General features: G+C 34.2%; 7 protein-coding genes and 1 pseudogene across 9 annotated transcripts in view; 5 read left to right on the top strand and 3 right to left on the bottom strand.

Annotated features, from left to right (window-relative positions):
• Nucleotides 1-1860, top strand: part of LOC133316640 (fanconi-associated nuclease 1 homolog) — a 10404-nt gene extending 8544 nt beyond the window's left edge. The window contains exons 13-14 of the mRNA XM_061518422.1: nucleotides 52-285; nucleotides 919-1860. Of these exons, the coding sequence (XP_061374406.1) occupies nucleotides 52-285; nucleotides 919-1353 (669 nt within the window). The 3' untranslated portion in view covers nucleotides 1354-1860. The remainder of the gene's footprint in view (nucleotides 1-51; nucleotides 286-918) is intronic.
• A 4903-nt stretch (nucleotides 1861-6763) lies between these two features.
• On the top strand, nucleotides 6764-20650 carry LOC133316625 (uncharacterized WD repeat-containing protein C2A9.03-like). 2 transcript variants are annotated; one of them, XM_061518402.1, is made up of 9 exons: nucleotides 6764-6998; nucleotides 7145-7312; nucleotides 7440-7526; nucleotides 7983-8117; nucleotides 8452-8562; nucleotides 17546-17637; nucleotides 17703-17808; nucleotides 18939-19025; nucleotides 19998-20646. In XM_061518402.1, the coding sequence occupies exons 1-9, from the start codon at nucleotides 6879-6881 to the stop codon at nucleotides 20409-20411; spliced, it is 1320 nt and encodes a 439-aa protein (XP_061374386.1). In that variant the 5' UTR covers nucleotides 6764-6878; the 3' UTR covers nucleotides 20412-20646. The 2 variants fall into 2 exon arrangements, with proteins under 2 accessions (XP_061374386.1, XP_061374387.1); XM_061518403.1 differs by having other exon boundaries at nucleotides 6861-6998; nucleotides 7145-7239; nucleotides 19998-20650.
• A 9315-nt stretch (nucleotides 20651-29965) lies between these two features.
• On the top strand, nucleotides 29966-33283 carry LOC133316639 (probably inactive leucine-rich repeat receptor-like protein kinase At3g28040). Its single transcript, XM_061518421.1, has 2 exons — nucleotides 29966-31512; nucleotides 31596-33283. Exons 1-2 carry the CDS (start codon nucleotides 29966-29968, stop codon nucleotides 33067-33069), a joined length of 3021 nt encoding a protein of 1006 aa, XP_061374405.1. The 3' UTR covers nucleotides 33070-33283.
• Nucleotides 33284-34953: 1670 nt separating this feature from the next.
• LOC133316649 (eukaryotic translation initiation factor 3 subunit H) lies at nucleotides 34954-38743 on the bottom strand. The gene is made up of 12 exons (XM_061518431.1): nucleotides 38605-38743; nucleotides 38438-38517; nucleotides 37906-38022; nucleotides 37686-37789; nucleotides 37474-37540; nucleotides 36594-36727; nucleotides 36467-36515; nucleotides 35983-36054; nucleotides 35800-35901; nucleotides 35651-35718; nucleotides 35396-35548; nucleotides 34954-35250 (listed from the first exon to the last, which is right to left on the bottom strand). Exons 1-12 carry the CDS (start codon nucleotides 38612-38614, stop codon nucleotides 35193-35195), a joined length of 1014 nt encoding a protein of 337 aa, XP_061374415.1. The 5' UTR covers nucleotides 38615-38743; the 3' UTR covers nucleotides 34954-35192.
• Nucleotides 38744-43844: 5101 nt separating this feature from the next.
• Nucleotides 43845-47077, top strand: LOC133316637 (uncharacterized). The gene is made up of 6 exons (XM_061518420.1): nucleotides 43845-43885; nucleotides 44003-44135; nucleotides 44799-44926; nucleotides 45025-45208; nucleotides 45294-45386; nucleotides 45522-47077. The coding sequence occupies exons 1-6, from the start codon at nucleotides 43845-43847 to the stop codon at nucleotides 45744-45746; spliced, it is 804 nt and encodes a 267-aa protein (XP_061374404.1). The 3' UTR covers nucleotides 45747-47077.
• Nucleotides 47078-51526: 4449 nt separating this feature from the next.
• On the bottom strand, nucleotides 51527-52490 carry LOC133316636 (uncharacterized). The gene is made up of 2 exons (XM_061518419.1): nucleotides 52477-52490; nucleotides 51527-51872 (listed from the first exon to the last, which is right to left on the bottom strand). Exons 1-2 carry the CDS (start codon nucleotides 52488-52490, stop codon nucleotides 51527-51529), a joined length of 360 nt encoding a protein of 119 aa, XP_061374403.1.
• Nucleotides 52491-57297: 4807 nt separating this feature from the next.
• Nucleotides 57298-60788, top strand: LOC133316619 (probable aldo-keto reductase 2). Of its 2 annotated transcripts, none has more exons than XM_061518396.1 (5): nucleotides 57298-57652; nucleotides 57829-58029; nucleotides 59108-59280; nucleotides 59405-59455; nucleotides 60185-60788. In XM_061518396.1, exons 1-5 carry the CDS (start codon nucleotides 57440-57442, stop codon nucleotides 60525-60527), a joined length of 981 nt encoding a protein of 326 aa, XP_061374380.1. In that variant the 5' UTR covers nucleotides 57298-57439; the 3' UTR covers nucleotides 60528-60788. The 2 variants fall into 2 exon arrangements, with proteins under 2 accessions (XP_061374380.1, XP_061374379.1); XM_061518395.1 differs by having other exon boundaries at nucleotides 57313-57652; nucleotides 59405-59507; nucleotides 60186-60782.
• Nucleotides 60789-63094: 2306 nt separating this feature from the next.
• On the bottom strand, nucleotides 63095-63671 carry LOC133316635 (uncharacterized; annotated as a pseudogene).
• Nucleotides 63672-71486: the final 7815 nt, after the last annotated feature.

The raw sequence follows: 71486 nt of genomic DNA, 5'->3' as shown, positions 1-71486 counted from the left end.
TATCTCCTTTAACATTATGGCTTTCTCATTGTGGCCCATGTGATGATTCAGGTTTATGTTCGAGGGAGACCTTTGAATTCTGAATTGGGAGCAAAGAACAGATTCTACAATGAAGAAGGTAAGCAATGTGGAGTGGAAGAGCTTGCTTTGCATTATTATGCTGGGGAGGGTGGTGGATGGCAAGGTGTTCATACAGAGAGTGGGATATGGTTAACCATTTTTGGGCTTCTTATGTGGGATGTCATATATGCTGATGTGCCAAATGTCTTCTATACTAGATTTCAGGTACATTTTATTGAATGAATAATTAACCTTCCATCTTTTCTCAAGTCTCAATTTTTTGCTGTATTTTAATCCATGTTTTCAAGAAGCGGGAGCCTTATGCTGGATGATTAGTTCTTCCTCTCTTCCCTCTACAGTTTTCTTTATTATGACTGTTCTCTGAAGCTGCTTTACCCTCACTTTAAATTTTTTGGGGAAGCCACCCACTAACTTTTTACCTAAAAGACTGACAAACTAAGGGACAAAGGATCTTAATCTTTCCATGAACCTTCAATTCTTGGAACTGAATTCTGTTCACCTATGTTGGGAGTACCTACAGATTGTTTTCCTTTTCTTGATCACTGTTACAATCATCCTCTACGAATCTTATTTTTCATTATTATACTCTGCTGTAGTTTAATCAAAGATTCGGTTTACTAAAATTACCTCCTCCTTTTTTATTTTGTCTCATTTTCCTTCACGGATGTTTTCCTTTTGTACCTTCCTCCCCTGATTTGTTTACTTTTACTTAATAGGCTTAAAAAAATTAAGTCTATAACATTGGAGACTCATACATTATATTTGATTATAAACAGTTATATTCATTCATTATAAACAATTATATTCATTCGTTGTACTTTGTCTTTGAAATTACAGAATGCTCCTTTGGATTTGGGTACTGATAGCTTTTATACAGCTAGAAAAAGCAGCATAGAATCCCATCTGCAGCAAATTCGCGATGGCATGGCTGAGGAGTTTCTTATTAAGTCGTGGGAAACACATATCGGAACAGCTTGTAGAGGAGTTAACTGGGACCGCCATTCTTTAGATGAGCTTCGTGCTGCTGTTACTTGTGTTGGGGCCCCTTGTTTGGCATCTCTCTGCCAACTTCTTGCTCAAGACTATCGGAGCTGGTCTAGTGGAATGCCTGATTTGCTGCTATGGCGTTTCCATGGAGAATACAGTGGTGAAGCCAAGCTTGTTGAAGTGAAAGGCCCCCGGGATCGACTCTCTGAACAGCAGCGAGCATGGCTACTACTGCTTATGGAATGTGGATTTATGATCGAGGTTTGTAAAGTGAAACCTTTGTAGAACTACGAAAATTATAAGTTGTTTAAAACTGCTGGAGAAGCAAATTGAAGATTACAGCTCTTGCAAAACTTTCATCAGAGAAGAGTTCACAAAAGTTCATTATTAATTTTCAAGCATTACTCTTCTGAAAGAAAAGGAACTGCTCTAGATCAAAAGTGAACTACTCTAGACTGAAATAAAGGGAGATCTTCCATAGGAAAATGTGGAAAGTCTATGATCTGATGAAGTAGCCCGGATGGAAATATATTGGTCCCACATAACGAAGTAGTTGAAGGAGTTCTGGAGTAGCTGTTTCAGATTCCATCCTCCTGTTATGCTTGGGCTTTCGGATTCTCATTGAAATATTCATGCTACAAGTACAGGTCTTGCTCCTCTCTTTTCCCTCATTCAATTATTTGGTTCCAAGCCTTCATAGTCTAGACACTGGTTCTATGTATATAATTTTTTTTTGGTAAACTGGTTCTATGTATGTTAAGTGGGTTATCTCGTGCAAATTAAATTCTTGTTGTCCATAAATCAAAAGTAAAAAGATGTTAAACTCAATCACACAAGTGGGTATAATTGTTTTCGAGGAAGGATATTTTTACTACTAAAATTTTTTACTACCAACTTACTACCTATCTAATCACCATTGAATTAAAGAGAAAGAATGCTAAAAAAATTTTGAAAAAAGAAAAAATGTTGATCTAATGGTGATTAGATAGGTAGTGAGTTGGTAATAGAAGATTTTAGTAGTAAGAATATCCCTCCTTATTGTTTTCAACTTGATTTTGTCATTGTTAGAACTCAACTATTGTTTGACTTTACAAATTCCGGTCAAATGCTACAGCCAACCCTCTTCATTTATCTATCCATTTCAGTTCTTAATTTAGCATGGTTATCCAATGTCTTTTCTTCGTTAAGTCTTAGGTTCTAGATAGATCATAGATAGCGGGCGTAGAGCAGAGGGAGAAGTGTATGTGTGAACATTAAAGTCTTCGAGGTTAATATTAAACTAGAGTTGATTTAAGGCTTAAGTTTAAATTACGTCAACTAAAAGCTTTTGGGTTTATTTTTTATGCTGGTTTTTGGAAGCTTTAATTGTGGTTTGTAGCATGCCTTCACTTTCGAATGGGCACCTTTTTCTTCCAAATTTTTTGTATATTTACAAAAAAAAAAAGGTATAAAGCTGGGGGACCTGAAAAAGATTTTTAAAAAATGTAATTCGATAACAATTTGTATGTCGGACGAGAAAGCAAAATGTTCACTATTCATGTCATTATCAAAATTTCTAGGTTGTGATTGGTGCAATAACTTCATCGATAACTTAGTATGTATTATCTCATTTTTATTCACTTTATAACGATTAGATTAAAATCCCATTTTTAAATATTTGTATACCAAATTTGATACTTGAGTGAATATTACATTAATTTAGTCATTGAAATGATTCTTTTTTTTATATCAAAATAATTCAAAAGCTATTATATATTCGGAACAAATTATTGTCCTGTGATGACAAAAAATTATTTTAGGATTAATCTGATGGTTTATTTAAAATTAAATTGTTGTTTTAAAATTTTTTCGAAGACCAAATTAGACATCTATTCTAACAATTAAACAAGCTGTAAACATATAAATATTCAAAATAATTTCAATTAACTAAAAGGAGATTTATCAATAACAAATACTATCATTTTATTAAGCTGAAAAGTGAGGAAGGGGATTAGCTAAAACTTCTACAGAATGAGAATCTCTTTACTAAAAAAATATACAGAATCTTCTATCATTTTGTGTGTCCAACTAATTTTAGTATTTTCGACAGAGCAGGATCAATTAACTAACACTTAAAGATGAATTCAGTTTTAAGAAATAAAACACAAACTTCCTTTCATATAATTTAACAAAATAAATTTATGTCTGCACTATCTCTTTTAATTATAAAAACATTTCTAAATATCTTTATTACCTACAAGTTTTTGAAAAGTTCATAGAATCTATAACTATCTTTTTTTTAATACAAATAGGAATTGAACATATAACCTAATACAATCTACTCAAATTTCTCACCTCTATACTAGTTCCAGTGGCTTACAATCTCTTTAACCAACACTTAAACGTTTTGTTATTTTTTTTTAAATTATTTCACTCTTTTATGAGAGGACATATTCTCAAAGAATCTATAAGACCATCTCTAAAAAAATATCAATTTAGTTCTAATTTTAGAAGATTTCAACTAAACCTCAACTTAAATGCAATAGCAAATTAGGGCGGGATGACCTATTCAGGTCCTAAAGAAAATTACCAAAATGGGTCGCATCAAAACCTATTTATTAGGGGTATTCATCAACCGATCCGAACCAATGTAACTGAATTGAAAAACTGATAAATGAATTAACCAAAAATCGAAAACTAAAATATAAAAAACAAGCATATTTTAATTGGATTGGATCGATTTTCGGTTTAGTTGGTGAAAACCGACTCAATCCAAATTGATCCAATGTATTATGTATTTATTATTTTTGAAAGATGGTAACTTAGAATCTTGTTGTTTTATAGACTCAGAATCTTCAATGTTATTGATAGCAAATTATCTTGTTTTATTTTTTATTGTCTATTAATTTATCTTAACTCTTCATGAGTTTTAAGACTTATTTTAGTTTGAAGACTTGAATTTTTTAGTGTTTGTAACTTTGAATAGCTTTATTTTGACATAACTAGTGACTTGTATGGCTGAAATTTTAATCTTTTCGAAAAATCGAAAATCAATCCAATCCAAACTGAATAAAATTGGATTAGATCAAATTTTAAAAAAAAAATTCAAACTGAATGAATGATTAAAAGAACTTTTTATTTAGTGCCCGTTTGAATGAGCTTTTAAAAAATGACTTTTTATGCATTACTTTGTTTAAAAGAACTTTTTTTATACGGTAAATTTATTTTACGTTTGGATATATGATCTGAAAATCATTTTTACATAAAAAAGTTATTTGGATGTTAAAATAAAAAAAACACTTTTTATATATAAAATTACAATAAAGGAGAGATAAAATAGCATGATCGTGAAATGAGGAGAGATAAAATATATATGATAGGATGATGTTAAAATTGTATTTTAAAAATTTATATTATATTTTTTCAAAATAAATAAATTATATTATCTTTTAATTTTTTCTTTTTTGAAAAGCAACCAACTACTGGCTACAGAAAAAAGCAGCATTTTAACTTTTATTTTAAATTATGCTTTTTTAAAAAGTTGTTATCCAAACATCTAGAAATTCTCAAAAGAACTTTTATTTTTTAAAAAAGTAACTTTTTTAGGAATAAAAGTCCATCCAAACGGACACTAAATAATCAAATCAAAAATATTGAATTAGACGATTTTTACTTCAAAATCGATACAATATAGAGAATAAACACCCCTACTATTTATATGTTTGAAATTGAAAAGTATTTGAAATTGAAAAATAGGTGGTATTCCAAGGCAAGACACTATTCGAGTCAAAATCTATTTGTCATCTTTCATTTTTATTTATTTTTAAATAAAGGGATGCCACTTCCATTTTATTGAAAAAAAAATCATCAAATATAACTAAAATTGTGACAAAGTTTGCAAATATTTGCTCTAGGAATAAGTGGCTTCTGTTAATGCCATAAACGACATAAGGGCATTCTAGTGCTACATTGTAATTTTCATTTTGGAGAAGTTGTGGAATATATCTAACAACGTTGTAACTTACATTTTGACCATACTGTCTCGTTAATGATTTTAAATAGTTGATAGTTAGAAAATGGATTTTTTTTGGGTGTAAAAATGGATTTTTTTTTAATAGACTGAGAATAATGGCATATTTGCTGATGTGCTAACATGTGACAACACCATAGCATATGTGATAATAGACCTAGTGAATTTGTATGTTTTTTAATAAAGTTTGACCTAACCACTTTTGTTAATTTATTTATTGAACTCAGATGGATAATAAGCCGCAAATTTGGATGTAATTTTTGCCAAAAAAATTGAATGAGTTGAAATTTGAGTGTACCAGTTTCTTTATTTTTAGGAATTTGATGCTGTAGGTCTATAATAAATTTGATGTAAGTTTATTTTTAATTTTTTTATGTTTAGTTTAATGTTAATTGGTTTGTAATAAGCTATATTATCTTTATTTATATTTTTACGAAATCCAATTTTAATTGACAAAAAGACTGAGATTTAATTATTTACAAGATTCAATTATGTCCAAAATTTTCAAACTTTACCTCTACAGATTCATCAGCCTCTGAACCAACTTAGGTTCATCGAGTGCAACTAAACTCAGATAACAATTCAGTTCAAAATCATATATGGTTACTAAAATAAATTAAAAATAAAAATGTTTTAAATCCTTAGTATATTATATTACTTATTACCTGTTAATAGGGACCACCTATTGGGTAGTGCGGAGGAAGATAATATATAGTTATATACTCAAGAGTTTGCATGAGGTTGTCATCATCTCTCTTTTCGTCCACACATATCCCACATGCCACTTTATTTATTCATTCATTCATATTCTCATCGCAATTCGCAAAGTCATAATACCTATTGCGTTTTCCTGCCTCCTTATTATTATTACTATGGCAAAATATTAGTAATATATTCTTTGATTCTTTTCACAATTTTTTTGTGAATTTTATTAAATAATAATAAAAAAGTTTAGGCTTAAATAATATTTTTTTAATTATTATTTTTAAAATATTAAACTTTTCTTAAACTTATTATTATATTAAAATTTGTATCTTCTCGTATTTGACTTCTTGTATCATAAAAAATATAAAAATAAATATTACAGGTTCTATACACAATTATAAATCATTGTGTCATTATATATATATATATATATATATATATATATATAAATAAGGTTTAATATATTTATATAAGATAAGTTTATCTCCTACACATATAAAAGTGTGTGGGTCCATATAGGTCTATAAGAAAAGAAAAGAAAGAAAATGAAAATACGAGCTCTAAACACTTTTATGTGTATAGGAGATAAATTTTTTTTTTTTTACCTTCTTATCTTTAATATTATTGTATTTAAATTTTACCTTTTGTCTCTCCTCTTAAGATGAATAGATAAGATGGGAAAAAAATAAAATAATAAATAATAAATAATATATATATAGGGGAAATAGTTTTCTCATTTTATATGAGAATTTTTTTTATATTACACTCATAATACATGAATGAATTTCATCTTGATTTTTTGTCTTCTCATTTCTTTTTGGATCCCATTCATATATTATGCATATAATATAATTTTTTTTTCTCGTATCAAATGAGAAAATTAATTCCCTGTATATATATCGAAAGAAAACAAAGAGAAAATCTTGAGACGTTTTTAGTGAATCTTTTACTTTTTCAGTAACATCTTCCCCCTCATAAGATATTATTATTATATGATTATGCAATAGAAGAGAAAACCGTCTTTCTTTACCCTTTTCAATTCCGAAAACATACTGCAATCAAGGCAAGCTTTGAACTTGCAAGCATACACACCATCATGTCCTACCAGGACTTGTACCCATTTGATCACATGGCCGAAGAAGATTTCTTTGATGAAATAGATGACCAAAACTATGGTGGGGGTGTTGAAGATGTTGGTCTTGATGAATATGAGATGGTTTGTTTGTTTGTTTTCCCTTTTCCTTTTTCTATTACTGGGTCTGCATTTTTTGAGTGGTTGTTTTATGTATTCATTCATTGAACTGAGAAAATATTTTTGTTTTTGTTTTTGTTTTTGTTTGCTGTGTTTGATTATTGGAGCAGCTTACTAAGGTGACTGATACATCATCTGTGCAAGCAAGGAAGGGGAAGGACATTCAAGGTATTCCATGGGAGAGGTTGAACATAACAAGAGAAAGGTATAGATTGACAAGGCTTGAGCAGTACAGGAATTATGAGAACATTCTTTCATCTGGTGAAGCTGTAGATAAGGTTTTAAATTTTTCCTTTTATCCCTTTTTTCTTTTAAGGTTGTTGGGAGGTAGGGAAATAACATAAGAAGTTGTTTGACAAATATTTTATATTCAATTTTATATTTTTATTTCTTTTTTCGTCCCAGGAGTTCAAACAAATGGAGAAGGGTGGCAAATACTATGAATTCTTTTATAATACAAGAGTGGTTAAGCCTACTATCCTTCATTTTCAGGTTTGTTGATTTTTATTTTCTTATGCTTCCTGTACCCAATTATTTCCTTGCTATTCGTCTGTATCTTTGAATGGCTAATAAGTATCTAGCATTGCTTGACCAAAATGTTGTGGGTTGTGTGGCTGTCTTGTGTTGTATGGTTGCACCTCTTCTTGTGCACTAATTTCACTCATGTATATTGAGAAAACAAAACTGGATAATCTTCAAATCTATTATATTGTGTGTCTCTAATCCTTTAACTGTACTGTGCCGTACAAGTTGGTTTCAAGTTGTTTTGTTTATATAATAAATCTACCACGTGCCAATTTGCTCTGGAGACTACAGTACTATTTCTTTTTTATAGTTTACTGTCTTACAAAATGTAGGCTTGAGTAGTTTTTTAATTAATTTTCAAGCTTAATGACTTTTGATAAGTAAAAATTCTTGCCTAATGACATGCTTGTCTGTGGGATGCAGCTGAGGAACTTAGTATGGGCTACTTCAAAACATGATGTCTACCTTATCTCCAATTACTCAATTATGCACTGGTCATCAATAAGGGGAAATTTGTCTGAGGTAGTCAATTTTGCCGGGCACGTGGCCCCTACCGAGGTAATGCAGTCTCTTACACAACCTTGTTCATCTATAAAGAAAGAGGAATGAGAATGCTATTTGCTTTTCCATGCTTTATTGATGTAAGACTTGTGTAGAAACCTGCAAATTTTTGTTGGATCATAAGAAACCTGTAGCTGTTCAATATGCACATGTGATTAATGAATCTAGAAAAGTTAACATGATTCGTTTGAGAAAATAATTTACTTAAAGAGTGTTAATTAGAAATGATTTTGTTTTTATGCAAGAACCAGATCTAAATGTTGTTAATGATTTTTCTTTACTTTTATGATTTCTGAGCTTTACTTAACTTATACATTCTTTGGTCTTGTAGAAATATGCAGGAAATCTGTTGGAAGGATTTTCACAGACCCAGATTAGCACATTGGCTGTCAAGGATAATTTACTTGTTGCTGGTGGCTTCCAAGGAGAGCTTACTTGTAAGGTGAGTCCACATGATTTGTACCTTATCATATCCACATGATTTAAAATCAGGAAATAATGTCTGATATGCCATTTTTTTGTTTTCTCATACTGTGCCCTGGGGAGGGATACTAACTCCTCTATAGATGGACTTCAGAAGACTGATCTCAAGCAGTTATAGATTGTATATACGTGATGTTGCTTGAACATCCATCCATTGGGAGACATTAAATTCTCTTGAAAAGCTAGGTTGCTGTGAACACATAGTCCCATGCTCAAATGTAGGGTAGGTGGCTATAGAGGGTTACGCTTGATTGAATGGCGGGTTATGAATATGGAATTAGGGATGTGGGGGATTCTGTCGGCATGTGGTCCTTTGCATTAAGCTAATAGTGAGTTTGAGTCTAAACTCCCACTCATGAAAACTACATTTTTTATATTATCCTTATTGGTACTTAAGGGGGACACACTTTTAGTAGGTTTTCATTCTTAGTGGACTTCCTATTAAAGATTGTCGAGCTTGAGCTTTGACAGTTGGTGAGTAATATCTAGAGGTAGGACTGAAAAGCTTCTTGCATTTTCTGGAATAATCCTATTATTAAATCTGTTCTGTTTGTCATTCAGTCTTATTGGAGTAGTGTCTTTGTCTTCCCTGTAAGATGATGATTAAGGCTGAGGAATAAGAAACTTCTAATTAAACTTCTCAATCAAGCTCCACTTAATCACCTAGGATTAATCCCATTTAACCCTTGATTTTAGGGATCAAGTCAAACCTTCCCTAACTCACAAGATTTTCCTCAATAGTTTTTACTTTTTTTACTCTTTACACACCTGTCAAGCTAATGCTTACAATGGCTTCAGTATATGTAGGATATGCTTGGTATGGGCTGCGCTTGTTTAAGTACCAATGTACCATACTTGAACTCTGTTAGGAACTTCCAAATCAATAAAAACAATCAACTCAGAAATACCAGTTATGGGACTGAATCAATCCATTTTCATATATTTGTGAAACAAATTACAACCGAGACTAGAATTCAAATACAATGCGTAATTAAACTAACAACTCTTCTGTAAGAAAATAACAATGCACAGTAGAATGAAAAGTAAGATAGGTGTGAGACAGTTGGAGAGGTCTCACTCTCTCCCAAGCACCAATGCTCTACTATTTTCACTGGATGCTGGTATCATGCTTCTCCACTTCCTTATAACAGAATTCCCTCAGCCTTGCCTTTCCACGCATGCATTCTGTTAAGGGGCAACTTGGTCATCCCCACTAGCTGATACAGATGCATTTCCCAATGGCCCTTCAGTCTGGCTTGAGCCCATTTCAACATTGCCCAATTGATTTGAGCCCATTTCAGCCTTAGCAGCCCATGTTCGTCTATTTTTATCCCTCTTATAGACATGTGTAACTGGGTTCCTAACAATACTCCCCCCCAATTTAAGCACCTTGTCCTCAAGGTGGAAATGAGGAAACTGAGCATTTATAACAGCAAACTCCTCCCAAGTACTCTCAAACTCTGGCAGATTGGACCATTTGATTAAGACTTCTAAAACACCCTGCTGTGTGTACCGCCACTGGCTGACCAGTTCAGGCTCGACCTGAAGCTCCCACTCATCGGACAAGCATTGAGGCAGGGGTTGTGTTACCAGACCAGCAGTTACCGCAGGTTTAAGCAAAGACACATGGAACACCGGATGCACCTGACAGTGAGCTGGCAATTGTAATTTATAGGCAGTAGCCCCAATTCGATCCAAAATCATGTAAGGTCCATAAAAGCGTGGGCTCAATTTTTCATTGACCCTTTTAGCAATAGTTTTGAGCCTATAAGGCTGTAACTTAAGGTAAACAAAGTCACCAACTTGAAATTGCAGATCTCTCCTCTTTTGATTAGCATGTCGAGCCATACGGTCTTGAGCTTGAAGAAGTTGGTTTTGCAGTTCCTGTAAGATGATATCTCTGTCAGCCAAGGCCTGAGAGACTTCATCTACTGCTGATGCAAAACTGGTTACTTTGAGCAAAGTAGGTGGTTCAGTTCCATAGAGTGCCCGGAATGGGGTCATACCAGTTGAGCCTTTGTAAGTGGTATTGAACCAATACTCGGCCCAATGAACCCATTTGGGCCAATTGTTGGGTTTGGGACCACAAAAACAGCGGAGATACACTTCCACACATTTGTTGACAGCCTCCGTCTGTCCATTTGATTGTGGATGGTATGCGGTGGTATAATGGAGCTTGGTGCCAGCACTCCTAAATATTTCAGCCCAAAAAGTGCTCATGAACACACGGTCTCTGTCAGAAACTATGGTCATGGGAAACCCATGCAACCGTACGACCTCCCTGATAAACAAATCTGCTATTCCACGTGCTGTATAAGGGTGTTTGATTGAAAAAAAATGTGCATACTTAGACAGACGATCTACCACCACAAAGATCGTGTCTACATTGTCTTGGGTAATTCTCCTATAAAATCCATGGAGATATCTGCCCAGACCTTAGTGGGAATGGGAAGGGGCTGTAGTAGACCCGCAGGGGTGAGATTCTGGGATTTACTTTGCTGCCAGATGGAGCAAGCTGCAACAAAATCTTTAATGCATTTTTTCATCCCCTCCTAATACACCAGACCCATCAACCGTTTATAGGTGCGCAAAAAACCAGAGTGGCCACCCATACTGGAACCATGAAACTCTTCTAGCAGTAAAGGAATAAAAGTGGAATGCTTGGGAAACACTAACCTGTCCTTGAAGAACAAACGGCCTCCTTGCAACGAAAAATTATGGTGAGCTTTAGGATTAACCAGCAACTCCTGACTGATCAAACGTAGCCTGCTGTCCTCATGAACCTCCCTTTCAAGTTGGTCCAAATCTGGTAATTGTAACTGAGACAAACTAGCTAACTGCATTTGACGAGAAAGAGCGTCTGCTACCAAATTTTCCTTGCCCGGCTGATACTGGATTTCGAAGTCAAACCCAATGAGTTTAGACATCCACCTTTGCTGCTCTTTCCCCAAGTTCTTACGTTCCAACAGGTGTTTTAGGCTTTTTTGATCCGTCTTCACTATAAAATGACTCCCCATCAAATAATGTTTCCATTTTTGTAAAGCAAAAACGATGGCCATTAGCTCCTTCTCATAAACCGATTTGGTTTGAGCTCTAGGGGAAAACCCCTGACTGATGTAAGCCACTGGTCGATTCCCTTGGGTGAGTACAGCTCCTACACCTTTTCCTGAAGCATCCGTACATACTATAAAAGGCTTCTGAAAATCTGGTAGAGCTAGAACTGGCACAGAGACCATACACTTCTTCAACTGGTCAAAAGCTTCTTCAGCCTCTGAGTTCCAATGAAACCCATCTTTTTTCAACAAATTAGTCAGAGGTTTGGCTATTTTACCATAGTCTTTGACAAAGCGCCTGTAATACCCTGTCAATCCCAAAACCCCCCTCAATTTTTTAATCGTTTTGGGAATGGGCCAGTCAGCCATAGCCCTCAATTTACTTGGATCAGCACTGATGCCTACTGCAGAGATTATATGACCGAGGTATTCCACCTGATCACTTCCGAATTTGCATTTTTTTTTATTCACAACCAGTTGATGCTGCCTTAACACTTCAAATACCCTCCTCAAGTGGTCTTCATGTTCAGCCCTGCACTTACTGTAAATTAAGATGTCATCTAGGAACACCAACGAGAACTTCCTCAGAAAAGGCCTAAGGATCTCATTCATCAACGCCTGGAAGGTTGAGGGTGCATTCGTCAAGCCGAAGGGCATCACTAAGTATTCATAGTGCCCTTCGTGTGTCCGGAAAGCTGTCTTCGGAATATCCTCTTCCCTCATCCTAATCTGGTGATATCCAGATTTAAGATCCAATTTAGAAAAAATACTGGATCCCCCAAGTTCATCCAGCAACTCCTCTACCACAGGGATGGGAAACTTGTCAGGTATAGTGAACTTGTTAAGAGCCCTATAGTCAACGCATACACGCCAACTGCCGTCTTTCTTTCTCACTAATATGACCGGACTTGAATACAGACTGGTACTATGTCTGATCCAACCATTACCCAACAACTCAGCAACTAGATTTTCAATCTCAGTCTTTTGATAGTGGGGATACCTGAAAGGCCGTAAATTAGGGATTTGCCCTCCTGGTTTGAGGTGAATGGCGTGGTCACAATTCCTTGTGGGAGGTAGATGCTTTGCTTCTTGAAATAGGTCCGCATATTCTGCCAATAGACCTTCTAACCCGTTCCAGCTTTCACCTTCTTCTCCAACAGTGCCTGTCTCCACACTCAAGTAATATCCTTCCCCCTGGTCTCTCAAAGCTTTCACAATAGATTTGAACGACACTTCCGACCTGGATAACGAAGGATCTCCCCTCAGTTTAACTTCTGTCTCTCCCTGCCCAAAGGAGATAGTTAGCTCCTTAAACTTAGCCCGTATGTGTTACGACAAGGGTATCAAATATTGATAACACCAGTAGACACAAGAAAGGAAAATAAAGAAGAACAGTAAAGAAAGAGAAAGAGAGACAATTTTATTGAATCAAGTATAATGGTTACAAGAGACTTGCTTTTCTCAAGGGAAAGGTTCCCTTCAATTCTGAGATGAAACTCAGAGGATACAAGACAATTCCCAAAAGTGCCACAACAATTACTAATACTCCTATTTATACAAAATCCTCTCTCCCATTCCTCTTCCCACCGTAACTAACTTCTCAACCGTTTTGTACCTCTTCTCTACTTATTCTTGGTTTATTCCTATGGGTATAAAACCTCCACGTAGCAGGTTGGTACCTTGGTGATGTATCAACCGTAACAATACCTCCTTCCTGCGGAACAACCTTGTCCTCAAGGTTGAACTCCGGAAATTGCTGCTGCATAGTAGAGATATCCTCCCAAGATGCTTCTTCAACAGGAAGCTTCTTCCATTGCACTAAAACTTGATCAACTGTCATTCCTTGTTTGGTAACAGATCTGCGATTTAGCACTGCAGCAGGTACATATCGTTCAGGATCAACCTGAAGCTCTACCGGTAATTGGCTTTCCACAAGATGATCTCCTACAGCCCTCTTAAGCTGAGAAACATGAAATACAGGGTGAAGACGTGCTTGTGGTGGTAATTGAACTTGGAATGCCACTGCACCAATCTGTTTAATGACCAGAAACGGACCATAATAGCGTGCTGCTAGTTTGGGATTCAACCGAGAGCCTAATGAATGCTGAGCATGAGGTCGAATTTTTAAGTAGACATGATCTCCCACCTTAATTGGAGATGTAGTACGGTGAATATTAGCCTTCCTAGACATATGATCCTGAGCCTTGTGTAGATGGAATCGAAGCTGGTGTAATGCCTCATCCCTGCTTAATAAATCTTGCGCTACAGATTCAAACAAAGTCTCCCCTTGAATATACTTGGTGATAGTAGGGGGTGCTCTTCCATAAACTATTTCGAAAGGAGTGGTTTTGGCAGAATTATGGTAACTAGTATTATACCAAAATTCTGCCCAAGGAAGGAAATGACCCCAAACGTTCACTAAAAGCTGCCCCACCGTTCACCGTCGTCCAAGTTCCCCCATCTTCACAGTCCCGTGCCAAATCCATCGCGTGCATCACTTCTTGAGGATTATGGGGTCGAATCCGACCACGAATCTCTGTTTTTAGACCCGCCAAAAAATACCCTAAAAGCTGTTCATCGCCAAGTTCCTCCGCTTGTGCAACGAGAACTTCAAATTCTTGAATGTAAGCTTCCACCGAATTTTCTTGCCGGAGATTAGCCAAACGTTCATAAATGTTTCCCAGGGTACGATCCCCATAATGCTGAATGAGAGCCTTAGTTAACTCCCTCCAATCCAAATTGGGTCGTTTCTTTTTTAAGAATCGAAACCAATGTATGGTATTCCCCTCCATACTCAAAAATGCCAGTTGTACCTTCTCAATCGGAGCTATTCCTTGTAACTCGAAAAATTTCTCCGCCCGCGCAATCCACCCAAGTGGGTCGATGCCTTCGAAACTAGGGAGTTCCACCTTAGACGTCCAATTGGTTACTTCCGTAGATCCAGCACTAGTTGCGTCATCACTGATGGTAGGAGAATCTGAAGCGTGTCCGTTCTTCTTCAACGCCATGTCCTTGAGAATTGAACGAATATCCTCCACGCTTTGTTGGGTATCGCTGGTTTGTTTGCGCAACGCTTCCATGGAACGTTCTAGAGTTTCGACCCTCGTCTCCATTATTATTATTTGCCCTGTGTCAGATCCGGTAGGTCGGACCACTGTTACGGAAAGGGTATCAAATATTGATAACACCAGTAGACACAAGAAAGGGAAATAAAGAAGAACAGTAAAGAAAGAGAAAGAGAGACAATTTTATTGAATCAAGTAAAATGGTTACAAGAGACTTGCTCTTCTCAAGGGAAAGGTTCCCTTCAATTCTGAGATGAAACTCATAGGATACAAGACAATTCCCAAAAGTGCCACAACAATTACTAATACTCCTATTTATACAAAATCCTCTCTCCCATTCCTCTTCCCACAGTAACTAACTTCTCAACCGTTTTGTACCTCTTCTCTACTTATTCTTGGTTTATTCGTACGGGTATAAAACCTCCACGTAGCAGGTTGGTACCTTGGTGATGTATCAACCGTAACAGTATGTCCCCCAATTGAGTCAACCATTCTAACCCCAGCACTACATCTGCTCCACCAAGCTCGAAGAGGTATAAATCTTGCTCAATAGAGGTGCCTTGAATATTTATCTTCACACCCTTGCACACCCCTTGGCAACTGACCTTGTGACCATCCCCTACCTCCACTTGATACGTGGAAGTTTCCAACACGGACAACCCGAGCTGCTCCACCACCGCTTGCCGTACAAAATTACTCGTGGCCCCGCAATCTATCATGATTACCACACGATGCCCAAAAATTTCTCCCCACACCTTTAAAGATTGGCTTGAAGTGAGCCCTAAAAGGCTATTCAACGATAGTTGCCGCGGCATCACTGTCTCTGTCTCTGCCTGGGGCTGCATCGTTGTCACAACGTCCTCCATCTCCGTTCCTCCCTCTTCTTCGTCATCATCGACCAGAAGAATGTGGAGTTGTGGTACCTGACACCGATGACCTGGTCTCCAACATTCCTCACACTTGAAATAGAGGCCACGTTGATGACGATCGCGTCACTCCGCCTGTGACAAGCGTCTTCCTTGGCTCATGTAGCCCTCCGTCGCGCGCTGACCGACCGCAGAAGCCGAGCTCGTCGCCGTCGTTCCTCCTTTTGCATTTTCGGGTTGCGTACTTTGGGGATTAGGGTTCATTACGTTCGACTGCTGAACGGAATGAGTCTGAGTATGATTAAATGAGGTAGATGGGCCCACAGATGTTGACCTGCTACGTTTTGGCTCATTTGGGCCCAAAAGGTTTCGGTGGCCCATATTAGTATTTTTTGCTCCTTGGGTCCAGTTTTTTCCTGATACCCCAACTCCTTCTTCCACCCAAGCCCCATTCCTTCGTTCTATCTTCATCGTCAGCTTCATCATGTCCGATAGGTTCAGATTAGGAGTCATCAAAAGCTCCTCCCTCATACTGTTCCACACACCGTTGAGCCAAGCACCCTTGAGTAAGTCTTCGTCCTCTAAACGAAGAGCTCCTACCACTGTCTCAAATTCCGCCCTGAACTCAGCAACGCTCCCCCATTGTTTGAGCATATACAAAGCTCGATATGGGTTCTCCAACGCCTCGGGTTCAAAGCGGCTAAGGATTTCGCGTTTGAAAAACAACCAAGTAGCGTTGGGATTGTTCACCTCCCACCAATGAAACCAATGAAGTGCTTCTCCCTCTAACACCATCAATACCGCCGTCACTTTCTCAGCCTCCGTGACTCCATTCATAACGAAGTACCTCTCTACCTTGCTCACCCAACCAAAAGCGTCGTGACCGGAAAACATTGGAATTTCCAGACGCCTTGCCAGGTGAGGGTTCGTGTTGATCCTCTGATCCACTCTCCCTCCATTAACTCCAGAATTGTGGTCGTCTGAATCCTCTTCTTCGTCTCGATTACGAGTTCTCCTTGGATCAGCCATCCCATCCAGCCTACGGAGGATCTGGGTAATTCCCTCTTCTGTTGCTTCTAATCTTCTACACACCTTATCTTGGCGGGTATGATTTCTGCGCAGCTCCTCTTCCATCGTCTCCATTCGATGGTCCATACTTCTGGTGGTTACCGTCATTCCACAGAGCTCCTAGATCGGAGCTCTGATACCAATTGTTAGGAACTTCCAAATCAATAAAAACAATCAACTCAGAAATACTAGTTATGGGACTGAATCAATCCATTTTCATATATTTGTGAAACAAATTACAACCGAGACTAGAATTCAAATACAATGCGTAATTAAACTAACAACTCTTCTGTAAGAAAATAACAATGCACAGCAGAATGAAAAGTAAGATAGGTGTGAGACAGTTGGAGAGGTCTCACTCTCTCCCAAGCACCAATGCTCTACTATTTTCTCTGGATGCTGGTATCATGCTTCTCCACTTCCTTATAACAGAATTCCCTCAGCCTTGCCTTTCCACGCATGCATTCTGTTAAGGGGCAACTTGGTCATCCCCACTAGCTGATACAGATGCATTTCCCAATGGCCCTTCAGTCTGGCTTGAGCCCATTTCAACATTGCCCAATTGATTTGAGCCCATTTCAGCCTTAGCAGCCCATGTTCGTCTATTTTTATCCCTCTTATAGACATGTGTAACTGGGTTCCTAACAAACTCCTATTCAATTCTATGATCTTGGTGCTTTTTCTCCCCCTCTTTTTCTTGTTATTGTTGTTGCTTCCATCTGGGTTAGCACTATATACTTAATCTATAGATTCATTTATTTATTTTATTGGAAATGTATTAGGAATTATTGCTGCTACACAAGCCTAGTCCTTCTGATGGACTCTATTTTTTCAACTTATCCTATTAGGATTATATTGGATGCAGCTTATACTGTCTATATTGAATGCAGCTTTTGGATAAGAAGGGAGTGAGCTTTTGTACGCGGACCACACATGATGATAATGCTATAACAAATGCAATCGATATTTATGACAGCTTGAGGTATTTCTCATACCAAGTTTATTGGTCTCAGTCTGGAACATTGCTTAACATGGAAACTTTTGCAGCGGTGCAACTCATTTTATAGCATCCAATAATGATTGTGGGGTGAGAGAATATGACACAGAAAGGTTTCAGCTTTTGAATCACTTCCAGTTTCCTTGGCCAGTGAATGTGAGCACTCTTTAAGCATTCTGATTGGTGCAGTTTATTTTTTCTTTTCTTTTTTCAATTAGTGCTTATCGTCTAATTATACTTCTATTCAGGTTCGTTTCAGTTTTCCTCTCTTATACTGGTGGACTTAATTGTTCATTAATATGTTTATTTGATGAAAGAAGAAGTTGTATCAGAAATAGAAAAAGAAAACAGGACAAAAAGATAAAGGGTAAGGAATCCTTCGAGCAGATAAAGAAAACCAAAACAAAAAGATACAGAAATGAAAGTCCTATAAGTATAAAACTAGTCATTGTCGAAGAGCTTCCAATCTCTCTGCATATCTGAAATACTGATCAACCTTGTGCTGAACACCAAAGAGAAATCAAATACACAATTTTATCCCAAAGAAAATTAAAGGTAAAGATACACCCTTGAAGATACAAGCATTCCTTTCCAACTACATAAACCTCAAAATCCCATGAACCGCCAAACGCCACAAGGTTTTGTTTTCCTTCTTATTACCTAACCCTTGAAAGTGTACATGAAGAAAACAATCCAACGAACTAGGACAAACCCAATTCCTGCCTAAAATACCATAGTGCTTATTCCGAAGATAGTCAACACACATATCAAAGAGAGAGCTTTAAGTGGTCATTGAACCTGCAACATGTGATTAGTGTTAATTCTATTGAGTATTGCTGTAAAAACAAAATATTTGATGTTAAGAGGAGCTTTGGATTTCCAATTTGGCTTATCTAGAGAAAATTATTTTTCATGTAGGAGAGTTAATGGGGAATTGAATATAAGATTTGCATAAAAATTTTAAAATACTTGAAGAATTCGGGTTCCAAATTCTTATGTCTTGATTAGTTGGAAAGAAAACATAATCAAGTAAAACCAAGAGGGATTGAAGTTCCCTAGTTTCTCCATCATTCAGATTTCTTATACTATTGAGTTGTAATAAACTATTTTCTTGCTTTACTCATGGTCACTTGGATTCACAGTTTGTATGAACTTCGACTATTTTCCTATCTTTCTTACCTCTAATTAAATCTAAGAAAATGCAGTTGTGATTGGATATTTTGATTGACTATTTATAAACTATTTTTTATTTTATTTTTCCTTATATACTGCCTTGATTGATGCAGCACACATCAATCAGTCCAGACCGTAAGCTTATGACTGTTGTTGGAGATAACCTAGATGCACTGCTAGTGGATCCTCAAAATGGGAAGGTACATTTTTCCTCTCATAATGTATTTATTGGGATTTTCTGCTGAAGTCCTTTTTTGGTAAATATTCTGTTGAGGTCTTTGAAATAGCTTTTTACGATCTTTTCATTTTTCATACATTTGCTAATGGGTCTTTTAATTTTTCTTCTATATTAAATTTGTTGGATAGTATTTTCTAATTTAGGAAGTAGATCCCATATACACTATTTTAGGGATTATGTATCATGTGATTAATTAGCTTGATTTGATTTGTAGTTTCTTTCTTTCCATTTATTAGTGATTGTAAATCCTATTTATAAAGAATGGGGCTGCTGAGGCAATTTCCTCAAGTCATTCAGAAATCTCTTTCAAAAAAATTATTGGTAGAAAGAGGGCGAGCCTCGGAGAAGTGAGAAGGTTGTTTCTTTGTGAGTGGAAGGTCTTGGGTTTGAGTCTGGGAATCAACCTCTTTGCCTCACCCCTACCTTTGCAAAGTCGAAGAATCTTTTGATAAATTATTGGTAGAAAACTTGAAAACATTATACAGTTTTTTCCGATCACCAAAATAAGTCACTAGCTCTTGGTAATTTTAGGAGGTACATATAACTGTTTTAGAGGGTTTTTATTCATTTTGTTATTAATTTTGTGAATTATTCTGATCAATTTGAAACTAATTCCTATTACAATTCATAATTTGTTTGTGCACATGTTGCTGACCTATCTGTCTTTAGTTTAAACCATACGAGGAGAAAATGTGAAACAAGCAATGCTTTCATAGAACATGTATATGCTGTGATATGTGTAGTCACTGTTAACATCTCAAGGGATAGGAAATGCATTCTAGATATGAAAATAGTTGGTAGAGGGAGTTAAAATTGCAAAATACAAATGCGGTGAAAGTGAACACTATGTAGGTACTTGGTAGCTTTGTAGTCCCTACCATAAGCAGCATCAGAAACTTCCACTAACATCTTTGGGACTCATTTGTTTTTTTAGACTGTCGCTACTCTGGTGGGTCATCGAGATTACTCTTTTGCATCTGCATGGCATCCTAATGGACACACCTTTGCAACGGGGAATCAGGATAAGACTTGCAGAGTATGGGATGCTAGACATTTATCATCTCCCATTGCCATTCTCAAGGGTAACATGGGGGCAACAAGGTCTATTCGCTTTTCTTCGGATGGTCAATTTATGGTAGTTGCTGAACCTGCAGATTTTGTGCATGTTTATAGTACAAAGGCAGATTACAAAAAACGTCAAGAGATTGATTTCTTTGGGGAAATTTCTGGGGTTTCTCTAAGTCCTGATGATGAGTGTATGTATATTGGAATCTGGGACCGGACTTATGCAAGCTTGCTACAGTATAATAGGAAGCACTCGTATGAATATCTTGATTCCTACTTTTGATCTTTGATTCCTATTGTTGATTTAGCAATATCATCATTGTTTATTTGTAGAGCATTGTGAGATTCTATATATGGTATTTTATGTAGGTCAGTTTGATTAATCAAGACCACAGCATTATAAGATATTTCCATAACTCATATTTCTGAGCTTTTTTTTTTTTTGGATACATCTTTCTGAGCTTTTTTGATGCGACTGCCATCAACAGAAATTGGAAATTGCTTTGTATTATCATTATATATTTTGTCCTTCCTTCATGTCTATGTTCTACAAAGCACATTATAAAATAGTGGTCGGCTAAGCTACTTTTAAGGTGTAGCCGTGCCTTGACATTGGCTGTTATGTTTTCTTTTTCTGGATATCGTGGTAAAATAAAAAGTCTCTTTGCAATTATGTAAGGATAAGGCTGTGTACAAAGATATTCTCTACCCCACACTATTAGTCGAGTTTAACATGGAGTGATTTTTTGTGGTCAAATGATTCATCTTGGATTTAGCTTGTGTGTAACTTGATGAACCAAACGATTTGGTCAATGAAGGGCACATCTACACTGGGATTGGGGGACTTATTTGTTTTCTTGTTAAGATTATTATGATGATTACGGATTAGTTCACATTTAGGAACATCATTATATCAAGTCACCCTCAAAAGGGAATGCACTACCCGCAATAAAAATTTGAAACAAGGTGACTTAGTATATCTATTCTATATTCTTGAGGGGATATTATTCTTTAGTAATTCACGGAGGAAAATACACATGCTTTTAAAAGTCTGGCAAAGAAAAAATTAATCATATACTTCTTAGTTAAATGGAAAATTTGTTATCCCCACCATGAAAGTATATTTAATAAAAGGGATTAATATTTTTCATATTATAAGAAATACTTTTATTTCATATATACACATAAAAATGATGAAACTCATGGGAGGGCAGAATTTTATATGCAGACCTAAAATCCTATCAAATTCTCTTTTTTTTTTCATTAATTTCGCGGAATTTGTTGCAACACCTTCACTAAGTAACTAATCTGCTACAACAGTTCTGCACTTTCCATCGTTAGAACATTAGTTCAGTTATGATCTGAATTATTCCTAATTCAAATACATTTTCAAATGTCATGAACGCCCTAGATCTAAGTTCTACGCAAATGGTTATTCCTAACCTAATCACGTAGTGTTTAAGATCAATCTGAATTTCTGTTTTCAACATTCAATTTTTGTTACTCAATTAAATTGATCAGGTTTAAAAGAATTTATTATTAAATCATCTTAAACAATATTTCAACATGTTAGGACAAGTTTTGATATTAAATTATATTTTTAATATATATATAATATAATTTATATTTAATACATATAATAATCTATAATGAGTAATATAATCAATCAAAATACTTTAAACCCAGAATGGTTTCTATTTTATATTTTTGGAGTCAGGTTTCTATTTTATATTAGTCCTACATTTACATTATTATATATTAATATTTACCAACGTTCCCAGGCAAGTTGTCTTTTAAGATTTTGCATAAAAATTAAAAATGTCATTACTCATTGATATTTATTTTTTTATTTAATGTGAATACTTAAAAACAAAATCAAAATAAAACTTAATATATATTTCACTTTCACTTTTTTTTTTCTAATCTTTATCGGCTTCGCTTCTGTTCTGTGTGTTGTTGGTTCCAAGTAACAAAGGAAAAGGAAAAAGAAAATTCTAGAGAGAAAATAAAAGGATCAGTGTTAAGGGTAATGAACCCAAACAGAGACCCAGAGAAAAAGAAAGCAAAGTCAGAAGGAACTATTTTGTTATTTCATCTAGAATGAGAATCACATCAGTTACGCCAGGCTTTTATTACCTTGACACTTAACCACTAACGACAAACAAGTGCCACATCACTAAAATACTCCAATACTAATATTCAATATAGCTAACTGTTACATATAGCTGCATCTTTAAATAATTATATAATAATGAAAACACCAACCCTAGTTACCATCTCTATATCGGAGACTACCAAAAGACTACTGATATACTGATATATAAAGCTGTTCCTATGTTTACTTTCGTTAACCACAAAATCCTTTGCTCTCCAACTTCCTCTTGTTCGTAACAATCAGCTTCACTCTTTGTCTTTTTGCTCTTATTCACAAATGTGCTGTTTGAATACATAGCGATTCTAATACCAACAAGCAACAGCTCTCGCCATTGACGGATCCAACGGATAGAGTTTGAAGGTGGATCTTGTATTTGAGTTTTTTTTTTTTTTTTTTTTATCTGTTTTCTTCAATTTCATTATCTGCTTCTTCTTTTTTTAAATTTTGTTTCATTTTAAAATTATTTTAATTTTATAAAAATTTCCACAATTTTACATTTTTGCCACTGAACTGTATCGGATACGGTCAAGATTGCGTATCAAAATAGTCAACATGTTCCAAAAAATTGATCACATGTCGGACACATGTCTAAACGTGTCATCCAACATGCATTTCTTTCCAGAAAGAACTTGTCCGTGCATTATGGATTATATACTTATTTATTAAATAAAAACTTATTAAATAAAAACTAATTATATAACACGAAGACAACAATTTTTATCTCATAAAATAATAATAATAAATTTGGACTAAAAGGATTTATAAAAAAATAATGAAAATAACTATTATTTTTTTATTGTTTCCAGTATGAATCTTAAAATAATAAAGTAAAAGCATGATAACGTTTTGTAACTATAAAAAAATAAATTAAACAACAAACATTTTGTTAATGAAAGGTAAGCCATAAAATTGCTAGTGTAATAGGTATTTGGATTTTTTCAGAAGCCTTTATATAGAAGTAACACATGTAGAAGAGAATAGTTAATGCAACTTTCATGATTCATGCACACAATATCAATTTGAGTCATAAAATTCATATTTGACATTAAAAAAACATGAACATGAATAATCTTGTGAGCTCAAAATTTTTATACCTTTTTTTATTACTTCTTAAATTTATCTTATTTCCTAAGCAGTGTATCACTTGTTTGTTATCATCAAAATTAAACAAGGTGTGGAACCCGTATATATATATATGGTTTATCATTTTTCTGTCATAAGAGATAAAGTTATTTCATATAACTCTAAAATTACAAGTTTGAAGGTTAGGAGAATTAATGAGAGGTGTTTTGATAAAATTTATACAATAAAGAAACAAACAAAATTATCAAAATACTCCTTATTAATTCCCTCAATCCTTGAAACAATATAGTTTTGGGATTGCAAGAGATAATTTTATTTCCTCGAGAAATGATTTTTTCATATATATAAGAAAATATTTGTCATTTAAAAGACACAACTTTATGTCATTCTGAGTTAAGCTATTTTGTTTTGATAATTTTTTTACCTTCTCTCTCATCTTCAAAATGAAAGAAAAAAAGAGTATCGTGTAATAGAGAAGGTAATAAATAAGACGACTAAACTAAAAGTTAGGGTTTTCCTAAAAGATAACTCTCTTTTTCTCGATTTCTAATTATCAAAATAATAAAATTCAACTACAATAAGGATTTTAAGTACCTTCAAAATTCAAAATATAAAATCCTAAAAATAAATATAATGATAATTACCTTCTAAAAATAAATAAATAATTATAATTAAATCTTTCAAAATACGTCACAAATATTAGATATCAATGGTCATGTTGGAGAATCATAATCATGATCATAACTATATAAAGATGAATTTACTGTGATAAGGGAAGAGAGAGAAAAATATTGAAATAGGTAATCATAAAATTATTATCGTTGATTTATCTTTATATGGTTATAATTCCTCCACGTAATCATATTATGTTAAATAAAATATGAGAAGATCAATTTTCTATAATTGTTCTGTTTGTTTGACAATTGAGTGATGTAATAATGGCTTGCTGTAGGAAAGTGCAATTAATAAAGGAGTTGCTTGATCTTAATATTGCAATACTGAAGGATTAAGAGAAGTGGATTCATTACATAATATTATCCCACTAGAGTGAAACTAAGCAAACAAAATGTGCAAGTTACTGTGAGATGCTTAATTATTTGCATTTGTGATATACTGAAAGCGCCCAATCGGTCCTTTGATAGCACAGCAATTTGGTCTTTTCGTCACCTATTGCTATGCTATATATTAATATACAACAAGACAGTTGATATGATCCTGTATTCCTGTGATTATGAGTCGTAGACAAGATCCTTATTGACTAAAAGTTGACTTCTGTGAGAATTTTTGGTTGTTTTACCAGCCAAATATCTATTCATTAGGATGACTATATGTTTTAATTCTAGTCACCCTATATACATTACATAAATTGCATATCAATATATACACAAATAATACGAAATAGGTTAGAATATTTTCTATACCACTGTACTAAAAAAAAGAAAATTTTCTATACCAGGGGAATATTAATTCAATGTTTTGTATTTTTAAATTAATTGCGTTAATGAATATTTTAATTTAATTAATTATTTTATGAAGCCATTGTCATAATGATGAATTCAACTTTTATCATCTACTGGGCTTACTTATACTTATACAACACAATATATATAGGGATTGGTGAAACACTTAAAGGTGTGGGAACTCTCCAGCTGCAAAATTAAGGTTTAAAACGGCACGGGAGAGTGGACAATTTAGATTACAGGATCACATGCATTGATGTTGTCCTGATGAGAAAATTCTGCGTAAATTCATGATATATAATAGAAAGACCGCAAAATTCCATAACAAATGCAAACAAAGTCACAAGACAATGACTAACAAAATGAGCCCATAATAATCATCATATGCAAGGCATTAACATATGGAAAGCAGTACAACAATGACTTTCAGTGTATAACTATACACTTGGTCATTAACTTCAGTGTTTTCTACGGACAACATCATGGAGCTTCATGAAAAATTTACTTTAGTCCCTTTGACTTAGGGTCATGTACGGTTCAGACTTGAAACTTAAAGTAGCAATGGGATACCTATTTAATGTTTGAATTTTCCATTAAATTCCAATGGAAATCATCATAGTAAAGTGACATCACATGACCACCAATAAATTTGATAAAAATAATAATCAGGTAATTATAGCGTGACACAAAATGCACATATTAAAAAAAATTATGATCGCGTTACATGTTTTTAAAATTTTAAGATCAAAGTGCACTATGACATGACCTAAATTGGAGGAGATAATTTAGACTTTTACTTTTATCATAAATGGGAAAGAATCTTTGACTCCGGTATAAAAATAATTAAGCGGAAGAGAAGAGGGGATTGGAGGAGTTGGAATTTTTTACCACCCACCTATATAAGTGAGACTTTAAATTTGAATTTTAAATAATAAAAAACCCAATCAAAATACTATGAAGTTTTTAAAATATCTATGTTAAGTATTAAATCAGAACATTTATCAAAACGATTAATTTATGTTGAAATTACCTCTTTAAGATTATTTTCTCCGATCACATCTTTAAAAGAGAGGAATTTTTAGAGGTGCCAATTCGTGTTGACAGAATTTGAATTTGACACAACATAAATTTAACACGATATGAATACTTTAAAATTTTACGAGTTAACATGACACATATAAATATAACAAGCAAATTGAAATGTATGAGTTCTTGACATTAATATGAATCACTTTTTATACAAGGTAACATGGAATAACAAGATACAAACCGGTCAAAATAGTAAATAGTTAAAAAAATATGGTAAAAAAAAAAGGGTCAAATACAGGTTTGCGAATTGACACATAACACAATACAAATTTTTTTACCTAACATATTTTGCTTACACCAATTAATTTAAATATAGATCAATCCGAATATAAATTTTCATGTCACGTGTAGTAACAAGAATTGACACCCCTAGGAATTTTGATTCCCTTTCACGCTATCGTTGCTTGAAATCGCAATTTGGCTAAAGAAGAGAAATATCTTCCCTAAATATGATGCACCCAAACCCAATTGGACAGTGTGTGGAAGTATGGGACAAGACAAAGAAACAAAAACAGAATAAGCGGTAAGTGAGTGTGTGGTCCAAAGGAATCCCGTGAACCAGATTTGGATCTTGCGACCAATGCCGGTGCCTATCACGCCCAACCCATGTTGCTTTGGACCCCATCTTTGGTGGAAATTATTTTAATCACAATTTTGTAAGTTGGAGGAAAAATTGTTATTAAATTTAGTTACTACATCTATTCGTCTTTATTTTTGGCTTGTTTCAAAGGTACCATATGCTTTACGTGACTACATCCAAAAAAATATGCAAATATTATGGGAATTATTGAATATAATTAAGAGAAAATTTCATTTTCACTCACTCACTGTGATTTAATAATTTATTACTTGATCTTCTGTAATTTTAAACTTGTCATTTAAGTTTATTGTGTTTAAATAGTTTATCATTTAATCCGCTGTAGTTTAAAATTTTCACTTATACTCATCGTAGTTACAAAAATATATCACTTAGAGCCCTTGTGGTCTTATAAATATAAAATTATTGACTTTTTCTAAATTTTATTTTATATAATTATGATATTATCAAATAAAATTAATAATTAAATATTAAATTAAAAAGTATTTCAAGTTATTTATTTTGAAATTAATTTATAAATATCTTAATTTTTTTATTTTAAAAACGTATAAAAAAAATTAAAAAATATTATTTAAGATAAATTAAATATGTATTATCAAAATAAAATATTTACTTTCTTTAGATAATTTTATAATGATATTGGATAAAAAATAAATAAAATAAAATAATATTTGATTTGAATTTATTTTCATGATAAAAATAAGTCAAATTTTAATAAGTCAAATTTTTTAAAATTTATTTTTATTTATTTTCCCTTAAATGCATTAGATGAGGATATAAAAAGAGGGAAAATAAAAAATCTATATGTATAAAATTATAAGGATATAATTGATATTATCATTAATTTAAATTAATTAAAATTTAAATAAATAATTTATATTTTTTGGTACATAATTTTAATTAATAATATGATAATAATATAAGATAAAAGTTGAGAAAAATAAAAAAAAAATTATGTATGTATAATACAATAAGGGGTCTAAGTGATATATTTTTATAATCACAGTAAGTGTAAGTAAAAATTTAAAAATACAGGGGGTTAAGTGATAAATCATTTAAGCATAATGGGGCTAAATGACAAGTTTAAAATCACAGGGGATCAGATGATAAATCATAAAATCACGGTGGGTGAAAATAAATTTTTTCCTATAATTAATATGTCATTATCAAAACAAGACTGGAAATATTACAATGTTACTTTTTATAAATAATTATTTTTAAAACTTGAACTAAACATGAAAATATTTCATTCTCACGATTATATTCTTAAAATAGGAGTGTAAATAGGCTAAGCTTGGCTACGTTTTGCCTTAAATAGGTCGGGTCTGTCTAAAAACACTTAGGCATGGCCTGACCTGACCTGTTAGTCTTGTGTAGGCCTAAATTATAAGTCTGGTATGACCTATATTTGAAAAAATAAAAACATTAATCTAGGCTTGTTAGCTTGCAGCTCAGTTGGTAATTTGGCGCTGAGTTAGTGGGGTTGGATATGTGTTCGATTTCCGCTGAATGCATTCTTGGGGAGGGGGTTGAACCTTTAGCCATCACTGTTCCCCCGCACTACGGATTAGTCCCATAGCCGGCTCAAAGAGTCGAAGCTCGTGGGGATATCGGAGGGAGCCAACTCGTCTCAAAGAGATAATTAGGGTTGGGTAACTCCAAAAAAAATATATTTAATTATTAAAAAATAACTAAAATAATATTACTTTATTATTCAAAATTATTAAAATAATAATTTTATTTATTTTATTTATTTTATTTAAAATAAATAATATGATATAAGCCGTCCTGTAGGCTTATAGTCCCGATATGTACAAAAAAGTCTATGACCTATTTTCTAAATAGATTTATTTAAAAGTCTAGATCTGTTCTATTTAACTATTTATAATAGACCAAAATTGATCTAATGTAAACTAGGCCATAAGCCCTTGTAAACTTAAGTAACCCATACTTAAAACTAACTTAACAAAAGTTTGAAATGAAATTAATTCACGAGTTGCTTTATCCTAATACAGTCCATTTTGCCATATTCAGATCGATTCACAGATGTGGAAAGTGAAAACCCCTTAATAGGATGCTTTATTCTATTAATATTCTCGCTACTAGAGTGAAACTATGAAACAAAAAGTGCTAGTCGTAATAGGATGCTTTATTTGCGATGGTGATATACAAGTGTGAATCACTTTCACTCTTAGCGAAATATTTAATATGGTCCAGACTCATGTATGATTTAGTGATCCAAGTCAACGAAAAATAAATATCTTTTGACTTACTTACATGGAAGAGAGAAATTTTATTTTTTTCTTCAAGTGACAACTCTCAATGAAAGAAGTAAGTGTGTCAGGACTACTATAAATACTCTGCTCACCCCACACCTATTGCTATAGTATTTATTGATATACATCAAGGCAGTGATACAATGGAGTGATAGTGACTGAGGCTAAACAACATTAAGAATCAAACAACTCTTATGGCGTAATTGAATTATTTAATTAACTTGTATGTAAATTTAATCTTCTCAAATTTTTTTTTTTTTGGGTGAAAAATCTTCTCAATTTTATTGTTGACTTTTGTTTAGCTAAAATAAACATTTTCTTCAATAAAGTGTATTTCTACCGATGTTTATTGTTACATTACTACCCATACTATATTATTGCATATGGTATACATGGAAAATAGAATATTATTTTTGAACTGAACTCTATAATCTCTTTCTCTCTCTAATAAAATCAGACACGAAATTGATTCTACGTACCAGAATGGAGATTCTCATTCTCTTGATAGAAGGACAACTAATATTTCTCCATTTAAAACCATCAAAGAAAAAAACATCACATGACATTCAGCAGAGACAGCTCTTGGAAGTATATGCTTCTATTAATGTGTAATGTGTAATTTCAACTAAAAAAATGGCCTAAGGGAACTAGTCTCATGGATTAACTCCTTCTCATAGAAGCATCAAGATCAATGCATCATATCATTCAATGATAATTGTCTCACGAATAAAATACTCATCCCCATTTGAATGATAGTAAAACTACAAATCCTCACAAGGAAAACAGTAACATATATGCAAACAAAATTATTCTTCAATTCACATTTTTTTTTTTTAAATAAAAAAGAGCATATTACTCAAAACACAGAAAGCGAAGACACAAGAAGCAAGAGGTTCAAGGACACGACAAAACCTTTTGTTTGGAGAAAGACCTTGTAAGTTGTAATGGGGTGGCAATTTGTCATGTTTGTTGGACCAAAATTGTGTGATCACGGACTACACTAACATTACCATATTCTACTTTTCTTCTCGTGAGCACACATGCAACATCTACCAGTCATTAGTTTTTTTTACATAATATACTATCCTTAAAAAATAAAAACAATAGTCATAGCTAAGTACCAAAGATAGTAAGAGAAACTCAGTCTCAGGAAGAGGAAGAAGAAGAAGAAGAAGAATGAGAAGTTTTCAGTTTCACTGGACAGTTTTGACTTTGCTGATTTCAGTTTCTCATTTGCTATCTTGCTTGGGAAACAATGACATACCTGCCCAGTTGAATGATGATGTTCTTGGCCTGATTGTGTTTAAATCAGACCTTCATGACCCTTCTTCTTATCTTGCTTCATGGAATGAAGATGATGTCAATCCATGTTCATGGCAGTTTGTACGATGCAATCCTGAGAGTGGAAGAGTTTCAGAGGTCTCATTGGATGGTTTGGGGTTATCTGGGAAGATAGGAAGAGGTCTTGAGAAGTTGCAACATCTAACGGTATTGTCACTTTCTCATAACAACTTGAATGGGAGCATTAGTCCATCACTTACTCTTTCTAATAGTCTTGAAAGGCTTAACCTTAGTCACAATGGTCTTTCTGGTCCCATACCTACTTCTTTTGTGAATATGAGTTCAATAAGATTTCTTGATCTTTCAGAGAATTCATTCTCAGGAACAATCCCTGACAATTTTTTTCAGAGCTGTTTTTCCCTTCATCACCTTTCTTTAGCTCGGAATATGTTTGAAGGACCAGTCCCTAGCACACTATCTAGATGTTCCTCATTGAATAACCTCAATCTTTCCAATAATCGTTTCTCTGGTAATGTGGATTTTACTGGGATTTGGTCATTAAACAGGCTTAGGAATTTGGATCTTTCCAAAAATGCCTTCTCTGGGTATTTACCTAATGGAATTTCAGCCATACATAACTTGAAAGAGATCTTGTTCCAGGATAACCAGTTTTCAGGTCCATTACCTACTGATATTGGATTCTGTCTGCATTTGAATAGGTTGGATTTTAGTGATAATCAGTTCAGTGGAGAACTACCAGAATCACTTGGGAGGCTTAATTCTTTGAGCTATTTCAAGGCATCAAATAATCTTTTCAGTAGTGAATTGCCTCAATGGATTGGTAACATGACTAATCTGGAATACCTAGAGCTCTCAAACAACCAGTTCACTGGAAGCATCCCACAATCAATAGGGGAACTGAGATCACTGACTTATATGAGCATTTCAAACAACAAGCTTGTTGGAAATATTCCATTGTCATTGGTTTCCTGCACAAAGTTATCAGTGATCAGGCTCAGAGGTAATGGTTTCAATGGTACCATACCAGAGGGTTTGTTTGGCCTTGGATTGGAGGAAATAGACTTTTCCCACAATTATCTGATAGGTTCAATCCCATCAGGCTCAAGAAGGCTCTTAGAAACTCTCACCAATTTGGACCTTTCAGAGAACCATCTCCAGGGAAATATCCCTGCAGAAATGGGTCTTCTTTCAAAACTTAGATACTTGAATTTGTCTTGGAATGATCTTCATTCACAGATGCCACCAGAATTTGGTCTCCTTCAGAATCTAACAGTTTTAGATCTTCGTAACAGTGCCTTGTATGGTTCGGTTCCAGCAGATATATGTGATTCAGGCAATTTGGCCGTCCTTCAACTGGATGGAAATTCATTGAAGGGGTCCATTCCAGAAGAGATTGGGAATTGTACATCTCTCTATTTGCTGTATGTCTCCTATTTCTCAAGCTCTAGTATCATTTGGTATCCATGTTTTTGAAAGATACTAATTCCTATCTATTTCTATGCAGGAGTTTGTCTCACAATAATTTGAGTGGTTCAATCCCAAAGTCCATGTCAAAGCTAAACAAGCTCAAAATACTCAAATTGGAATTCAATGAACTAAGTGGAGAGATACCAATGGAGCTTGGAATGCTTCAAAATCTTCTTGCAGTGAATATATCATATAACAGGCTCACAGGAAGGCTTCCTACTAGTAGTATATTTCAGAACTTGGACAAAAGTTCCTTGGAAGGAAACCTGGGTCTTTGCTCGCCCTTGCTGAAGGGTCCATGTAAGATGAATGTCCCCAAGCCCCTAGTGCTTGACCCAAATGTCTATAACAACCAAATGGGTCCTCAAAGGCAAAGAAATGAATCATCATCTAGCCAAATTCATCACCACAGGTTCCTTAGTGTTTCTGCTATTATTGCAATTTCTGCATCCTTTGTCATCATATTAGGTGTCATTGCTGTTAGCCTACTTAATGTTTCTGTAAGGAGAAGGCTATCATTTGTGGACAATGCTTTGGAAAGCATGTGTTCAAGCTCTTCTAGATCAGGAAGTCCAGCCACAGGAAAGCTTATTCTATTTGATTCCCATTACTCACCAGATTTGATCAGCAATCCAGAATCCCTTCTCAACAAGGCATCTGAGATTGGAGAAGGAGTTTTTGGAACAGTTTACAAAGTTACATTGGGATCACAAGGTGGAATGGTAGCAATCAAGAAGCTTATCATCTCAAACATAATCCAATATCCAGAAGACTTTGATAGGGAAGTTAGAATCCTAGGGAAAGCAAGGCACCCAAATCTAATAGCATTGAAAGGATACTACTGGACTCCACAACTACAGCTTTTAGTATCTGAGTATGCACCAAATGGTAACCTGCAAAGCAAGCTACATGATAGGCTTCCTTCAAGTCCTCCTCTTTCTTGGGCTAATAGGTTCAAAATTTTGCTTGGAACAGCAAAGGGTCTTGCCCATTTGCATCATTCATTCCGTCCACCAATCATTCACTACAACATAAAGCCAAGCAACATTTTACTTGATGAGAATTGCAACCCAAAGATCTCGGATTTCGGGTTAGCCCGGCTTCTGACAAAGCTGGACAGGCATGTGATGAGCAATAGGTTTCAGAGTGCATTAGGATATGTGGCACCAGAATTAACATGCCAGAGCTTAAGGGTCAATGAGAAATGTGATATATATGGTTTTGGGGTGATGATCCTTGAGCTAGTCACAGGTAGAAGGCCAGTGGAATATGGAGAAGACAATGTGCTGATACTAAATGACCATGTAAGGGTGTTGCTTGAGCATGGCAATGTGTTGGAATGTGTGGATCCAAGCATGAGTGAGTATCCAGAGGATGAGGTGTTACCAGTTCTGAAGCTAGCAATGGTATGCACCTCTCATATACCTTCAAGTAGGCCTACTATGGCAGAAGTGGTGCAAATACTCCAGGTTATTAAAACTCCAGTTCTTCAAAGGATGGAAGTGTTTTGATGAGATATGCTTCTATGTTTAACTAGCTTCAAGTACAGAAAATGTTGGTTAATAACTTAATATTGAGATTATTGTTTTTTTTTTTTTTTTTCTTGTTTCCTTCATGTTCTGTATCCTTATTCAACTTCATAGTTTGGTTTATGTGGATTGTTCATTCTGAGTACAGGCAGGTTTTCCCTATATAAATGTGAATCACTATCATGTAAATCTGTAATTCTCAACTCTGATTTTCTGTTTTATTAATATGAATTTATTGATTATATTTACAAAGTTTTGATCAAGTTACATATTGTAGCAACATGAATCGATATAGTCACGTTATTAAGTTAATGTGTTGGACATTGGAAAAAACAAATCTATAAATCTTAGGCAAGAATACAAAATTGTGTTGTTCTTATAATTAAATTTGGGTGAGAAGAAGTTTTAGTGAAGAGAAAATTACCACAGGTAAGCTACATTTAATTGAAGACTTTTTTAATCGACATTATTCAATTCAGCTGAGTCAATCAGCGTTGAGAATAATCATCCCATAGAATATACAGAAAAGACGTTAATGCGAGCGAGTCTTTGGATTTGCTTTTTCTCGAGCAAAATTTTTTTTTTTTTTTTTTACCCTTCCTAAATACGTATTTCTATAAAAGAACAGAGCCTATTTGGAATTTTTTTTTTTTTTTTTTTTTTGGAGTTATCCAACCCTAATTATCTCTTTGAGGCGAGTTGGCTCTCTCCGGTATCCCTACAAGCTTCGACTCTTTGAGTCGGCTATGGGACTAATCCAGAGTGCGGGGGTCAGTGATGGCTAAAGGTTCAGCTCCCTCCCCAAGAATGCATTCAGCGGGAATCGAACACATGTCCAAAATCAATTTTTATTTTCAAAATGTAAAGATAATCAAAACTTGATATGATTCGCCTGTATAAATAATAAATATTTTTTTTATTCTATTGTGTTCAAAGGGGAGAAAAAAACAAGGAACTAGTTGCACTGTTAGTGCTGGGCTGTGCACGAGGGAGATTATGATGGGAAGAGACGGTTAATTATGGGGCAAGTGAGCAACAATATTAGGTGAGTTTGAAATACTATAATTAAATTCAAAACTTTAAGGCATTAGGTGCATGAGTCTTTCCGGTTATATTATATTCACTTAGTCTATTCTTAATCAATTAGGATTTCACCCCCTCACACTTGCATTCCTCAACATTTAGTATTTTTAGCTATTGTTTACTGAATTTAATTTTTTTAGAATAAACTCCAAAATTTGTTTCAGAAAAAATAGGAAGCAGAGCAGATGCAACTCTTAAGATTAACAAATGTTCCTTCATATTAATCATTATCAAGTACTAATATTTATAATTACTCAGAAACAAGGTGACTTTTTTTATTTATTTTTGTATTCTCATAGATTAATGTGTTTATCAATAAATTTCTCACTGGCGATTTTTGGGATTTGATCTTGTTTTTTCTACCATGATTAACATTTGCCCTTTTATGTAACATATGTTCTTTTGTGCAATTTCTTACTAAAACCTAATTATTTTGTTAATGAGTCACTTTTGACAACACTGTTTATGAGAGAGATTCAAAGAGTCACAACCAAATTCTCCCTTTTTGACACGTGACATTTTTGATTCTGACGTAAAATATTTTACTACACTGTAACGAATTATTTAAACACATATTTCACTACACAGTATAGCGAAATATGCCACATAACATTTTGACAAAATTTACTGTTGCCATGACAGTTTGATAATTTTTTTACCAACAGTCACTGTTCTTCGTTTATACCATTAAATTTCTATTTTTACAAGATACCACCACAAAAAGTATAAATATTTTCGACAAAAATAAACTGAAATTAAGTAGTTTGTTGAAATAGCTGGATGATGCGTTTCGTAATGAAAACCAAATAATAGATCATAGATCCAAAAAAATTAACGACCAATAAATATTGCATGTATCTCTAAAGAACAGATTATACTGCTTACAATTGGGTTCATAAATTAGTCGCCTTAAAAGCATGATGCTCTAATATACTACCAAATTCGCCATAAAATTCTCATCCTATACGGAAAGGAAATTGGATTAAAGCAAGCATCAAGAATCACTAGCAAAAATTGCAGTTTCAATCCTCATGCAAAGCCTTCATCAAATAGAGTCTATTAAAGCTCTGTCCTGACACCCTGCAGAACATGGAGCAGAAAATGTAACAAATTAAACTCTATTGGCTAGAGAAGATATAACCATAATAAAGAAAACGGGCAGAAACTTCAAATAGGCAACTAGGGTATCTTTGCTTCTCAAGATATAGTCAAAATATAGTCATACCCGTTGATTTGGTTGCAGTAGTTGGAAATTTGATTTGTTATGAGGAAGCTCTCCAACCGTGATGGCTCGGGGAGTGGCTTGAAAATGGGGTTTGAAGGATCTTCCTCAGGCAAAGGTTCCTCTCCAGCAGCTTTACGTGCCATGTTCTCTGCCCTATAATTACAAAAACCAGAAAAAGAAAATGGATAAAGCTAACTATTGCAGATGTCAATCTCCATATTTGCTTTATAGGTTCAAATACAAACTAAATCATACCTTCTTTTCTGAAGCCATGCTTGCTGCTGAGCCTGCTGCCGAGACAAGTTCCTATAGTAGAATTGGAACTGAAACAGAAGAAACTTCAGTCAAATATATTTTTTAAATAAAAAGATGGGATCAACTACTAAATGAAAACCTTTAATAACCTTTTGTTGTTCTAGTGACAAGTCATCCATGCATTCAATCAAAAATTCCATATTTCTCTCCATTAATGAACTGGTTGATAATTGCAGACGATCATAATCACACTGCAATGGCACAACAGCAGATGAAAACATAAACTAAAATTAAAATAACCAAAAGAATCTCTGGTAAGGATCATAGTTCACCTGGGTGACTGGAGTATCAGGTTCCAGCTCCGTCATAAAAGCACTGATAAGGGCAGAATTTGAAACTTTGATCTAATATATAAATATGTAAGAAACCTGATCAGCATTAAATAGCAAATGTGACCTATATTATAATGCCAGTCACATGTCTAGTTCATGCATAATTGTTGCATTAACAACTGTGACCAAGATTATCATTATTCCAATCCACCAAGATAAATGTGACCTATTTTATAATGCCAGTCACATGTCTAGTTCATGCATAATTGTTGCATTAACAACTGTGACCAAGATTATCATTATTCCAATCCACCAAGATAAATGTGTTTTTTTTTTTCATCTCAAATTTCCAATAAGCTTAGTTTTAAGATGATTTAGTAAGGCATTGACATTCCATATTGAGAAAAATTTAAAAAAAGAAGAATAATTCATTAAAAGAAAGACTATTACTCAGCAGGTTACAGCAAAGTTTGGGAAAGCTTACAGGTATTTCTTCAAAGATATCCACCCATGATAAGTTCTTCTCCCTCAATCTATTTCACAATAAGACAGAAAAATAAGAATCAAATGGTTCAATTAAAGAGAACATGACATCTACAAGAAATTCATACTTCTCTCCAGTAAAATTGTTGCTGCGATAGAGTTCCATGAACGAATCAGAAAGCTTCAAAGCCTTCAGAGCTAGGACACCTTGATCAGACCTTGATGGATCATATATTATGCAAACACAGCGTCTAATATTCTCCTGAAAAACATTAGTATGTTTGAGAGAAAAAGTCATTTACCTAATAAGATACTGTTCAAAATATTGTCTTCAGCAAAAAAAAAATGACATGAAGAACTGCATCCAATATATTAACTTTTTCAGTTTTTAACAAGAGAAATAATCATCAGTCATCTATATTAAATTCAAGAAACAGAATACCTAGACAATGGAAGCACCATGAGATTCTCATTATCTCGTTATTCACAAATATAGTTTCGTTCATCCTAATACCTAGTCTACTCAACTTCCCCTATTTTACCAACACCAGTTTCTAGTTCAAAGCAATAAAGTAAGCACATGTAAAATTCTCAGTTAACAGTAACAGAGGTAACTTTCATCGAACAAACTATGCCCATATCTGATACTCTTGATCAAGAATAACACACTGCCTCAGTATCATAATAAGTCCCCATTATCAAGTTCTAATTTGGTGGTGCAGACCATACATCTTGTGTAGGCCTGTTGGGCATTCCAATTTTACAGTTTTGCAGGTTACTATGTAACTTATTGTAATCACCTCCCATCTATGATCTCATTTGACTAAGGGTTGAATAGTTTGGAGGGGCACCAGGAAGAATAATTTCTGCATATTTACACTAAATAGAAAACTATAAGAGCATTTGGTTTCCACAATAACATATAACTATATAAGGTTGGTTAGTCCAAGAAACCTCAGTTTCAGTGAAATTATGCAAAAAATAAATTAATAATCTGGGAGCCATTACCTGATAATTCATAAAGGTTTCAATCAGCTCCACAGTCTGAAAGGAGCCAAGCAATGTAGACTGGTACCTACATTCAGAGAATTATCCCATGTGTTGGAGAAATCATTACAAAGGACATATTGAACCAAAATTCTATCACATTTATCAATCAATGATATAAGAAAACACGTGCAGGTATCTGATATGTAAAGTGGTATTTTCATCATACATACCATCCAACAGTATTATTGTCAACGTTAACCTCCCTCAAGCACCTCATCATTTCAAGCTGGTAATTAGCACCATCAGCTTCAATTTCCTCATCCTCCTCCCTCATCTGAAATTTTTAGTAAAAGAGATGATAATAACTTTAGCAGGGCAATGCTAGAGAATTCGACAAAAAAAAAAAAAAAGGAGAAACAAAAGAAATAAAAAGAAAAAGTGATATCATACAGGAAAGGGGAAGCAGTTGGTAACTTCAAGAACACTGCCAACATCCAATCCAAGAAGTTGTCCAGTGACTAAAGAAGGTGAGTGGTCCTTACAATGCTTAATTATCTTCAGGATAACCTGTTCAACCAAGAAACAATAGCACCCAGAACGGTGTAAGTATTTTCTTCACCATGCAAAAAGCTAATTGATTTTCTTACAATTTGGGGTCCTGCCTCAAACGCTTTACAAACTTATATTGTACAATATTTGCAAAATGTAAATCAGCATAGACTACGATGTAAAATGTTACTTAAATATTGCAATTTCCAAAATCCTATATAATTGGTTAGTCCACAAACACATGAAGTTACAAAGCAACACATTTATAGATTACCTAGATGCAAAAACGAAGAGAGACCCAGAATTACAAATAATGGGAACCTTCAAAACCCCATATAAAGGTAACATTTTTTTTTGGTTGATTCCGAAACTAGTATTATGGGGTTGTGCATCAATTTGAAAAATTAAAGTGGAAAAAGCAGAGAATTGATACCAGTCCCTCAATCTGGACGACTCTAAGAGGGGGTGCAGCCTCCTCCGTTGCGGCGACTTGAAGAAAAGACCTTGCCGTAGCTACAAAAAAAAACGAGACGAAAGGTGTTATGTGTGCAAAGAATAAAACACAAACGAAACTGGAAATTGTCGTGAGCGTTAACGTACTGGTAGCCATGTTTTGAATCTTTAAGTGTAAAAGCACCGCGAAATCTAAAGGATCTCTAAACTTGGGACGATGAAGAAACCCTAACGCTGGAGCAAGAGGCGATGATTTTGCTGAGAATAGGGTTCAAATAGTCCACCAAAAATTGACGTACAAATAGGCGTACTTAATATTTACGATATCATTTCGTTTACAACTTCTTAGTCGATCTCTTTCAAAAGATTTTTTTTTAATTATTGTTGAATTAAAATTAAATCAATAATTATAAAATAATATCAAATAAGATTTGTTGATGTAATTTTGATATAACAATGATAAAAACAATAGTAAGGAAAAAGATGTTATAAAATATAACCTTCCTTAATTATACATACTAAGTTTTTCTTTTATCTCTTTTATAGATATTAAATAAGTGAGACAAACAAAATTTGTGAAAATTATTAAAAAATAAATAAAAAATATTAATAGATGTAGGATATTGTAACAACCAAACCAAGTATAGTTACTACCAATTAATTTCACCGATAGATTGGTTATTTTGATTCGACGGTTCAGATTTGATACTTATATAGTCCCTTCTCTCTCCCCCTCTCTCTGTACTCTCTACACATAGTCGGCTTATAGCCAATATCTCAATCACTGCGCACAAGCAATAGGCTTATAGCCAAGACGTGAGTGTGTGCACAGTGTTGGCAAATGGCAACAATAGTAAAAATAGGTTCAAAAGTGTGTACCTAGGGTCTTTAGCCTCTTATTTATAAAGATTATCTCTAGGGTTTGCATAGATCTCCCAGTTGCAATAGGACTTACCTCCCTTTCTGTTGAGATAATGACTCTATCTTGGATAACTTTGTTATTTGATATTGTTAGGATAATTATGTATTTATACTTTAGTAGAATCTTAGGTGAGTAGTTAGGATATAATATATATATCCATAACAGAATTGGTTTTTATTTTTGAACTGGTTTGGAAACCAGTTTTGATCCACATCATTTCCAAACTCCCGAGTAAAGAACCTCCTCAATTTTTTTATTCTTTTAGGGAGGTTTCATTCATCTTAAATATAGCATGATACAAAGAATCCAATAACAATTTCAATTTAAACATATGATAAGGATAATCTTTATTCTTTATACTCCTAGTTACATTTGAAATAAGATAACAGTTGATCTTATCTACTATTTTTCATAATCTTCTTCAATCTCCATTTTTATCGCAACGAAATTTTTGTTAACATCGTTTGTATGAATATCATGGAAATGGATCCTCTAATGTGCCAAAAAAACATGATATGGTCATGTGGGAAGATCACAACCATACAAAGGTAAATCAACGGTTATGATTTCATAACTATCTATTTTATCATTTTTTCTCTCTCCTCCTTTTTTACCATTGATCCACCTTTGTATGGTTATGATTCTCCACATTACATGATCATGTGAATTTTCATATTAGAGAATCCAGATCCGAATATCATACTCATTTATTGAATTTCAATTGATTCATGCATGCTTATCTCCCTTGTTTTATCTGTATTTATGTAGAAGATAAAATTATTTTTTATAATATGAGAAATATTAATCGCTCAAATAAAATGTCTATGCTAATGTCCATGGTCAACAAAGTCAAACTCAACAGATCATCTAATTGTGGCAAAGCACAAGGTATCAGTTATCACAATTCAAAAAAGACCGAAACAGAAAAAGAAAAGAGAGAGAGAGAAAGAGACATCAATGGCTTTTTATCCGCAAAATGTGTGAAAAATAAAAGACTCCATGAATCAATGTTATTAAACTCGACTCAGTTATTGATTCTATAGATGTATTAAGTTATTGGATTACTAGTTCAACAATAAGTCATTAGTTCAATTGTATGACCCGATAAGTATATGTAAATATTAATTTATATTAAAAAATTGTAAATATACTCAAATATCTGAATTTTTTTTTATATAAATTCCAAATTTTTTAATATAAAAAATAATAAATTACACACCATTGTGTAACAAAAGATCAATCAAACATATAATACATGGTATTTCAGGTTCAATAGACGACATATCGAAGTCTATAAATCAAATTAACATTTCCTACATATTACATAACCAAGATAATATTAGTATTGTAAGTACATAACCTATGTAAGTCAATAAATAACAGATCACTTAAATATTTCAAAAGAAAACAAACTATTTATGTGTATGAGTGAAAAAAAAGGCATCAATTGAGAAGAACAAACAATTTTTTTTTTATTTTAGACTCCAATAACTTAGATTAGAGATGTTGATCTCTTTAATAATTTTATTACCTTGGTATTTTGATTTTAGTATGTATTATGATGACTAAGTTTAAAATTAATTTGTATTTCCTTAGTGTTTGAACTTATGTATCGGTGTGCTTTGGTTATATGTTGGATATTTTATTTTTTTTTGGGTATGTAGTAAACTCTTACGTTTCGTTTAAGTTTCAAGTTTTTACGTTTTTGCTCACCCCTACCGTTTCGGCGTAGACTCTACGTTTTAACAACATTGATCCTAATGTACTTAATAATATTAGCTTAAACTCCCTCATCAGAAACCTACACCCAAGCATAATCAATTGCAATCAATGTCATCAAGGTGGTCATGGTTGTTCTTGAACAAATCTGAAACCATTTGCAAAGGGGTGAGCTCAAAACTCACTAGGAAACCCAGAAAATCAAAAATTAGCAAAATAGCTCCAACGGTTCACCACAGATAATACCTTGGCTACCACAAATAGTATAATTATATGTACAAATTCGTAAAGAAGGGGAAAACATATTTTTGTTGCATAGAAAATGGATCAAATAGACTATTAAACAATCACAAATTTAACAAATGTTTAGTATAGAACTAAATTTAACAAATGGTCCCTACATAGAAGTCAAGACGAGCAAAAGATGAACTTGCAGAAACTTAATGTTTCATAGAGTCACCTAATTAACAATGGTGAAGTATTTGGGTAAAAAAACTCTCATTTTCAAAGCTAAACAAAATTTCGAAGAGAATTGAGGCACACAATAGGTGTTTTCCTACTTGAATTCAAGTTAGAACTAACCAACATAAGGTTTGAAAAGAATTCCTCATATACAATATGCAATTATACAAACTCAAACTTTTCAAGCAACATTTAAGGTTCCATATTTTTCAGTTCACGATGAAACTCTACAGAGATACCTACTCTTAGGTACTTCATATAAAAATTTCAGCTTTAAACTAAGTTCGGGCCTCAGAGCCTACCTTAATTCAAATTATCGTAACCTCAAATCTGCCAAGTAGTTCACAACAGAGTAGTAAATCACGACCTAAAATTTGTAAGAGTCACACTTTTTAAGTCTCGGTTGTGACAAACTAAAACCAAAATTAGTGCAGTTATTATTTTGTGCTTGTGGCCCCAATAAAGCTTCATCACATAATCCCCTTTGGGTGCTATTTTAGTGGACAAGTTCTTACCATACGGATGAGCATTTTTTCATAAAATGATATGTGATTGCTAGATAGCGCATGATTCTTTAATTACTAGATCAAACATTGCAGGGCACCAAATGCTAATTTGATTCTAATTTCAATTACTAATTTATGGTCATTCATAACAATTCAACCAAGCTTCAGATTGGGAATCCATTATCCCAATATATATATATAGGGCTTAACATTTCTGCAGCAGCCGTAGATAGTGTTATCTACAGCTGACACAGAAAAGTGAGTTCCACGGCTTTTTTTTAAAAAAAAAAAACTCAGGATCCGTTGCCGTATCCTAGGATTTAGACATGTATCTTTGCTTGCTGTAGTAGGTACAGTAGCTGCAGAAATCATTTTGCCATATATATATAAATATGGATCAGGATCATTTATTTTACACCAGCGTTTATACTCTCAGTCTTGTCAGTTAGATACAAGTGGATCAATGAGTGTAAGACTTCTAACTCTTATACCGTTATAAGAATATCCTACCCTATATATATATATATATATATTTTTTTTTTTCCTGTTACGATCACAACACCATGGAGGCATGGACAGCATTGTCGCGCAATTGAAGCGCGGCATCTCCCGCAATTCTCGTGGGGATCGTTACGGCGGACCCTGAGCTGTCAGTTGACGCGCCAGGCCTCGCTGGATGCCTGGATCGGCGGCAGAACAACCTCCGTTTCAGCTTCGACCAACAGTCTTCGCTCGACCCGATCCGAGGGAGCCCCGTTGTAATATAGTTCATGCATGCTTATCTCCCTTTACATCCTGATAGTGAAGAAATAATAATAAATATAACCCAACCTTTTTTGAAAAATATAAATTGGTTTAAGTTTAAAAACTGAATTTTTAAAAATCAGTTTTTATAGTTTAATTCAGGTTAGTTCTCTAATCAGTTCACGTCTTTTATTTTATTTCTTCACACCCTTACAGTGGGCATGTTTGAATTACCCATTAAAATGGCTTTGTATGAGATTGATTTTAGATATCATTAAATATTCTTTACATTCAACCGTGTAATATTACAATGATTTTAGATATCATTAAATATTCTTTACATTCAACCATGTAATATTACAATGATTTTAGAAAGCATTTAGGTTGCGTTTGGATGAGCTTTTAAAAAAATAACTTTTTATGCATTGCTTTTTTAATTTTTTTCTCTAAAAGATAAAGTATTTTACGGTTGGTTATATGATCTGAAAATCACTTTTACATAAAAAAGTTATTTGAATGTTAAAATAAATAAAAAAATTATATATAGAATTACAATAAAAAAGAGATAAAATAGCATAATCTTAGGATAAGACCAGATAAAATAAGTATGATATGATGAGGTTAAAATTGTATTTTAAAAATTTATATTATCTTATTTTTAAAAAAAATTAATTATTTTTTAATTTCTGCTTTTTGCAAAAGCAACCAAATATTGGCTAAAAAAACAGTATTCGGTTCTTCCTTTTAGTGATTAACGAACGACGCCAACAAATTTTTTGATCTTTTTTCTCCGTGCATCGCATGAGTACTGTACTAGTATTACAAAAGATAAAAACATTAATTAAGTTCTTAAAAAATAGTTATTTTCCGTTGAATGCCATTGCATTGGGTCTCGAATGCCCTTATTTATATACTCTTATGTTATCTTCCCATGCCAAGCTGCATTCTAACTTCACATCTTTTTTTCTTTTTTTCTTTTTTGGTGGCTTCCTTATTCTGCTTCAACTCTAAAGCTTGTTTTCATTTTTACCAACATGTTTGACAAACTCTTCGGTTGGTCCAAAGCTTCAAAATGGTAACTATAGTATTATGTAAATTGAAAACTCGAGATTATTTTGCATAACAATCATGTATGACTTCAAGATTTATTTATTTATTTTTTTTTTTTGTCTTTGGCTTTACTGTGTTACAGTAAGAAGGCTATCAAAAGCGCAAGGTGCCGGCTCAGGATACTCAAGAACAAGAGGCAGGCAATAGTGAAGCTACATCGAAAAGACTTGGCTGAGCTAATACAGAGTGGCCATGAAGAAACTGCTATTAATAGGGTTTGTATGAATATCATACTCATTTATTGAATTTCAATCTGTTCATGCATGCTTATCTCCCTTTACATCCTGTTTTTTTGTTTTTAGTAAGAGGGGTTTTTCTTTCCGTCGAGTTTGTTGGGAGATGGTTTTCCATGAACAAAGTTGAACAGTTTATCCTACTTAACTGTTTCAGTATATCTTCATTATCTTGTATTAGTTTGCCAAATTCTTCTTGTAAATCTCTACTGATGTCTGATAGTATGTATTTTACAAATACATATATGTCTTGTGTATGCATGTTTAACACTTGTAGATTTTGTGTATACTTCAAAGCCTCGTTAGAGTTGGTGTTGAGGTAGTATTTGTATAGGATTTGCTTGGTTGTAATCTCCATACTGAATCTCCAATGTAAATATAAACATCACTCATATTGATTAATGAATGATATAGCATCAGCCATATAGGGAGAATTGGATGTAAAATACAGTGAAGATAAAGTACTATGCACAAAATCTCAGTAAGACATAGAACTATAATTAACTACAGCTTGAACTAAATTTTAGGTGAAGTCTGAAACTCTATGCTATAGATATGAAAATACGAATCATTCTACCGGGTATTCTAATTTAGTAACTTAACTCATCACATTTTGATAATTTTCTCTGCAGTCCCAAATCTTAGCTATGTATTTTCTCACAATTTCAGGTTGAGCAGCTCTTGGAAGATGAAAGCCTGGCTGCTGCATATGAATTGTTAGATCACTTCTGTGAACTTATCCTTAAGAGACTCTCCTATATCCGAAGGCACAAGTATGAATTGATTTCTACCTATCTAAATCAAATACATTTATTTGGCACCCCTCACCCTTCCCAAAAAATTTTCTGATGGTTCTACTTTCCAAAATCAGGGACTGTCCAAATGATACTACGGAAGCAATTTCTAGCCTTATATTTGCTTCAGCAAGATGTGGGGATCTTCCCGAGCTCCGTGTCATTAGGAAGCTATTTGGACAGCGTTATGGTGAGAGGTTTGCAACTACAGCTGTGGAGCTATTTCCCGGAAATCTTGTAAACAAACAGATACATTTTTTTGTCCCCATAAAGTATAGTTTTGCATTTGATGCAATTCCATATTTGTTAATGATGTATGCATATACATGGAATTTCAAAACCATAGTTAAAAGAGAACCTGTCAGGGAAGTCTGTACCGGATGATCTGAAGTACAGAGTGGTGAATGAAATAGCTAGGGATAACTGCCTCCAACAACAGGTTTTAGTCATAAAATACTACCCTGATTGGCAGCAAGTGCAGGTCATTCTTCTTTACTAGGTTCAATGTAATATTAATGAATTTATAATCTTCTTGTTTACTAGTACCAAATTTATGTTGAATGTTTTTGTACAGGTGAAAGAAGTCAAAGGGTATCAACTAGTGGAAAGTGATGCCGAAATAAGTTACACAAATGAAGGATCTAAAGTCCACCCTTCAGAGGTTGAAGAGATAAAAAGAGATATCACATGTGTTGATTCATCTATTCCCAAACCAAGTGAATCTTCTCTAACTGAATCTAGCTTAGCTAATACTTCTGTCATAGTGTCTTGTGTTCAACATATCCCCCATATATCCTGAGCTGTCCTTTGCAAAAGAAAGTAGTAGAGGTAGACTTTCCTGAGCTACTTTCTTATAGAAATACTAGTCCGCAAATCAAGGGCAAAAGAATGGCTTTAGCATCTTATGCAGAAAGAGTAAGTTTCCCTCCCTATCCTGAAGAAATGGTAGATTATGTTGATGACATTGAGGAATGTCAGTTTTCTTTACCAAAAGATGGTTCCTGCCAAGACCAAATGCTATTTAAGTTCAGATCCTTTGGTCTGTCCATGAGAGAAGAAATTCAATTTGGTTGTGATGAAAGTGATACAGATCAAGATGAATCACAAAGTGATAAATCAAGCATAAGGACCCCCAGAAGGAGAAAAACGGCAACTGAGAGAAGATCAAGAAGGAGATCAGCCTCCCTGGAAAACATATGCATTATGGATATTGAATATATGACATATTATCACAAGCCGTGCTCAAGTCGCTCTGGAAAACATATGCATTATGGATATTGAATATATGACATATTATCACAAGCCGTGCACAAGTCGCTCTGGAAAACATATGCATTATGGATATTGAATATATGACATATTATCACAAGTCGTGCACAAGCCGTGCAGAAGTCGCTCATGATACTCAGTATAGCCTTCACTAGAAAGAATAGCCCAACCAAGTTATGACCAGAAGAGACTGATGCTACATAGTTTCTTAGAAAAGGAAAATATTTCACAGTCATTTCAAAGGGAAGACTGCTCAATGAGAAAAAATTTCAACTTTAAAATGAGCAGCTGCAGTTTGGACCAGCCATGTTACCTTTGCCTTTATGATGATAAAGACTGTTTGGAAGCTCCATCAATGAAGCCAAAGAGAGGAATGAGAGCTACACATGTTCAACAAGGAGTTCTCCTTGATCAATGTTGTCATTGCCAACCCTTTTGGGATGATGAGTTGAACCCGGGAGAAGAATTGATTACTATCCCCTAGAGATTAGATAGGAAGAGTTATAGTGGTGTAGCTGATAATCATGTATTCAACAACCAATGTTGCCATGCTGGTAATGGAAACAATGAAATAAAAGCAGAGATCTCTTCCTCCCCCAATGTTTCCAATCCAAGGACTACTGATTCCTTAACAAGAATAGAAACAGAAGACCGCTACTCAAGGGCCATGACAATGCCCCAAGAGCGACATGGAAACAGCAAAGATAAGATGTTAAGGACATATTCATGTCCTTCTCAACATCCTAATCATGTTCATCTTAAGCTGCCAGACTCTGATGACATAGCTGCCAAGTTCACTACTCTCAAGAGAGAGTACCTGACTGCAATAGAGACCAACAACGAAAGTGGAGAAGGCATATATACAGCATCTGTATGAGATTGATTTTAGATATCATTGAATATTCTTTTAACATTCATCCATGTAATATTCCAATGATTAGTTTTTTTCTTTAGCAGCAATTAATATCGGAAGAATGCACATACCTTTTCTAAATTTTGCTGCTTAGTTCGGCCGCTTAGTACTGCAGCTATGTTTTAGTTCAATTGATGTTAAGTACCAAATACTATAGGTCAAATAGTGAAATTCATAAGAAAAGAAAAAAGATTTTCACGACTCATAATCTACCCTATGAAATCGATGTTACATGAAATGAGTTTTGTTTGAATATAAACTTATGGTTTCGAAGAATAATTAGTTGGTTTAGGGTACAAATGAAAGAAACCTTAAGTTCTTAAAAAGTAGTTATTTTCCGTTAATCAAGTTTCTATATGCTTTTGGGGTTATAGTGATATTGGATGTGCCGACATCGAAGCTTAAAACAACCTGCATTATATATCACTACATAAGAAGAAAAAAAACGTAAAGAAAAGGAAAAAACTTGTATTGGTTTACCAGCCAAGAATTTATTGGATTTACTACATATATAATGTTGCAAATGACTTGAAACTTGAAAAAGGGGTGAGTATCCTCTCAAAATTAATACTCGAGATTGTTTTTTTTTTTTCCATATCAAATGCGGTGCGAATTTTCTTAACAGTCCTCTGAAGTGTAAGAAAAGAAAAAAGATGAGATTCTGACCGAGTGAAGTTAAGCACTTTTAACTGCGACAAAAAAAAAATTAAAATATTATTATTTAAACAACAAATTAAAAACAGTGTATTTTAAAATCAATTTACGGATCTATATTAATCAGTCGCATCCAAAATTGGCTTGATTGGTCGCGCCCCAATTAGTGCATTTGGTGCATGGCCGTGCCCCACCTAGGCGCGACCCAACACCCCTATAAATACCCTTCGCTGCGCAAAAATTTGGCCAATTTTGGATGTTACGGATCTACCTAATCAGAGTTTCTAGACTTCTCTTTGAATTTTGCTTGAGATTTTTGCGCAGCGAAACTCTGCCAATCAAGTAAGTCTTAATATCTGTTTTCTATATTTTTAAATTACAGCAATAAAAATGTTATAATAGTGACCTAGGAGTGAGTTTTCACATCTACAGTTGCGTATGTTATTCTTTGAGTTACTGGGAGTGAGTTTTCACATCTACATGATCTATGATTTGTATTTTTGAAATTTGAATAACTGATTTTGTCCTAACAGCTTAGTTTTACACATTATTGAACTTAAGAAGATCCAGATTCAGAATGCTATCACATGAAAGCTTCATTGACCTTTGTTAGGAGCGAACACCAACTATAATGATTGGGTAGTGTCCTTGGATGAACATCAATATCTAGCATGATAGTTGGTATTTGTATCTACCCGGCTAATGAAATAGATAACTCCCAATGAGAAATCCAATACCTCAAGCCAAAGTTTGATGGTACGAATAAGGGTTGTATGTGTGAGTCATTTGTTTAGTGGATTTTGGGCACAAGTGTGGAGGCTATAGCCATTGTGGTGAGTACTGAGATAAGTCATGAGATGATCCACTCATTCGCTATAGGGGGTCATATATAGATGAAGTGCACTAGAAGATCGTGCACATTGTGGGTAGTTTAGCAAATGATTAATGGTGTCATGCAATGCTTAGTGGGTGGTTATTTATAGTGGATGGAAGTTGAGAGAGAGTGGTGGAGTGAGATGCTTAGCAATGTAGTGGGAGTAGGAAGTGGAGACCATTTAATTGGTCCATAACAATCTTATATCTATTAATAACATTGTGAGTCTTAGTATATACAACTTCATCTTTAACTTTTGAAATATGTTTGAATTTTTTCTGAAACTATGTCTAAATTCTGTCAGCTAAAATTTTAGTTTTATTTATATCCTTAATTACATGATTATTGACGTACTATGCTCGGGAAGTAAGAAACCTATGAAGGTTGCTTCCGAAAAGGTAACATTTTTTTTTTTTTGACAAAAGAAACTGAAAATTGTCTTGATCATTAACGTACTGGTAGCCATGTTTTGAGCCAAATCTAAAGGATCTCTGAATTTGGACGATGAAAAAACCCTAATACTAGCAAGAGAGGGTGGTTTTGCTAAGAATTGGGTTCAAATAGTCCATCTAAAATCAAGTTGATTGTAAAAGTGGTAAAAAAATTTTGTGGTAATATAATCTATCTAACAGTGAAATAAGATTTTTAGAAAGTTAATCAGAATCGTTGGATCAATATAATCTATCTAACAGTGAAACAGACTGATAATGATATTGGTAATAACACTAATTAGTAATAACAATATCATATCTCTAAAATAATACAATAATAAAATTATGTATGGTACTAAACTATGTAGACGCACATAATGTTTAGTTGTTTACAATCTCATTTACTTTTTAATCTCTTTTAATTTTTTTAATTAATATTAAATTAAAATCAAATAAATAACTATAAAATAACATCAAATACCAATGATTTATTTAATTTTAATCCACCATAATAAAACAATTATAAAAAAAATGTTCTAAATATAACCTCCTTAGATTATATAAAATTTCTTTTATATCTTATTTAATTGGTATTAAATAAGTGAGACAATAAGTTTGCGAAAAATTATTAAAAAAAATACAAAATATTAATGGGAGGTTATAGTTACTATCTATTTTTCTTACTATCTCTTTTTATTAAATCTTAACTGGTAATTTTCGTCAATCTAACAGTTGTAATTTATTAGGTCATATTTATTAATTAATTATTAAATTATAACTATTAAATTGATGAAAATCAACGATTAAAATTTAGTAGTAAGAGATAATAAGAAAAAGAGATAATAAGTTTAACTTCTCATAATATTAATATAACAAAATCATGTAAAGATTTAAAAGAGAAAAACAAATATTATATTATAGAGAACTTCTATTAACATTGAATCTGCACGAATTTCAAAGTGATGAATACAAGTTTTTCTCCTTTTATTGTCATTATATGTGAAATTTTTATGTTAAAAAACTTCATGAAATTATCATTTTTACTAAAATCGAGACTTACATGAGCGTAGAAAACCAACAACAACAAAAAAAGTATCAACAAGTTGGTAAACTCAATTAGCATCCACTCAAATGCCTAATTGTAACCCAAAAAAAAAATTGCCTAAAAAGAGTAAAGTATCATTACATGATTAATGAAAATTATTAGAAACAATAATGCTATAGCGACATGCCTGAGTAAACTATGTTTATGTATTTAACTAATTCCAATAAGACCCAAAAGTTCGTGGAATATGTATACATTTTTCCTCATGATTTTTGTTTGAAGCAATGGCATTATAGCTTTCTTATTCATAAAGCAAGCATTTTCTTCCTTTTCTGTGTTCCTTCCAACCAATCGTAATTGATAAAGAAGCAGAGAAGTCGTCTCTAACCAACGTATAAAGAGCAAGAAAAGTTGCTTGATGCAAGATCATTTGCTAAATTTAATTAGTACAATACCCGTTATTATTTATAGGTTTCAGAGGGTCTTTTTTAGTCATTTTCCCGTCTTTTTTTTCTTCTTCTTTTTTTACTTTTATATTTATATATATGGGAGAGTTTATACTTACAACTTATTTTCCTTTATAACTTCTTACAACCAATATCTTAACCATTGATTTCCGTCAATCAACGGTTAGGATTTATTGAGAATTAATAATTATTTAATAAATTTTATTTGCAAAAATCTTAACCGTTGATTGACAGAAATCAACGGTTAAGATATTGGTTGTAAGAGGTTGTAAAGGAAAATAAGTTGTAAGTATAACCTTCCCCTATATATATATATTATTACTATTCTATTTATTTATTTTTATTTTTATGTTTCTTTTTTCAATCTTTTTGTAACTTTCATTTTGATTCATCTATCACCGACCCTAATTAATTTGGGATAAAGGTGTTGTTGATGTTGATGTTGACGTTGAATTAGTACAAGACCACGACGTGAATTTCAAAATTTTCTTGAATTCGTTTAGGGAGTGTTTGGTTCAAGAGTTCTCAAAATTTCCCCATCTAAGTGCATGTAGCAATCTCCATTCTCCTCGTTCGGTAGAAGGATTCCATTACTTTTAGCCATCAAACACAGGTATTTCTGTCAAAATCGAAGAAATGAAAAAAGTGGGTAAAAACAGTGACATTAATACCTCTCTGTGATATATGTTCTAATGGTTTAAAATTTTATAAAAAAGGTTACTTTCGTAGATTTCATCCATTTTCCCATCAAATTTTTATTTTCAACCAAACATACCCTCTGTATATTTAACCCAATTTCCCCACTAATATTATACGGTACCAAACAACTTTTTTTAAACTTTCTTACCAAACTTACTTTCCAACGTTTTTCCTTGTATTTACATTTCTCTAGTAAAAAAAAAATATCTCCTGAACCAAACATCCCCTTAAGGGCTTCCATCTCTACATTTATCTAAATCCTCTTTGAGCTTTTCAATTGTCTTCTCCTTCTCATGTATTATTTCTAAGAGCCTCATATTCTCTTCTTTGAGTGCCTCAAACTGGCAAATTATCCCTGCAATCTGAGCTTCAATGGCCTCATCACTTAACTCAAAGACACTCTCCACAACTCTAATGACACGCCATAAACTCACTACAACCAATAAACCACCACCTTTCCTCTCCACAAAGGCTTCCATAAATAAAGCACCAATGGCCACAACTCCATCCATAACGTACCCTGGATGCTTGAAGAATGAATAGCCTAACCCACTAGCATAGCCATTGTCTTTGCTGAAAGAAGACTAAGAATACCAATTCCCATCCAATGGAAACACAGTTCTTCTACTCTGTTCATTTTTTTCTCACATGAAACTAAAGAGGAAGACAGCTCAAGAATTGTGATGATGAGGTCTACAATGAGCAATGTGATTGAAAACACACGAACCCATGTTGATTCTAAGAAATTGGTCAAAAGGGTACGCCATGGTGCTCTATTGAGATCTTGTTGGCTGGATTTGGTAAAAAGAAATGCTTCATCTTTGTCTTCTCTTCCATGATTTTATTAGAATTTGAATAGATGAATCCAATATTTGCATGGAAAAAGAATTGGAGGGAGTTTGTGTTTGATTGGTTTCTGAGAAAACATGGATGGATTTCAAGCTGTTCATTGATGAGAAATGCAATGTTGCAGATTTGGTGATAAGGTTGCTGGTTTCATAACTTTAATATAAGAGAATGTTAGTTAATTGTGACGTATTGGATATGCAATGCTCGTGAAGTACAAGAAAGCTATGAAGGTTATGCATGTTTAGCTTTAGGGTCACGTTGGACGGCCACATTAATTGTTGTTACTGTTCTCGTCATTGAGAAAGTCTTAACAAATACTACTCAATACCTCGATCCTGCCATTGTATCATATGTAACAAAATCTCATAATGCCAAAGTTTGCATTTTGCATGCAGTTTTGGAGCTACCGGGAACATCTTCTCCCACACATTTACCATATGGAAGATTTAATTCATCTATCTAACATAACTTTGTTCCGAGCCAACCACCTTGTGTTCACTCACAAGGCTCGTGCAACTATCTGCCATATCATTTCTTTCTTGGATTTTAGAAAGAAAGCATACAATTTCATTTTCAATCTTGTTAGTGCTAGTCTATTAAAATCATTCTCTGTCCCATGACTTTGAATATGCTGACATTGCACAACTCCTTAACAATATAAAGGAGAGTAGGTATACTATGTATTTAATTATTTACGGACATAATAGATTAAGAATCTTAATGATCGCCAATACGAACCACTCTTTTGTTACTGTTGATCATAGCTAACCACCATCTACCCACTATTTTTTTATGTTGTTTGTATTGTTCTAAATGATTAAAAGAACCTTATTAAGCTTATTTTAGCTATGTTACTCAAATGGGTAGGGTATACTTAAAAGTATACTGGGATGCAATTTTCTTTTATGATAGGTGTAATTCACTCAAAATATTAGCATTGATTTTTCTTTTTGGGATAAAACAGGGCCAAGGCAAAAAGAAAGAAAACTACATGTTTACCAAAAAACAAAAAAGGAAAATACATGGCACTTACTCTGGGTGTTGTACATAACATCAGGAATTAGACCCCAGTTTAAGACCTTTCGGTGCGCCCCAAATTTCAACCACCAAAGCATTTATCTTCCAATCCTTATTTTAGGAGCTCCTTTTGGTTATTCAAAAAAAAATATGGGATACGGGTGAAGATAATTATAAAAGTGAGGGTAGTATAAAAATATTATTTTTTGTCATATTTGATAAATGATAAATGATATACCGAGTGTTCATGACAACAGGAGTACCAAAATTATTTTGGTATTTTAGAGTGTAAATTGTGACTTCATCCATCCCAATGCGGGTGGATTCCATCTGACATTAATGTTTTGGCATTTATCATTATATGTTGTTTAGATCACCTTGATCTGGTTTGGAGTTACTGATAAAATATTCATAAAAAAGCTCCTTATTCTTCCACGGCCTCATCAGTAGGTAATTGTACTTTATAAAATGGTACCTTTGTACATTTATAATATAATCTAATGTGTATTTAAATGTTCATTTCAGTGTATATCCAAGTGTTTTATTTAATGTGGTGGTTAAAAATTGAAAGAAAATGATATAAATCCGATTTGAGGGTTTTCTAAAATCATACGAGATGTAAAGAGGAGGTAAATCAAAACACCCTTGTTCCCGTGCAGAACTAGGATCCAACCGTAGCTGCTGGATTTTACACCACCAGCATTCTCAAAGTGACGTGGTTGCACACTTTACCTTACGAAATATTACATATTTTAAATGTGTTTACCTTTAAATCAAATATTTATTTATTTGTTAAAAAAATCATTTATAAATAACATTGAGGATATAATTTCTTATGTTGTATGGAATATATTATTTCGTGTAACACATAAAAAAGTAGACGAGATTCACTTTTTTTTTCTCTCTTTTCCTTAGTAAACCATTCTTCTTCTTTTTTTCTCTTTTTTCCTTATTAGATCTCACCTATTTTTTTATATGTCTCGTGATATATGAGAAATTATATTCATTCCTTATACATTCAGATGACATACTCGATAAGACATTATGATATTGATAGATTTAGTGGTGAGGGATTTGATAGTGTATTCAATTCCCACTATTGAATAAAAAACGAAAAATTTCAAAACTTGAATCACTTACCTCAAAATTTTGAATTATATTTATGCCAAATTTCTTTATCACTTACCTCTAACTTATTTTTCCATCCAAAAATAAAGTTAACAAAGTTAATTTTTTTGAAAAATACCTTAACTACGCTTAAAATAAAACAGAAAAAATGAACCATGACTTGTGTCATCTTATCTATCTTCATATTATATGTCGTAGCCTTCTTCTTTGTCATTATAGAGGAAGAGAGAAGATGTAAAATACAACATTAGCTTTTTTATGCTATTTTTTTGTTTTTAAGGGTAACTTTGATATTTTTTTAAAAATTATCTCTATTAACTTTAGTTTTTCGATGGAAAATCAAGTTAGAGCATAAGTGATAAAGAAATTTCTTAGGATATATAATAATCAAAAATTTATGAAGAGAATAAGTGATTGTGAGAAGGTGTTTTTTAAACTTTCCCTAAAAAGAAATAACATACTCGACGACGATCTAAATTCACACAAAATATTAAACCTATGACCTATTCAGAAATAAACAAGACAAATCTGACAATATGATAAGGGCAAAGTGTACTGTTGTGTCATTTTAACATTGTTGTAAAACTCAGTCCGACCCGGAACCCAGTAACCTGATTATTGGACCGGTTCGGGTCAAAGCATTGGACTAGTCAAACATCGACCCGGTCAAAAGCCGGACAAAATCGGTCAAACCCAGTCAAAACCGGAGACCTGGTGACTTGGTCGGGTCATGCATTCTTTTAAAAAAATCAAAAAATCCAAATTGTTTCATCTTATTAGAAAAAAAAATGTAGAACTCATGGTAAAAACTTTTTATAATTTTATTTGCTAGTATACTCTTCTACAATGACATCAAATTTCAGTTTCCAATACTGAAGCAATTTGCGGAATAATAAATTAAGAGAACGTGACATATGTTATTTTAATGTAGTTGAATTTAAAAAACATAAGTTCAATGTCATTGATAGGTATCTTTATGGGGATTCTGAGTTGCAATTTAAATTGACATAGTAATAGCGTGCATTTTTATTTATTTATGCTTCATGTTTTTAGCTTATTTAGTGAACCTTGTTTAATTCATTTTAGATATGAAAAATATAATTGAATTTATATGTTCATATTTATATATTTCTTTACATATCTATATATATTCGGGTCAACCGGTCCGACCAGTGACCCAGTACCCCGATCGGGTCGATGCCCGGGTCGGATTTAATAATACTGCATTTTAAGTGAGAGAAAGAGATAGAAAAAGGGGGGGGAGAGAGAGTGGACAAAAAAAGAGATAAAGATGTGGGTCCCACCTCTTTGAGAGAGTAAAATGATATAAATTGTGTCATTTAAAAGGACAAATATTTTTCCCTTAAGATAATCATAGTTTTTTTTTTTTTTTGATAACAAGATAATCATAGTTTTACATAAGGGTGTTCATCAACAAATCCAAACCGATTCAAACCGCGGTGACCGAACCAAAAAACCGATAACCGAATAAACCGAAAACCGAAAAAACAAAAACTGAAAAAAAATCGCAAATTTTAATTGGATTGGATCGATTTTCGGAGGGGTTGATGAAAACATATCCAATCCAAACCGATCCAATATATTAATTTTTCTCTACTTACTTGAACTTTTTCCCAATCATAGCTCAAAAATTTCTAAACTCAAGACATGTTAACTCATCAACTACACTCAAGAAAAAACCTAATCACATCTCATCAACAAAATTTCATCTGTGTAAAGCTCTATCTCTCATTGCCCCAAAGAAAAATATATTATCGTTTACTGATGCTTTTGTATTTCAAAAAAAAACTTACAAAGTCAATATATACAAAAGATATTATTTTCACAATAATCATGAAACAAATTTTAGGATTTTCAAAAAACTGAAAACCGATCCAATCCAAACCGAAAAAAATTGGATTGAATCGGATCGGATTTGAAAAAATATCCAAATCAAATAGATGATTATACGATCAAACCGAAAGTATTGGATGAGATAATTTTTGCTTCCAGAACTGATCCAATCCAGACCGTGAACAACCCTAATTTTTTTTTTTTTTTTTTTTTTTTGTAAATGAACAACCCTAGTTTTACAAACCTAGAATAGTGTAGTCGGCAGACTACAAGGAACCGAAGACTTGATAATCATAGTTTACAAATTAACCTTGAATACTGTGATTGGCAGAATAGAAGGAACCCTAGACTTATTTTAATAAATAAATAAAAATTGGATCTTATAATCAGATATATGTAGCTCTGATATCAAATGAAGAATATAATCTTTAATCATTAGTTAAACTCAAGAGCATGAATGAAAAAATGTTAATGCATGAAGGACTAGTATAATTTTAAATATGTGAAGAGTTATTGTTAAAAATTATATTATGTTTCATTGATTGAGAAAATTATATTAGGTTTTACTTTTTTTTATTAATATCATTGCATTTCTTTGTTATTTTCTTATTGACTCTTGTAATTTTGAATGTTTGTTTAAAATTCATATGATTTTTTAAAATTTTATAAATCCATATTATCCTTTCAAATCTTATAAATTCTATTAAAATCCTTTAAAATCCAATCTTATGAAATCTTGATTCTAAAAAATGTCTTTTAAAAAAGTTTTTAAAGTCCGTCTAATTCTAAATATTCTTTTTAAATGTATAAGTTTTTTATTTCAAAAAAATCTTTCAAAATCCTAATTCAATACCGCCCTTAATTATTTTTTGGATGAAAAATCAAGTTAGAGGATAAGTGATAAAGAAATTTCAAGTTATGATATAATAAGTAAAAATTTATGAAGAGAATAAGTGATTATGAGAAGGTATTTTTTAAATTTTCCCTAAAAAAAATGGCATACTCGAAGACGATCTAAATTCACACAAAATGACATACTCGATGACGATCTAAACAAAAATGACATACTCGATGACCTGCTCAGAAATGGACAAGACAAATCCGACAATAAGATAATCATATTTTTACAAACCTTGAATACTGTGGTCGGCAGACTACAAGGAACCGAAGACTTGTATTCACTATCTGGCCTTATATAATACTAATAACCATTAGGGATTCGTACATATAAACTAAATATAGTGGAATCTGATTTGGGATAAAGGGTAGTGAAAGCACATCACAACGCTGCAATGGCAAAAGTGGGTAGAATGAAGCTGGGATCACAAGGCTTGGAGGTGTCCTTGCAGGGTCTTGGCTGCATGGGCATGTCTGATGCCTATGGCCCTCCTAAGCCAGAACCTGACATGATTGCTCTTATTCACCATGCCATAGAAAGTGGTGTCACATTTCTTGACACCTCTGACGTCTATGGCCCTCACACCAACGAAATCCTTCTTGGAAAGGTTCTGACTTTAAGTTTGATTCGGCTACCCTTTTCGGTTTTCTTTTTATTCTTATGTCTTGTTTGATATGATAATTCTGGGTTTGTATTATGTTACAATTTGCTTTGACCTGTGCTTTGAGCATGCATATGATCATATGATATGATGAAGTGTGCATGTATGAAATTGTGGGACAGGCTTTGAAGGGAGGGGTGAGAGAGAAGGCTGAATTAGCTACAAAGTTTGGAGGCTCTTTTCCTGAAGGGAAATTGGAGATCCGTGGTGATCCAGCATATGTGAGAGCTGCTTGTGAGGGAAGCTTGAAGAGACTTGATATCGATTGCATTGATCTCTATTACCAACATCGTGTTGATACTCGTGTGCCAATTGAAGTCACGGTTCGATCCTTTCTCTATTCTTTGGTTTTGTCTTTTGAGTTTTGACTCTCTTCTTTTCTTTATATATCAACATATTTGGCACCTTCTTGTTAACAAATGTGGTTGTGTTCCTGGGTTCTGGAGATTCTGAAAAAGTTCGATTTGGTAATGTTTTCAGTAACTTGAACAGAGTACTATGAAGCTTATAGTTTACTCAGGAAATTAGATATTTTCCCTGACATATTGATTGGAACTTGGAACACTGTTTAAACTTGATGCTGATTCTTCCCTGTTTTACACTTTCGAAATTTTAATTGGATTAATGTTTTTCATATTTTATATCTTACACGTATGTAAAAGCGTATGAGATCTACCTGAGGCTAGGTGAATTATGAGATTTTTTTTCCCCGTGCTAAATGTTTTGCTAGAATTATTCTTTTTCATATATATATATATATATAGGGGAGAGTTATATTTACAAATTTTTTATTTACAAATTGCACTATGTTCTCTTGAGAGAACATTATAGTACACTATGTTCTCCCGGGAGTACATAGTGTAATTTTCAAAAATTTATAAACAGATTCTTCCCCATATATATATATGCTAGATTTTTGTGAATCTAAACTGCTAGAAAAATATTATGGCATGTGATGAACACAATGTGAATACTCATTCTACACAATTTGCCGTAAGATTTTGGGTTGTAACATGGTATCGGACCCATTTAACGTGGTTGGCCTCGCTTAGCCCATCCATGGTGGTCCCCTACCACAGACTCCCCCTGAACCCGCCTGATTGTGGTATCAGAGCCGAATTGTGCTCAAGCTAGCCTGATGATTGGCTAGGAGACGGATTGAGTACTTGAAGAGGAGTGAGAAAAAGAAAATATGAGCACCACACACTTTTATGTGTATGTAGGAGATAAATTATTTATCTCCTATAATATGCGAAACATTATTCCCAAAATATTGATCGGAACACTCTTTATAACTCAAGTTGATTTTTCCTTGCTTTACAGTTACTGTGAAATTTTATATTGGAGTATAACTAGACAATGTATGATGACTTCAACTTTTCCTTTTTCTTCTGTTGTAAGATTGGAGAGCTTAAAAAACTTGTTGAGGAGGGAAAAATAAAATATATTGGTATGTCTGAGGCCTCAGCTTCAACAATCAGAAGAGCACATGCAGTTCATCCAATAACAGCTGTGCAGTTGGAGTGGTCGCTATGGACAAGAGATGTGGAGGAAGAAATAGTTCCAACTTGCAGGTGTGATTTAATTTACAAACATTATGTTTTGCTTTCCAACATTTCTCTTTCGTAGGACTTCCATAAAACTGAAATGATAATGATGTAAGGTCTAACATTATGACTTTTAAAATTTCCTTCTCAGGGAACTTGGTATTGGAATCGTTGCATATAGTCCTCTTGGGCGAGGATTCTTTTCATCAGGAACAAAGTTAATGGAGAATTTGTCACAGGATGACTTCCGGCAGGTTTGTGGAAAAGCATGATATTGAGATTTCCATAAAACATTTCTTTTCAAAGAGTTGGCATTGATTTATTCTGTTAGGCTTTAGTACAAAAAATGCTTATTAACATCAAAGCTGGTCATAGGTTTTTCCCTGTTACATTCGAGGCTGCATTCTTCCTATGAACTTACTGTCCTTTCACTTCCCATAATTAACCTTTTCGTCCTAAATTGAGATCTGGACTTTTAGGAGATACTGAATGGCCAAACAAAAATTTAAAAGAAAAAAATAAGAATATGAATGAAGACATTGGATTGCTTGAAGAGAAGGAAAAGATGATATATCTTTCGTCACATGGATCCTTTGCTTCAGGCATACATAATTTTCTCTGCAGTACATTGGGTTTTGGCTTAACACATAATATTATGGGATGAGAATTTTATATGATCAGACTGCACAATAGTGTGACCAAAGTAAAGAAATTTTTTTGAAAACCTTTGAAATATATAATAATACATATGATTTTATAAGATGCTATGGCCTATTGTTGCTTCCCTAGATCCAGGTTTTGGGAATTTTCCTACCTGAAATTATGTATCTTACTGTTTATGGGAATCAGGGAAATTGTCTTATTATCTTTTTAAATGTTCATCATTGGTACCTAGATATAATCTTATGTGTATGTTTTTAAATCTTTTGTAGTCTCTGCCTAGATTTCAACCTGAAAACCTGGAGCACAATAAGACTATATTTGAGAGGGTTAATGAACTTGCTGCAAAGAAGGGATGTACTCCATCTCAGCTTGCGTTGGCCTGGGTTCATCACCAAGGAAAAGACGTGTGCCCTATACCTGGAACAACAAAAATTGAGAACTTCAATCAAAATATTGGGGCTTTGTCTGTCAAATTAACACCAGAAGAAATGGCAGAACTTGAGTCCTTTGTTGCTGAAGATGCTGTTAAGGGTGATAGATACGGAGATGGTATACCTACATGGAAGGAATCTGATACTCCACCACTTTCTTCTTGGAAAGATGCACAATGAAGTGCATTGCTTAATGCTTATACTAGTGTACCTTAAGTATTTGCTGCTGCTAGGCAAGAGGGGCATGCCTACCCTTTTGAAAGGAATTTGGCTGAATAAACCTTTCTAGTTTCTAGCAGTTGATGTGTCTTTTTAAGTGGTTTGGATTCTCTTGCAGATATCTTCTTATGTGTATGTGTATGTCTAAATAAACAAAGACAAGCATGTGAAAATGCTATGGCATGACTTTTACTACTAAGTGTCGTGATTATTGCATTGGCAAATTAGCTTAAGTAATACATCTTAATTTTCAGTTGCATATGCTATTCTTTGAGTGTACTGGGAGTGAGTTTTCACATCTACATGATCTATGGATTTGTATTTTTGAAAATCTGAATAACTGATTTTGTCAAAACAGTTTTTTTTTTTTTTTTTTTTTTGGTAAGTAGTTTTCAGTTTTACACATTATTATGCTTAAGAAGATCCAGATTCAGAATGCTATCACATTAAAGCTTTATTGACCTTGTTCAGAGTGAACACCAACTATAATAATTAAGTAGGGGTCTTAACGGGTCGAGCCGAGCCGAGCTTTGGTTTTAAAAGGTTAAGTTTATGTTTAAACAAGTCAGTCTGATCAAGCCTGTTACTTGTTATGAATATAATTATCGGCATGTGGACTGACTTATTTATAAAAAATGAAAACCTTGTTTAGCCTGTTTAAAAAAAATAAGACAACAAAAATTTATTAAAACAGAATCTACAATCAACAACACTAGTAATTTCATAAATTCAATGTATATCCAAACAACATAATATAGAACAAAATCATTCAAAACGTCTGTTTAACCAATAAAATGGAGTGAAATAGATTGAGGAGAGAGAGACGGCTATTACAAATAGTATAAAAAATATAAAATAAAAATAAAAATTAATATACTAGGTCAGCCTACGAGGCTCTAAAATCGAGCTTTTGAATTAAAACGTGAGGCCCTTTTTATTAAACGAGCTTTTATACAAGTTCAAGCCTAGTTCCAACAACCAATTTTAGGCATAAAAGTTTATGCCTTCACGAGTCGAGCCAAAGGCCACTGGTTCGTTTATCTTCCTTATGATTAAGGGATGTATGTGTGAGTCATTTGCTTAGTTGATAGGATGTGGCACAAGTGTGTGAGCATTGAGATGATCCACTGATTAGCTGTAGGGGGGGGTCAGATATAGATGAAGTGTACTAGAAGATTGTGCACATGGTGGTATATAGACGCACTTAAAAGTTACAATCTCATTTCTTTTATAAATATTTAATCTCTTTTAATTTTTTTTAAAATTATTATTAGATTAAAATCAAATAAATAGCTATAAAATAATATCAAATACGAATGGTTTATTTAATTTTAATCCATCAATCATAAAAACAATTATAAGAAAAAAAATGTTCTAAATATAACCTCCTTCGATTATATAAAATTTCTCTTTTATCTCTTCTTTAATAGGTATTAAATAAGTGAGACTATCAAGTTTGTGGGAAATTATTAAAAAAATAAATACAAAATATTATTATAACAAAATCATGTAAAGATTTAAACTAAGATATCCATTTCACTCTAATCAACTTCTATTAACATTGAACTGCACGAATTCCAAAGTGATGAATACAAGCTTTTCTCCTTTTATTGTCATTATATGTGAAATTTTTATGCTAAAAAACTTCATGAAATTATCACTTTTACTAATATTGAAACTTACATAAGCGTAGAAAAAAAAAGTATCAACTAGTTTGTAATCTCAATTAGCATCGACTCAAATGCCTAAGAGTAATATTGTACTCAAAACAAAAAAAATGCGTCAGAGTAAAGTATCATTACATGATTAATGAAAATTATTAGAAAGAATAATGCTATAGAAATGCTTAAGGGGAGGGGATGTTTGGTAGAGGAAAAAAAACCTCGGGAATATTATCAAAAAAATTATTTGGTAAGACAAAAATTTTGAATTAATTTTTTTGATGCAATGTTTGGTTGTATTAAATTTTTCCTTGCCATGAGAATCCTATAATACTCCCATGAGACGGTATTCTTATATGGTATTCTCAGAAAATTCTACACACAATAAAATTTGGAAAAAATCAAATACCCAAAAAAAATTTAGAAATCTCATACCAAACGTGAGTAAATAAAATTACCATCATTAGTTTTTCAGAAAGTCCTAAAAAAAACCTTTTACCAAAGAGCGAGAAAACTATGTTTATGGATTTAACTAATTCCAATGAGACCCAAAAGTTCGTGGAATATGTATACATTTTTCCTCATGATTTTTGTTTACAACAATGGCACTAGCTGTCTTATTCATAAAGCATACATTTTCTTCCTTTTATCTGTTCCTTCAATTCCAACCAATCGTAATTGATCAAGAAGCAGAGAAGTCTTCTCTAACCAACGTATAAAGAGCAAGAAAAGATGCTTGATGCAAGATCATTTGCTAAATTAAATTAGTACAAGACCACGATGTGAATTTCAAAATTTTCTTGAATTCATTTAAGGGCTTCCATCTCTACATTTATCTAAATCAGTCTTGTCCTTCTCATGTATTATTTATGAGAGCCTCATATTCTCTTCTTTGAGTGCCTCAAACTGGCAAATTATCCCTGCAATCTGAGCTTCAATGGCCTCATCACTTAACTCAAAGACACTCTCCACAACTCTAATGACACGCCATAAACTCACTACAACCAATAAACCACCACATTTCCTCTCCACAAAGGCTTCCAAAAAATAAAGCCCCAATGGCCACAACTCCATCCATAACTTACCCTGGATGCTTGAAGAATGAATAGCCTAACCCCACTAGCGTAGCCATTGTCTTTGTTGAAAGAAGACTAAGAATACCAATTCCCATCCAATGGAAACACAGCTCTTCTACTCTGTTCATTTTTTTCTCACATGAAACTAAAGAGGAAGATAGCTCAAGAATTGTGATGATGAGGTCTACAATGAGCAATGAGATTGAGAACAGACGAACCCATGTTGATTCTAGGAAATTGGTCAAAAGGGTACGCCATGGTGCTCTATTGAGATCTTGTTGGCTGGATTTGGTAAAAAGAAGCAACCATCTTTGTCTTCTCTTCCATGATTTTATTAGACTTTGAATAGATGAATCCAATATTTGCATGGAAAAAAAATTGGTGGGAGTTTGTGTTTGATTGGTTTCTGAGAAAACATTGATGGATTTCAAGCTGTTCATTGATGAGAAGTGAAAAGTTGCAGATTTGGTGATAAGTACGTTGCTGGTTTTATAACTTTAATATAAGAGAATGTTAGTTAATTGTGACGTATTGGATATGCTATGTTCGTGAAGTACAAGAAAGCTATGAAGGTTATGCATGTTTAGCTTTAGGGTAACGTTGGACGGCCACATTAATTGCTGTTACGGTTCTCGTCATCGAGAAAGTCTTAACAAATACTCAATACCTCTGTCCTGCTATTGTATCATATATAACAAAATCTCATCATGCCGAAGTTTGCAGGCAAAAATTCCGTACTAGTGTTAATTTGCAAAAGTATCTCCACGTTGAAACACATCTGTAAAGATTGACGAGAGTAGAGCAGTCAAACACGTAGGGTTGACTGACGTGACTAGTCCCGCCACATACAACGACGTGATCAGCAGCCACATAGGATCCAACTCACGTGTCTGCATGAATCCCGCCAGCTGCTCTGACTTATTTGAGTCCCGCCATATCAGTTGGCGAGACTATGCCACGTGTACAAAACCTCCGCCAGGTAATGTGACGTGTTCCAGCCACGTGTACCTACTCCCGCCACCTTGGGTGACGGTTTACGTTGTCCTTCTACATCCCCCACGCGATACTCGTGGGGTAGCGTCCCGTACACTACAAAATTAATCTCGCCACTGACACTTACGGAAATATCTGCCTGGTTATATATAGGGTCTTCCGGTGTTACTTAGTATGAGACATTTTGAAAGTTCGGGATGTTTGCTATTTTTGTATATGATTTTGACTGACGGGTTCTTTACTTCTAGTAATTTTGTTTGTATCAGTGGCTTTGCTTGTAATGTTAAAATTTTGTTGTATCACCTTGCTGTAATGTCGTAATTTTTTTTGTATGAGTTGCTGTAATGCATATTTAATGTTTTTTATTTACTTTTTTTTAATCTCTACTTTCATCAGATCTCCTTTTGTGTTATTTGCATAAATACACAGTACAATGGAACAATATCGGTCTTTTGTATATTATAATGGTTCTAAAATTAACAGTGTAGGCGGGTTGAGATTCGAAGGGGAAAAAAGAGCAATGTATATTGTCTGAGGCTTGTCCATTGAAGATCTACTTCAGAAGATTCGTCAGAAGTTGAAGTTGCAACAAAATCAGGTAATTTCTTCAGTCACGGGTCGAGTCCCATGTGGAAATCAAAAATATGCAGGTTTAGAAATAACTGATGATGAGGACATTGACATTTTTCTTGGAACATTTGTCCAAAACTCTACTACGTCTCAATTTGTTGAGTTATATGTCGATATTGAGACATCAGACGACATGTCAATACCGACACGTGGGTTGGACCTTAACAGTCAGACACAAATGCTGTCATCATCGGAACCCCAGCCCACACAATCAACTATTGCAAGTGGAGATGAAAGCGACTATATGGTAGATGTTGAACCTGACAATGAAGAGGAAGAGGAAGATGAAGACACTCTACTGGAAAATGACCATGATCAGAATGATAGTGATGGAGGTGATGATGAACATCATGATAATCCCATAACACAGGAGACTGTTATCCCTACGTCCAATAATGCGGTTATTCCACCATCATCAGGTTAGCCATTGAACGTCTTGTATCGTCTTGTATGATTAATTTTTTATATAATCACTTTAATATTTGCCAAATTTGTTTTTGTATTTTTTTGTAGATATGACACCATTTTGGGATGACATCCCACACTATGAGGCTGTTAATTTTGATTATCCGAACGAAGACATACTGGATGTTGAAGGCTTAGGTCGTGGTCCGTGGACAAGAGGAGACGAAATGTATGTGAAACAAGAGTTCCGGTCAAAGAGCGATGTTCAAGCTGCTATAAAACATTACTGCATAAATGAGCATCAAGAAGGTGTAGTGGTTGAAAGTACAACCACGAAGTTGTCTATGAAATGCCATAAGCATGAAGAAGGCTGCAATTGGCGAGTAAGGGCAATTAAACCGAAGAATAGCAACAGCTGGGTAGTCAGTAAATGGGTTGGAAAACATTCTTGTGTCAGCACAACCCTTTCTCAAGATCACAAACAACTTGATTCACATTTTATATCTGAGGCCATTCTAGGTACTATACATTGTTGAAGTTTTCGTACTGGGACAATTTATGAGTTTATCATGTGAAGGCCGATATTATTACTAATTACAAATATGCTCTATATCTGTATGCAGACATGGTGAAGGCTTCGCCGTCGGTGGCCGTTATCTTGATACAAGAACGGGTTACTGCCCTTTTTGGATATAATGTTTCTTACAGGAAGGCGTGGATGGGAAAGCAGAAAGCAATTGCTAAGATTTACGGAGATTGGGACGAGTCATACGCGTTCCTGCCAAGATGGTTCGCACACATGTTGAATTTTTCTCCGGGGTCAGTTTACCATATTCAACATGGACCGTGTGTCATGAATGGACAAGTTATTACTGGGTCCAGGGTTTTTCAACGTGTTTTCTGAACTTTCGGTCAATGTCGGGAGGCGTTTAAATGGTGTAAACCAGTCATACAGGTCGATGGTACGCATCTGTACGGTAAATATAAAGGGATATTATTTATCGCCACAGCGCAAGATGGAAACAATGAGGTCTTGCCAATTGCATTTGCGGTCGTTGAAAGTGAAACAAAAGATGCATGGGAATATTTTTTGGCATCCATCCGAATGCATGTAACCAATAAGACTGGTATAAGCCTTATTTCGGATCGACACAAAAGCATTTTATCAGCAGTGGCCAATCCAGACATTGGATGGCAACCTCCTAATGCATACCATGTGTTTTGCCTTCGTCATGTAGGGAGCAATTTTAATACACGATTCAAGGATCAATACATGAAGGGTTTTCTAAAGAAGCTAGGTTATATATACAAACTAGTTACATGAAATGTTGTATATCCTTTGTCGATTGGGTGTTGTATATCCTTTGTCGATTGGGTCCGTTTGTATATTATAGTGTGTTTTTTCTTGCAGGATATATTGCAAATAAAGATACTTTGATGCTGCGTATGCCGAGTTCTGCAGCATTAGTCCAGAGGTCGCTGCGTGGATTGAGGCTGTTCCAAAAGAGAAATGGACTCGGAGTTACGACGAATGTGGACGAAGATATGGTCACATGACAACTAACTTGTCTGAATCAGTGAACAGGGTTTTCAAGGGAGCGAGGAACATGCCAATAACTTCTTTGGTAAAATGCACATATAGTCGACTTGCACGTTACTTTTTTAAAAGAGGGTGTAAAGCACAGACAGATGTTGAGATTGGAAAGCGTTTCTCAAAAACTATTTCAGAAGCGATGACAAAGAACAGTGAGAGGGCTACATCGATGCGTGTTCGGGAGTATAACGTGGCGCGCACCTCATTTGAAGTCGATGACCAAGGAGATACATTTTGGGTTAACCTCAATGATGGGAAATGCCAATGTGGTAAGTTTCAAGCATTCAAAATTCCGTGTAGCCATGTTATTGCATCATGTAAGAAGGTAGCCCTTGATGTTGAGCAATACGTGGATCCGGTGTTCTCTGTAAACTCCATTATGCGTGTCTACTCTTCTCCATTTCTGCCGATTGGTAGTGAAGATGGAATTCCCCCACATCCCGGACCAAAGCTTGTTCCTGATGTCTCAATGATGCGTGGACAGGGGCGTCCTAAATCTACACGTATTCGCAATGAAATGGACGAACTTGAGGACCAAACAAGTTCTAGCCAAACTAAATGCAGTATATGTAAGATGGCCGGACATAATAGGCGTGCATGTCCTACAAGACGCGTATCAAATTAATGTGTTGTAATGTTGGCAATATTTTATTATAAAATCGTGCTTTGAGTTTATGAAACTACTTAACCACTGACACCCATGACAACGTAATAGTAACCAGGAAACGGGCGAAATTCGGACAGCATAACAACAGAAAAATGGACAATCCAGGGAATCGCATCCCACACTTTAAAACCTAGTGTACCTGAAATACAGAAAATAACAGTCTAAATACATTTCAACCATGTCCATATTGGAAATATCGTTTCCCACATAAAAGCAGTCTACCGAACTAAAGATGAAACCACACATGAACCAAAGAAATCAGTGATATATAGTAATGCATAAGTACAGTCATCCATAAACACATCTCAAATGCATAGATAGGGATTCACATGCTATGATGGTGGAGTATAAGTAGGCCATGGTCTGGAACGTGCATCACGTTCAGGGTTCCTGCGAATGACACCACCCACTCTCTCTGCATCAGGATCGTGCCTAATATCGAAATCCTCTGCTGCTGCCTGTAGAAAATCGTCCTGCGTGTCCTGGGTGTCCTGTCCTGACTGATGTTGACTGCGAGACGAACGCGATGTTTCCCCATGACCGTACCCTCCTGCAGCGACACTACTACACTGGCCCCCGTGATACGCACCGAATGCTGACAATCCATGTACCGGCTGATAGCCACTTAACCCTGCCAATGTTGGAGGTCGCGCACTCTGATCAAACTGGGTGCTCATCCACTGATATGAGGCAGGAAACTGTGTTTGAGAAGGTGGAGGCAAGTGAGGATCTAAACCAAATGACATATGCATAGGCATCTGTACGGGCAACTGCATAGGCATATGTGGAGACATGTGTGTCGACATCTGCGTCGACATCTCTGTGGGCATCTGCCTATGCATCTCTGTGGGCATCTGGCTAGGCATCTGTGGGCATCTGGTAGGCATCTGGAAACCACTCAATAGGAGTAAATGCCATAGTGGGCCACATGGGTGGTCTATAAACACCAACGGCTCGTGGCCCACCTGCTGGGATGTCATATGACTGGTGCTCAATGCGTGGTCGTCGACGAAAAATGCCCCTACCCTCCTTCGCATGAGGTGGTACATTTATCTCTGGATCAGGTACCTCAGCTAATAGCCCGGATGGTGCAATTGGGCCAGGCTCTGCAACACGGCCGAATTCTCCCTCTGCACGCAGTAACTGCTCACACACCTCTTGCACCTGACGTTCATCGCGCTGAGCACTCATCTGGGGAGTTTGCATCCACCATATCCACTCTACTCCATCAACCTGTGTCACGAAACATAGTGATTTATTAAATTTAACATGACTACACAATACCATTAATCAAAATTACAAAACTACGATTGCAAGAACAAGCACATATACGTACAACATGGCCTAATTTTGCGACCTGCCTCGTCATGAACCGTCGAGTGTGACTGAAGTACCAGGTCATGTACTCAGAGTTTGGGGACATGATACCCTCCCAGGCTTCGCCTGTCTCAATACGCTCATGTCTAGTGTTCCACAAATGTATGTGGGGGGCCATCTTCGCTTCCCAATTTTCAGTGATCTTACCACGTAACGTAAGATCATGTGCACCTCTCAACCGACCAGCAGGTCTAGGGATGTGTTGATGCATGCCAAATTGCCGCATGCAACGGTCAGGCTGGTGCATCTCGACAATGTGGAAGGCGAGTACAGGTGTAACAGCCCTCCACAAGTTCTGCATGTGAGGATTTGCCCCGAGAAACTCATAGCCAACCTCCTTATATGGCTCCCAGACAACCTATAAGAAGCAAATATTTGTAAGCCACAGAACACGATATAATAGGATGGAAATAAAAACCAACAAAATTAATCATTCGTACCGTGTTTCTTCCCATTTGATCAAGCTCAATCCGATAATCCTTCAGGTGAAATTGGTGTCGCCGCGATACGACATTGTTAAACCTATAAAACATAATACAACAAACCACACAAATGAATGATAGGCAAATGATACAAAAAAATTTAAAATGATGGTGAAAACAATTGTTATAGTGTACCGTCGTCCATAGTGATCGGTTGGGTCACTTGGTAGGGGAATAGGCGGTGCTATGGTAGGAAATCTGCTCCACGCCCATATCTGCAACAACAACGTACATCCCCCAATATCACTGGCCCCTGAAGATGTTGCCTGACATAGTTCACGAAAAAGTACTGCGAGTACCGCAGATCCCCAACTATACATACTGGTATCCTCAAAGTCCCCATCTAATAATTGAATGTACCGACAAGCGACTACTGAACTTGACTTGTCACACAGCAAAAAACCTCCGAAGAGACGCATAAGATAGGCACGAGTGTACCTAATTTGTCCCTCGTGTGTAGCTGAATGCGCAGCCCATTGACCCCAATGTTGAGTCAACCAACCCATCTTAAGGTTCCCATGTTGTAAATCAGCTGCAAGTGGAGATATTCCCATGTACTGCGTGATTACGTCCGCCCAGTTCCCATGGGTGTAGCCAGAAACCACCCGACCCTCAGTGCGTAAACCTAAAATGGCCTCAACATCCTGTAAAGTGACAGTCATCTCTCCAACAGGCATGTGAAATGTGTGAGTCTCTGGCCGCCACCTCTCAACCAGTGCAGTAATCAGCCTATGGTCAATCTGCCAACAATCATTTAAGTAAAAAAATATAAAGGTTGTTATTATTGGTAACTTGTAATAAACAAAATAAAATTCATAACTGAAACATACCGGTAATCTTCTCATGCGAGCCGCATGCCAGAAACCTGCACGCATCAAATGCTGCTGCAGGTCTTGGGGGATGTCATCTGGGTTATGCACATCCCTAATTCCCCTACCCTCTGAGGCTCGTCTAACTCTCAGAGACTTTAAATGTCCCTCATTCCACACCACCTGCGATCTGTGACATTGCTGCACATCTTCATCCAGTACACCCCACTCTTTCGGACCGGGGTCAATGCGAGGTTGATGACTAGCCATTTAACTAACAACAATTTGCAAAATTTATCAATAAATATAGGGACTACATAATTAAGCTACTATTACAATTACTATTTAATAAAATATGACTGCAAATATAATTACAACAACATATCGGAAATAATTAATGTATTTACTACTGTATATTGTCGAAGTTATTAATTTTGGCAAATATACAGTAATTAAATGACTGGAACATTGTAATGTTAATAAATAATTTTGTATAAAAGATTTAATTGCATGTATTTAACTAATTCAATAAATTGTAATGACTATTTAATTACTTTTTTAGTTGTTACTAATTTGAGCTAATATGTTTTTTTTTGAAGGTTTTATTCATTAACATGTAAACTGCAATTATATATTTATTCAAACAATTATTACGATTCCCATAAATAAAAATTGTAATAATTATAAATATATTAAATCAAAATTACTATTTCAGATTGATGTTTATAATTTTCAATGTTAAAAACTTAGTTTCCTAACATGGATTATAAAGCATTGTAAATTTAAATATGATTACTATTAATTAAAACACTAATTAAAATTACTACATAATTATTACATTAATTACTGTTTTCCAAAAGCCAAATTACATTGATTACTAATTATGTTAGGAATAATTTTTTGATGCCTAAGGTTTCCAAAAATATTTTTCCTCATTAATGCAAAATATTTGAAAAGGGGAATTAATAACATTACAACAATACTACTAATTACATAATTTGCTTAATATTAGTAATTAATTTATTAATTAGGCAAAACAAATGAGCCACTTTTTACTAATTAAAACAAATTTATTAATTACTAAAACAACCATTTCATTTTATTTTATGGATATAATGTTAGGGCTACATACTACACAGATATAAAAGAATCAAGTACCTGTGGTCCAGAGAGTACTAAACGGGGAAGGGGAAAAAATGAGAACGTGCACACTTTGCTTCAGCTCA

Source organism: Gastrolobium bilobum, unplaced genomic scaffold (genome assembly GCF_033153095.1).
Source record: "Gastrolobium bilobum isolate Gb01-03AN ecotype WA unplaced genomic scaffold, APGP_CSIRO_Gbil_v1 utg1827, whole genome shotgun sequence".
Lineage (NCBI taxonomy): Eukaryota > Viridiplantae > Streptophyta > Magnoliopsida > Fabales > Fabaceae > Gastrolobium > Gastrolobium bilobum.
The sequence above is the reverse complement of the archived record's forward strand: the minus strand, read 5'-3'. Positions and strand labels throughout refer to the sequence as shown.

What these genes read in the sequence shown, in the direction of transcription:
- LOC133316625 (XM_061518402.1), top strand. Translation starts at nt 6,879, where the DNA reads ATGTCCTACCAGGACTTGTACCCATTTGATCACATGGCCGAAGAAGAT. An exon ending in AAGGAGAGCTTACTTGTAAG is followed by an intron (nt 8,563 to 17,545) that starts GTGAGTCCACAT and finishes TATTGAATGCAG; the next exon opens with CTTTTGGATAAGAAGGGAGT. An exon ending in TGGATCCTCAAAATGGGAAG is followed by an intron (nt 19,026 to 19,997) that starts GTACATTTTTCC and finishes TTGTTTTTTTAG; the next exon opens with ACTGTCGCTACTCTGGTGGG.
- LOC133316639 (XM_061518421.1), top strand. Translation starts at nt 29,966, where the DNA reads ATGAGAAGTTTTCAGTTTCACTGGACAGTTTTGACTTTGCTGATTTCA. An exon ending in TGTACATCTCTCTATTTGCT is followed by an intron (nt 31,513 to 31,595) that starts GTATGTCTCCTA and finishes ATTTCTATGCAG; the next exon opens with GAGTTTGTCTCACAATAATT.
- LOC133316649 (XM_061518431.1), bottom strand. An exon ending in CCAACTGCTTCCCCTTTCCT is followed by an intron (nt 37,790 to 37,905) that starts GTATGATATCAC and finishes TAAAAATTTCAG; the next exon opens with ATGAGGGAGGAGGATGAGGA. An exon ending in CTGATACTCCAGTCACCCAG is followed by an intron (nt 35,902 to 35,982) that starts GTGAACTATGAT and finishes GTGCCATTGCAG; the next exon opens with TGTGATTATGATCGTCTGCA.
- LOC133316637 (XM_061518420.1), top strand. Translation starts at nt 43,845, where the DNA reads ATGTTTGACAAACTCTTCGGTTGGTCCAAAGCTTCAAAATG. An exon ending in ACAAACAGATACATTTTTTT is followed by an intron (nt 45,209 to 45,293) that starts GTCCCCATAAAG and finishes TCAAAACCATAG; the next exon opens with TTAAAAGAGAACCTGTCAGG. An exon ending in ATAACTGCCTCCAACAACAG is followed by an intron (nt 45,387 to 45,521) that starts GTTTTAGTCATA and finishes GTTTTTGTACAG; the next exon opens with GTGAAAGAAGTCAAAGGGTA.
- LOC133316619 (XM_061518395.1), top strand. Translation starts at nt 57,440, where the DNA reads ATGGCAAAAGTGGGTAGAATGAAGCTGGGATCACAAGGCTTGGAGGTG. An exon ending in GAAATAGTTCCAACTTGCAG is followed by an intron (nt 59,281 to 59,404) that starts GTGTGATTTAAT and finishes TTTCCTTCTCAG; the next exon opens with GGAACTTGGTATTGGAATCG. An exon ending in CACAGGATGACTTCCGGCAG is followed by an intron (nt 59,508 to 60,185) that starts GTTTGTGGAAAA and finishes AATCTTTTGTAG; the next exon opens with TCTCTGCCTAGATTTCAACC.